The sequence below is a fragment of the Patiria miniata genome, unplaced genomic scaffold (assembly GCF_015706575.1).
Source record: "Patiria miniata isolate m_02_andy unplaced genomic scaffold, ASM1570657v1 HiC_scaffold_7, whole genome shotgun sequence".
NCBI lineage: Eukaryota > Metazoa > Echinodermata > Asteroidea > Valvatida > Asterinidae > Patiria > Patiria miniata.
In genome coordinates this window covers 29092825-29164913 of record NW_024037074.1, presented here as the reverse complement: position 1 = coordinate 29164913, position 72089 = coordinate 29092825, and the positions used below count along the sequence as shown (strand labels likewise).

Genomic DNA, 72089 nt, shown 5'->3' with positions numbered 1-72089 from the left:
AACTGTCGAATCTGAATGACAATAAAAACTTTAAAACTTCCATGAATTTATAGTGTTGTTTGTCACTATTCAGTATTTGGGTAACTAGTGTGCGTCGAGAGTGCACCATGTAAGAAGTAGTAGAAATATTGTTAAACAGGAATTCCTTTTCCGAACAAATATAAAAAAAAGAAAACAGTTTTTTGTTCTTTAATAGCTTTTATTGCCTGAAAATTTGGCATCACAAAATGTTGATCTGAATCCGCATCAACTGTTCAGACTAAGAGCTAATTCAGCTATAGTCTATACAACATAATACCTGGTTATGATTCAAGCCCAATATCGATATGCTATCGAGTAACCGTATGGAAACAGGATCAACATGGTCGGAAATATTTATATCTCGCCGTTTTGGCTATAAGCAAATTCGTGTCAATGTCATATATCACAAAAGATCAATCCCAAAGTTGCAGAATTATCGTAAAAGACTGTTTCAAACACTCACCGTGCAATTCTTGTTCGATCTTGCAAACAGTTCTCTCGGGTTGTCGTCTAAACGTGGACATGAGCTTCGGTCGTTGTGAGGAGTGAGCCGGCAGCTTGTGACTTAAATATTGACGTCGATTTCCCGAGCAGAGACTGAGGAACAGACTTGCAAGCCCGGTTTGTGATTAGCCCCTGCGCGCTGTCAATCACACATCACTGACTCGCTTCATATCGTCGCATATCTGACGAAATGACGAATCGGTCATTTTGGAGTTTTTTTTATTAATTGAGTTTTATGGTTAAAAATATTCGAATTTTCAGATTTTTAGGTTTTTAATTCATGAAAACACTTCATTTTTGTTGTTCCGAAACCCACTAAGTGACGAATCGGCACATATCGGAAAAACTTTGTCTTGCGAACTGACGAATAAATTATTCGACGCTTGGTCATATCAGAACAGCGCGCATCCAGTATCTGACGAAGTGACGAATAACCCGTTATTCATTGGTTACGCACACACCCGTCTTAATAATTGAATGGCGTATGAGGGAACCAGGGATCTTCTGTTTCGCGCGCTTTCCGTCAGCTTTCAAAACAAACTAACGGCGCTGCAACATTATAATGATGACTAAAAAGAGATAACCGTTACTACTTCACCTTTATGTAATTTTGTGTATGTAGAGTTGTAATCCTAAAATGAACGGAGTACAAAAGTACCAGGCTAGGACTGCGCGACGGACAGGCTTATACAGACTGGGATTCATTTAAAACGTGCGATATACTTTCCTTCAAAACCGGCGTTTTATAGGAATTCCACAAAAGGTCTACCGCATTTCAAGAAAATCTCGAAAACGGTCCCCTTTAAGTGGCCAATATGAGCTGAAAACCTCATTTTAATCAGCCCATACTGAAATGAAGTGCCTCCTAGGGGATGAAAATTAGGATATTTTTTTTTTAAACTTGCGGTCCACTTTCTTTCATAAACGGCGTTTCATAGGAAAGCATTATTACTGCATTTCGACGGAGTCCATTTAAGCGGCTACTTAAAGCAAAATACATTATTGGAATAAACCAATACTGAAATGAAGTGCACCCTAGAAGGTGAAAATAGGATTATTAAATAAAAATATTATTTATTCAAAACATATGCGGTACACTTTCTTTAAAAACTGCGTTCAATGGGAGACCCGAAATACTGCATTTCGAGATATTCTCGAAAATGGAACCCCTTAAGTGGCTAATTTGAGCATAAGACCTCATGGGAAAAAGCCCACAATGAAAATAAAGAGTGCCCAGGAAGGTGATACTTAGGATGATGACATAAAAATATGTTTTATTTGTAGATTTTCTTTCAAAGACGGCATTTTTAAGGAAACCCGAAACACTGCATTTCGAGATATTCTCGAAAACGGAGCCTCTTTAAGTGGCTAATTAGAGCAGAAAAACCTCATTGGAATGGGCCTATACTGAAATAACGTGTGCCCTAGCTGTTGAGTGATGTTTAGGATAATGAAATAAAAATATAAATTATTTCAACGTGTGCGGTACACTTTCTTTCAAAGACGACGTTTTATAGGATACCCAAAATTCATTTCGAGATACAGGTTTTGTATTCTCGAAAACGGAGCCCTTTAAGCGGCTAATGAAAGCAGAATGCCTAAGGATAACAAGCCGTTACTGAGATTATTGTACCCTAGAAGACAATAATTATGGGATTTTGAGACAAAACTGATTGTTTTTAAAACAATTGCTGTCTTACATGAATGAATGAATGAATGAATGAATAAATAGTGTTGTTCGTTGTTAGTTCGCATTCACAGTTTTGTGTTCCTACTATTTTGTTGCGTCCATTCGAGATATTTTCCTTTTTTAATAACTTTTTTATTAGGCTACTGTATATTATTAAAACATTATAGCAAGTACTTGGATTTGAACGTGGGGTTTAAGTGTTACCATATTTTTTCCTTAAAAGAAAATAGAAAATGTTTGTAAAACAAACACATTTCTTTGAAAATGCGCGTAGTGTTGTAAAGAAGTGACGAATATGCAATGGATTTGTGAAGCAAACACGCGCGCACAGTCAAAATGTTATCTTACAAAGTGACGAATAAGATATTTTTACGTGGCGAATAAGCACAATGACGTTGAAATTTATCTCGCGAAGTGACGAATAAGTTTCACAGCAAAAATTAGACAAACCTTTAGTCTTACGAGTAAAAAACAAATGAATAGATATATTTTAACAATCAAATAACTACCTTGAATAAATTAAGAATGTACAAAAGGGGAAAGTAGCATCGAAAAGGGACACGTAAAATGTGTTCAACTTTAAACGCGTTTTTCTCAGAATTGCGTTTACGCGTAATCGCGCGTATTCGTCGGTTCGTCAGATATGCGACGATATTGTTTTGGTGGAATGATCGTATGGATGTCGGTGACACAATCAAACACGTGGATTGTGATTGGCACCTGTCAATCACAGACCACTCACTTGTCGTTACCGACTTGTAGGGTGACTAACTATGATTGGTGGATAGAATAATGACGTACACCGGCCATACGTGATTCAATCAGTGTTTGTTTTGCGCTTCGTGTTATTTAATGGAGCCACGCATTTGGTGGCTAGTATTTTGTAGTCAGGTTATGCAGTCTACTTTTTTGATGGAAAAACGAAACCGTAGTTATTTATCAAGTGCATGTACAGTTGCCGCCCTCTTACGATGAAGAATACTTATTTTGCAGATTGCAGCCGTTCCCAAAGGCAACTTTATTATAACCATTCATCTATCCACATCCACTAGTCAAACGTGCGCTCGGCGCGGCCAACTTCTCGGAATGCAATCGACCTTGCACCTGCAGAACCCCCTCCTCGCTAATTGAGGCCCTCCCACCTCCGCTTATTGAGCCCAACCTATACCTAAAACCAAACACATAATTATGCCAACTCCGATCTTGACCCTCGCCTATATAATCAAACCCAATCCCGAACTTACCCAACTGCTTTGATCCAATTATGTGCAACAAACTTCTTTCCTTAGGAAACACTAGCCTTCAATAGCCTGATCTCCAAGCCAAGCACGAATCCCCATATTGAACCCCTGCCCTCACTATCCCTTCCCCCTCCTAACCAACCTGGGCAGCCAATGGCAGATCCCGAACCAATTTGCTGAGGCCGAGAAGGGGGTGATTATTTAATGTTTGAGTGTTTTTGTTCCAATTTCTTTTAATAGTTTCGTCGACAGGAAGAGTAACAGTAAATATATTTTTACAACATGATACAGTCGTGTCGTGACATTTGTTCTTCGTTGGGTAACCTATCGAGAGCCACTGTTTTTAGTTATTCACTCATCAATTTTCTGCTAATGACAAGTAACAGTTTTCCCCGCTAAAATAGACCGGCCTATAAGAAAAGACGGTGGCCCATATTCTACCGAAAGTCCAAAATAACACTTCCCACAATTCCTGACAGTACCTGTTATTTTACCTATCTAGGGTGTGTCGTTTTCAAACCTAGTATTTTCGAGAGATATTACGCTGCGAAGTATTACTCATTGGCGTGGTTCATTAAAGGAACTTAATTAAGACTCCTCATTTTCTGGAGGAAGCATTCATAAAAGTTAAGCGCCTCCCCCAAATCCCAGGCAGGCTGAGTGGTGAGGCACGCCCTCCCTAGCTTTCCGGGTTACGCCACTGAGTTTGAAGTGACGTATCGTTTCTCATCATCCGGCCGGGACCATGAGTTTGACCACGATGGGAACGTACAGCAATAATATTTGAACTGAAATAAATCTGCCATCAGATGTTTGCCGTCTGGCATGAGGAGCTGGCCGCCTGTTTAATGCGCAGACTATTTTGTTTTTTTACTAAATCGGGTACTCAGACCTCACCGTTACACTTGGCAACGACCCTGCCCCTAACATACCTGCCCGTATGCTGACGTGGGTTCAACTTTCACCCTATCCAGTCTCTCTCACCAAGGCTTTGCCACCCCCCCCCCCAATCTCACCCATCTACCATCAATCTGCGGGCGCAACCACCTATTTAATGTTTTACAACCTTCAGACCAAAACGGCCTGAACACCCTGCCCCTCAACGGCGGATACAGAGCCAAATTGTTGATGTGCTTCCAGTTATGTTAGGCGGTGAGTGGAGGGGAAGGGGACAGGTAAAAGGGCCTGATACCCGGCAAGCCGGCCGTTACAGAATCGAAAAGCGTGGGGATGCGTTTATACTTTATACTAGCATTTTGGGTATCGTGGTGGCTTGTGCGTAAAGCGCTCGCCTCTAACCAAAGTGACCACGGTTCGATTCCTGGCCGCGGATCACATGTGAGTAGAGTTGTGCGTTGGTTCTCTCCTGTGCAATGGGGGTTTTCTTCTGTGCCCTCCAGTTTTCCTCCCTCTTTCGATCTCAGGCTGTGCTCTGTGGTCATATATGGGTCGTTGTGGCCGGCAGCCATAGGCACCTTTACGTGCCAGCGGCCCGACCACGTTGTAGCCGCGTTCTTCGCAATTCAGCATTCCAGCTTAGCATTATTACTGCACTTTAACTATGTTCTGACAGTGTCACATTAACAATTACAATTTCATTATATCGGAAACAATCATTTCATCAGAAATAAAACTCTAAGACCAAACTTTTAACACGTTAAAATCCAAAAGAAATATTTTGGCACACAAGAACAAAACAAAAACAATAATGACATTTAAGAGTCATTGGTCCACTATGGTGCAATTCAAACTCTTTTTTTTTCTAGAAAGAAAACAAATCCTTCCGAGGATTAATAAATGATACTGCCACTTTTTATGAGGCGCCCCCTCTATTGATCTAAACTTAACACTAGTTTTATTTAGCGCGCCCTTTCTCGAAATAAAGTTGCATTAGTTGTTTGACGGTTTCTCGCGAAATAGAATCTCCTTATGAGTAATACTTCAAGCCCAATTACTGGCCGAACTTACAACTTAAAACGTCTGGGCCTCGTAGGCTCGGGTTATTGCGTGTGTCATATTTCTTGGACGTTGACTTTCTGATTTCATTCGGTTTGTATTTTTTTTGCGTTTAAGATACTATATTTGTATCGGTCAAACATGTATTATTATTTCATTGTTTGACAGTTTCCCCATAATATTAAATCTCATAATGATACGCAGTCATCATGACAATCTCTGGACGAAATTCTAATTTTGAAATACAGTATTAATTCGTTTTGGGGGCAACAACTCAAGAAATACTACATGTATTCAATTAAAATTTCAAACACCATGCGTTGGGGATCTACAGTCATGAGTATTAGTAAAACAAAATCTGGAAGTACGTGTAGTTATCACTTATGTCTTTGGGAGTCGATTTACAGGTCTTGGGGTGCAGCCCTGTATTAAAATCCCCATAGACACCAGTGCTAAATGCCCACACTTCAACATTCTTGAAAAAATACTCAGAACTCTCACAGGTATAGTTGCACAGAAAAAAAGGTAATCAACATGTCATCTGTTAATTTATTTTCATTTTTTTGTGGGTTGACCATTGACTTTTCTAGATATTCTCACCCAAAGAAGGCGACCCCTATTTTTTTCCCAAAGTGGAACAGTAGCCATCTTTGAAAAACGATCCCTCCACAACATGACACAATAGCGCCACTTTCGAGCCCAATTGCATCCAAAATGCTCAGAATTGGAAGCCCCAAGTCCAGGCCAGAGGGTTCATTACCTTATCTCTTCAAATCCCCAATTTTATGGCTCTCAGAACTCTCTAATAAAGAAAATTTTGAGGGTATAACTTTCTTTCATGTACTTGGCGGATGGGTTTATGCCTATTTACCGGTGTGCACCCTTTACCATCCTGCATGGGCGCGATTTTTTTTTCCCAAACGTCATCCGCATAATTGGTGTACGGTGGGCGTTTTGGAATTTACTTTTCTAAAAACGTGAGAAAAAAAATATAGATTAGACAAAAAAATGAATTCGAACGTAATGAAATTCAGCTTTGTTTTGACGATGAACCCCCCCCCCACCGTTGAAAAAAAAGGGCATTTGAATGGAAAAGGGCAGTCTTTACAAAATACTGGGGGGGGGGTTAAATACCCCCTCCCCCCCCCACACACACACACATTAATCTGCGAAACGCAAGCCAACCTGAACACCCTGCCCTTCACAGGCGGATGCAGAACAACACTGTCGGTGGGCTTCCGGTTGTGTTGGGGGAGGGGGGGGGGAGGGGGCAGAAATGGGCCTGACATCCAGCATTTTTCATTTCTCATTTTGTTGTCTACATGTTTTAGCTTTTTAAAGAATCCGTGAGGTAAATGGGATAAGTAGACTACACCATTGTCTTAGCGCCATTCATTGTTCTTGATGAATTATTGAAAGATAAGTAACAATCGGCATCATATTTTGCTCCCCGCCCCTCATCTTCAATCCCTAACCCCCTCGACACCACTAATCGTTCATCCTCCACCCCATCCATCCTCAACCAATGTTAACCCGGCCTTTCATTAACACGATCCCCAAATCTAGAAGTCAAAACAAACAAAAATGGACACAAATACAGGTAATTAACTGACTTTGTTTGCAATAATTTGTAATATCAAAGGGATTAGAAATGTTATCTATAATCACAGATTTAGGTACTTAATAAGAAACTATTTTGTTCGCAAGTTTCAGATTGGGATTTGCTCGTTCATTTCAACGACAAACGATTGTATTGACTGTCTTCAGTAAACGGTCAAAATTAAATTTATCTGTAATTTTACTTTCCTTAGAGGAATTTGATGGAATGTATTACGAGTGGGACAAGGTTTTCCACATTGTTAAAAGCTAAATGTTCAATTAAAGTAATGTTCAAAATACAGTTTTCGAGTATTTATATTCGATACTGATTACATGTTATATGATTCATTTCTGTGCTTAAATTAGTTAAGCTGTTAAACAGAGCACATCCTCAAATGTATACTTGGAACAAATGTTTCTTAGAATCAAATATATACTATAGAATCATAATTGCGTAGTCTGCTGATATATTGTCACATTATCAACTCAAATTACATTAAATCGTAAACAATTTCATCATAGTGAAAGCTCTAAAACTCAACTTTTAACATGAAACAAAAACTCAATTATACACGTATAACATGGGATACAAAATAAAGTGTTTGACAAAAGTTGAGAGTTCTTGGTTCACTGTGGCGCAATTTGAATTTCTTGTTTTTTCAAGAACAAAAGTTTCCAAGGATAAATAAATGACATCACCAGACTTCATTTAATCTCTGGCTGTATACGGCATGCGAAATGTAAATGAAAAAAAAAAAACAAACAATATTTTTTTAATACATCCATGTGTTACTTCCCAGACAGACTATTGTAACCGGTTATGTTTTTTTTTCATACGATTACCAGTTTAAGAAATAACAACATATATGCAGAAGGAAGGGTCGTACGCCCATACAAGTTGGCTCTTGCTTACGGTGCGGAATGAATTCAAGATTCTTCGGCACTATTCAAACTTATCCGCCATTATGAGGCAGCGCTACGGTACTTCACAGAGTAAATATCAGTTCGTGCGTTTAACATTCCCCTAAAAGCTGTAATAGGGTTCAGTTCAACCTTCCTAAAGTTTGTCCAAAGCCTGGCACGGCACACAGTGACCGTGCAGACTTTCACGTTATTTGAGAAAAAAATAATGAATTCGGAGTTTTTTTTTTTAATCGCAGCTTAAACCTTCTTTTTAAAAAGTCATCAATTTAACTTCTTTTTAATTTTTTTATGCAGTTTTGATGTCTTGTAAAGCGTTTTGATACTTTAATGAAAAATGCTTTGCATTTAGATTAAATTATCTTTCTTATTATCATAATACATTGCCATTTTTTTCTTTTAATTCATTGGTTACTGTTTTGGCAAAATGGAAAGCGAAACAAAACAAGAGCAGCACTGCTCCTGCATATTTATGCATTGTGATTTAATTTTATTAAGTTAATTATTTATTTATTCGGAAAAAAGGAGGAAGCCACTGAATGAGGTCCAGTGATAGGTGGAACCACCTTGCGCCCTACCGTACATGGTAAGATACACCGTGTCTCCTCGCTGCAGAACCAGCACCGCGCTACCAGACAACTGACCAAGTTGATTTGATGTACCATGGGTAGAGATCACACTGTAGTCGTTTTTAACAAGATGGATGTAAAGGTAACCGCTGTTGCTATACTTAAGAACAGAGAACGCAAATACGTAGGCGCCCGGCACCCTACATGTGAACGTGCCGGTCTCGAGATCGAAGCTGGTACCCGGCAGAAGGGTCTCGGCCTGCTGGAATGGCAAACGGGTGTCGTGACTCGTAGAGGTATCCGAACCGCTCGTCCTGACCACGGTGAATGCCACTCGCTGGTTGGCGTCTGGTGTCTCCCCTGGCTCACCCTTCTGACCTTTGACACCAGTTTCCCCAGTTCCTCCAACAAAACCAGGTAGCCCTCTCGGACCTATCTTGCCGGGCAGACCAATCCCGTCATCACCTTTAGACCCAGTGTTCCCAGGTACTCCCCGCTCACCCATTGGTCCAATAGGGCCAATTTCACCTTGCTGACCTGCATCGCCCTTTGACCCCGGCTGACCGTACGGCCCCATCGGTCCTACTGGCCCAGGCAGACCTGGTATGCCGGGTATTGCAGCAGGGCCTTGGCAGCACTGCTGACACACCTGAGACGCAGGACCATCGCCATCCGAGGGAACCGGCCCAGTAACGGAAGCTCGGAGCTTGACAGAGTTACCCAGAAGGAGGGCGATTGACAGAATGGTGGCCACGCAGATCTTCATCTGAAAGGAAAACAATACAGGGCCTAAAATTACAAACAAAATCGCTACATAAAATGAAGAATTTGTATACGAGACATAATTTGGAGGAATCATTATTCAGAGAATGTGTCGGCAGTGGCCTATCCGAGAGCAAGGGGATAACATGTAAATAAAAAGATGGGTTCTTTTTAAATCTGTTGCCATGGCAACTACGGGCAATCCACACTTGTTAGTATTATTGTTTTCCCGCCGAATTATTATTGTTTTGCTCTTGAAGACTTAAAGATCAGGTCCAAGAAGAGATCACAAGGAGTTCAGTGTAGGCTGAAAAAAATGAACAAAGAAAACCGGTAACGTTTATACTTGAGTAAGGAATGAAATAATGTTATTATTGGTTTGAATTATACTGTGAGTTTTTTTTTTTCTTTTTTTATAAATCATCATTCGAAAACGGGAACAATTACACACTTGTAAATAATGGACAAATTATTATTTGACCAGATTTTCCTGGCCGAACACCTCCAGAAAAACAACATGTTTTAATGTGGCTATGTGAAATTTCTCGGGAAACTAAATTCTGCCTGAAATCACCGTTCAATTTATTCACACACATTCATTAAAATAATTAAAATTCCTTCCTCCCCCAAATGCATTTTTAGTCACTATCAAGCCATTGAAGAGTTTTTGAAAGCATAATGTGAGTTTTTAAAACAGCAAATTCTTCATTCCAATAGCTTTTTTTTCCGTCCAATTTCACAACTTGCCCGTTCTTTCAAATTCGAATATAAACACGCAAGCATTTTCAAACCCAGTTGAATTTAGCAAACGATCAAAATATGTAAGGGTATCTTCACTTCACGCGTAAAAAAAGTAGGCAATTTAGGTATTTGCATTGGATTTATTGTGCTTTTGATTTCAGTCCTGCCCGGGAATTCACATTCATGCATACGTTTACCAAAGTAAAACATGTTTAAGAAAATCCGGCAGTTTAGCAAGATCAGTGGCAAATCCAGGGGTGCGGAGGGGGCGCCCCCCCCCCGGCAGTGACCAAAAATGTATCTTAAAAGCTAAATTTCAATTGAGGGAGCCCTTCCACACCCATTCTCCCAGCACAAACTTCGCCCGGCAACTAACTCTCTGGATCCGCCCTTGAAGAAATTATGTGGCAGTGTTAAAACAAGTTATAAAATGACCTGCTGTTTTAAAACTTTTTTTTTTTTAAATGTCAGGGAAGGAATCATGAAACGTGCATATCAGTAACAATGTATTGTTGTGTATGTAGTGTGTATTAAGTGACAGAAAGAATGAACTTTTTAGCGGTCGCCCAAAAATCGGCCTCTCACGAAAAAAAAATGTTTCTATATTGACCAGTTAATTTTTGCAATCACCATGTGGAAATAAAAAGATAATGAAAAAAAATACTGAAAGTCAATCCAATTTCTTTTTGCCAATACGATTGACGGTTAACGCAGTCTTCAATCTTTGGTATCTGTATCTTTCTTGTATTTCTTTTAGTTCTCTGATTTTTGTATTTTTTTTTTTTAGTTTGAAAATTGTATGTAGGCTTACACAAAAATGAAACAATTTTTTTTTTCGAAGAACATGGTGACGATATGACGAGTAATCTGCCTTTCTAGAAAGAAAAATGCAAAATCTAAATTGACAGGCTCCATATACAAAATTGCATGTCTGAGAACGACATTGAGTGATTTAGGAATTAGCAAACTGTTTTTATGCACACAATTGAATTTGAATTGAACGAATTCAGCCGGGAATCCTACATGATGGTCTTTTAATAATATTGATGCTTCAAACAGGATTTCTAAGCAACAATTGGCCATTTATCACGGTTTGACGGTGGTTGTAGGGGAAGGGAATCCCTCATTTCTTTAAATATCACTGTCGCACCTTTGTTTTGAATCGAATGACGTTTTCTGTTTATAATGGTGACCAAAACGTTATCGGTGCATACACCAACACAGTCTTCCACCAAAATACTATGCTATTACGCTAAATTGAGAGAAAATGTACAACTAGAACTAATCACTTGATGTAATGTTCTTGAATTTTATCACGAAAGATTTCATCAACCCGTGAGCAGATTGCTGGCTTTTAAAAATTAGTTATTGAGTTATTTTCTGCATTGATATGGGAAACCGATCTCATACCAGTGAAGTATAGTGGCGGAAATATTACAGGTGGACCACCGCAGTTAAGTTACAGTCGTTACAAAAAGAATTGTTTCCCCGGTGGTGGGAAATCAGCGCACCTGTTTGGCTATTAGCATCAGCCACCATTTGTTTGTTTGTCAACCATGACTGTGTCTTGGAAAATCTTTAGGTTTTAAGAAAATCTGTACTATTATTGCAAACCTTAAACACTGAAAATGTTGCTTTTTCAAAAAGATATGTAACAGAATCTACGTGACATTCTCAGTGGAACCCTGCATGTAAACATGGCTGGATTCATCTGAAAGCTGGTGCTTCAAACGTTGAAGTCGGACAGCAGAACAGACGTCCCAAATAATTTGTACAAACATCAACGCTTTACATGATTCATAGAAATGAATCCAGCTAGATAAAGCAATTAGAACTTACATAAAGTGTGTGATCATGATCCGGTCTGTTCGTATGTGCGCCCTCTAGTCTATTCTGACCAGTGACACTTTTATCACGCAATGCTGAAAAGTAACGCTCAGGCCTATACGTGTATAGTGATCAAACCGGAATGGCGCACTGTAAACTAGTGAAATGACACAGTTTGAAAACAAAGTCCAAAAGGTATTGAGATTATCCCAATTTTCAATAACACAACATAGGACAGGATATTTGAGATGTCACGATTTCCTGTATTCGTTCTTCCGTGGCCAACTTCCGCATAACCTTTTATCCTGAATCAGTCAGATTGATTGCCGGAAAAAAAGGTGAGCGCATCGCATCGGGATTATATGCTTGATACAATAAACAGGGAAAACTAGCAAGATAATAAAGGGACTGAATGGTCATACTAATATTATGTGTCAAGAGTCGAACTTTTGCAAGATTTCTTTCTTTTAACAAAAAAAAAGGTTTTAATTTATCATCTGAAATATTGTGCAAGTTCGTGAACCTCAATAACAATATATATGGAACGTCATGCAAGACGCTCTTGAAAACCTTCAGCCAGGTATGACTGGAAAACTGGAGAAACTAAATGGCAATAAAAACTATAAAACTTCCATGAATTTATAGTGTGCTATCGGTAGCGACAAGAATTCAAGTAAGTTTCTAAGCGCTAGAGAAATTAGTCAGAATTTTGGACAATTATTTGTTGAGAGTGCACCATGGAAGTATCAACGATAGTATCGTCAGACAGGAATTCCTTATTCCGAACAAATATAAATAACAACCCTGATTAGTTTGCTCTTAGCTTTTATTGCATGATTTTTGCCTCACAAAATGTTGGTAATAATCCGCATCAACTGTTCAGACTAAGAGCTAATTCAGCTATAGTCTACACAACATAATACCTGGTTATGATTCAATCACCAATATCGATAAGTTATCGAGTTACCGTATGGAAACGGGATCATCATGGTCGGAAATATTTATATCTCGCCGTTTTGGCTATAACCAAATGTGTGTCTATCACAAGAGATCAATCCAAAAGTTAGCAGAATTATCGTAAAAGATTGTTTTAAACACTCACCGTGCAATTCTTGTTCGATCTTGCAAACAGTTCTCTTGGCTTGTAGTCTGAACGTGGACATGAGCTGCCGTCGTTGTGAGGAGTGAGCCAGCAGCTTGTGACTTAAATATTGACGTCGATTTCCCGACCAGTGACTGAGGAACTTGCATGCCCGGTTTGTGATTGGCCCCCTGCGCGCTGTCAATCACACATCACTGACTCGCTCCATATTGATGAGAGGGAAATGATGTTAATGTTACATTGCCACACGTTAAACCCGAAGCTTGTATCGCCGACACTCAAATAGACGCACCTAGTTGTTGGAATGATTGTATGGATGTCGGTGACACAGTCAAACACGTGGAATGTGATTGGCACCTGTCAATCACAGACCATTCACTTGTGGTCACCGACTTGTTGGCTGACTGACTCCGATTGGTGGATAGAATAATGACGTTCATCGGCCATACGTGATTCAATCAGTGTTTGTTTTGCGCTTCGTGTTATTTAATGGAGCCACGCATTTGGTGGCTAGTATTTTGTAGTCAGGTTATGCAGTCTACATTTTAGATTGAAAAACGAAGGCGTAATAATCTAGCTTGAAAAGAAAAGGTAATAAGAACTTTAATTTATTGTGCGCATAATATCAGGTCCATGTACAGTTGCCGCCCTCTTAAGGTGAAGTATACTTATTTTGCAGAACCCAGCCGTTCCCAAAGGCAACTTAATTACAACCATTCATCTATCCCCATCCACTAGTCAAACGTGCGCTCGGCTCGGCAACTTCTTGGCATGCAATCGATCTTGCACCTGAAGAGCCCCTCACCCCCCCCCCCCTAATTGAGGACCTCCCACCTCCGCTTATTTTGCCCAACCTATACCTAAAACCAAACACATAATTATGCCAACTCCGATCTTGACCCTCGCCTAATCAAACCTAATCCCAAACTTACCCAACTGCTTTGTTCCAACCATGTGCAACAAACTTCTTTCCTTAGGACACACCAGCCTTCAATAGCCTGATCTCCAAGCCAAGCACGAATACCCAAATTGAACCCCTGCCCCAACCATCCCTTCCCCCTCCTAACCAACCTGGGAAGCCAACGACGGATCCCGAACCAATATGCTGAGGCGGAGTAGGGGGTGCTTATTTAATGCTAGAGTGCTGTTGTTCCCCTTACTATTAATAGTTTCGTCGACAGGAAGAGGAAGAGTAAATCTATTTTTACAACATTAATAGTCGTGTCGTGACATTTGTTTTTCGTTGGGTAACCTATCGGGTGCCACTGTTTTTAGTAATTCACTCATCAATTTTCTGCTTATGAAAACCAACAGTTTTTCCCGCTAATATAGGCCGGCCTATAAGAATACCTACTGAGAGAATTTGAAAAGACGGTGGCCCATATTCTACCGAAAGTCCAAAATAATCACTAAGTGTGCACCTGAGTGTGCCTGATTTCCAGCGGAACAATACTGCCCACAATTCCAGACAGTACCTATTCTTTTACCTATCTAGGGTGTGTCGTTTTTAAACCTAGTATTTTCGAGAGATATTACGCTGCAAAGTATTACACATTGGCGTGGTTCATTAAAGGGACCTTAATTTAGACTCCTCATTTTCTGGAGAAAGCATTTAAAGAGTTTAGCGCCTCCCCGAATCACAGGCAGGCTGAGTGGTGAGGCACGCCCGTCCTAGCTTTCCTGGTTACGCCACTGAGTTTGAAGTGACGTATCGTATCTATCTCAACACCCGGCCGGGACCATGATTTTGAATACGATGGGGACGTACAGCAATAACATTTTAACTGAAATAAATCTGCAATCGGATATTTAAAAATTACGTGGGGGGTGTTTGGACAGCTACAACCAGTGGCAAAGAGGACTGGACGTCCGTACTACGCCGTCTGGCATGAGGAGCTGGCCGCCTGTTTAATGCCCAGACCATTTTTACTAAATCGGGTACTCAGACCTCACCGCTACACTTGGCAACGACCCTGCCCCTGACATACCTGCCCGTAAGCTGACGTGGGTTCAACTTTCACCCTATCCAGCCTCTCTCACTAAGGCTTTGCCACCCCAGCCCCACCCCATCACACCCATTTCCCATCAATCTGCGAGACGCAACCACCTTATTAATGACTTACAACCTTCAGACCCAACCCAACCTTAACACCCTGCCCTTCAACGGCGGATACAGAACCAAATTGTCGATGTGCTTCCGTTATGTTAGGCTAAGAGTGGTGAGGGGAGAGGCAGGTGAAAGTGCCTGATACCCAGCAAGCTAGCCGTTACAGAATCGAAAGGCGTGGGGGATGCGTTTCAGTTTTCCTTCATTATTTTTCCTGACTACATTATCCTAGCATTTTGGGCGGCGTGGGTGGTTTGTGAGTAAAGCGCTCGCCTCTCACCAAGGGGACCACAAATGACGGTTCGAATCCTGGCCGCGGATCACATGTGACTAAAGAGTTGTGCGTTGGTTCTCTCCTGTGCCACGGGGTTTTTTCTCCCTGCCCTCCGGTTTTCTTCCCTCCGGCAAAATCAAACTCTTTCGATTTCAGGCTGTGCTCCGTGGTCATAATAGGCGCCTTTAGAATAGAAAGTTGAGTGGGTGCATTTCTAATGTAAAGTCTATAATTTGTAACCTACCAACTGTACAAAAATAGTCATAAAGTTGTAAATTTCGAAGACCCCAATTGACTTTTAGTGGATTCTGATAGAAGAAGACATGCTCTATCAAGTCATTTTAATTTCTTTGATTTTCGGAATGGTACATTAGTGCATAAATTGGGTCAAAGGTCACAATAACATGTTAAAGGTCACGTGACCTACTTTCACAAAATTTAATGTTGACAAAGGAGTTCATTTGAGCATGCAATTCTTATTATTTTGATTCCAAATTCGCATATATTCGATGGAAATTGACATGGTTTTGACATATTTCTACCAAAAGGGTGGTATTTTACTCTAAAAATGTCCGTTTTTATTGTTTCTGTCCTGACCTCATAATTATTAGGTCGGATCGGGCTAAAAATTGGTGTGCATTCATTGCTCATCAGGACATACAAGCACAGCAATTGTTATCAAAATCGGAGGACATGAGGTATAAAAAGTGCGTCGGTGACATGGAATGACCCATATAGAATATTTTGAGGGTGTAACTTTCTTCCATGCACTTGGTGGATGAGTTTAGGCCTATTTACCGGTGTGCACCCTTTATCATCCTGCATGGGCTCGATTTTTTTTTCTCCCAAACGTCATTCGCATAATGGGTGTACGCTATGGCGTTTGGAATTTACTTTTCTAAAAACGTGAGAATAAAATATAAATTAGAAAAAAAGAAATGAATTCGAACGTAATGAAATTCGGACTTTATTTCCCTTTCACAAAATACCCTCTGAAGCCTAAGGTTAGAAAAGAAAAAAAAAATCGGGGACAAATCAACGGTGAATCGAACCTGCAACCTCGCAATTCAAAATCACAACCCTATCGACTGAGCTATCGCACTGCTCGCCAAAATGTTGGGGGAAATATAATTATATACCTGCGTACGTATATCATAAAAGTATCGTAGAGGGCGCTAAACAACCATGCATGTGGGTGTAGTTTAGGAAAAGAAAATTCGCATCCGGGGACATGGTTTACCACGATGGGAACGTACAGCAAAACTATTTTTACTGAAATAAATCTGCCAACGAATATTCAAAAATTGCGGAAGAACATGTTGTACTGGTAATAATAATAATGTCCGCCTTTTGGCGGCCAAGTGTCCGGAGAAAAAAACCTGTCTGCATGTCAGATTTGTTTTGCCGATGAACCCCTCCCTCCTGCGAAAATTCCTGGATCCGCCCTTGCACACACCCACCTCCCCCATGCACGTGGCGATGACCCACGCCCTAACATACCCGGCGTTTGTAAGATGAGCGTATGAGGAAATCGTACAGCTTTCACCCTATTCAGCCTCTCTCACCAATGCTCTCCCTCTCATTCTCACCAATCTCCCATTAATCTGCGAAACGCAACCACCTTATCTCTATCACCCTTCAAAACCAAGCCAACCTGAACACCCTGCACTTCACAGGCGGATGCAGAACAACACTGTCGGTGGGCTTCTGGTTGTGTTGGGGAAGGGAGTGGGGGGCAAAGATACATGGGCCTGACATCCAGCATTTTTCATTTCTCATTTTGTTCTGTCTACATGTTTTAGGATTTTAAGAATCCGTGGGGTAAATGGGATAAGTAGACTACACCATCGTCTAAGTGCCATTCATTGTTTTGATGAAGTAACAATCGGCATTATGTTTTGCTCCCCCGCCCCTCATCTTCAATCCCTAACCCCCTCGACACCACTAATCATTAATCCTCCACCCCATCCATCCTCAACCAATGTTAACCCGGCCTTTCATTAACACGATCCCCAAATCTACAACTCAAAACAAACAAAATGGACAAAAATACAGGTAATTAACTGACTTTGTTTGCAATAATTTGTGATATCAAAGGGATTATAATTCTTAACTATAATCACAGATTTAAGTACTTAATAAGAAATTATTTTGTTCGTAAGAGTCAGACTGGGATTTGCTCGTTATTTCAACGACAAACGATTTTATTGACTGTCTTCAGTAATCGGTCAAAATTTCTCTGTAATTTTACATTCCTGAGAGGAATTCGATGGAATGTATTACGAGTGGGACAAGGTTTTCCACATTGTTAAAAGCTAAATGTTCAATTAAAGTAATGTTCAAAATACAGTTTTCGAGTATTTATATTCGATACTGATTACATGTTATATAATTAACTTCTGTGCTTAAATTAGTTAAGCTTTTAAACAGAAATGTATACTTGGAAAAAAAGATGTCTTACAATCAAATATATACTAGAATCATAATTGCGTAATCTACTGATATAGTGTCACATTATCAACTCAAATTACATTAAATCGTAAACAATTTCATCAAAGTGAAAGCTCTAAAACTCAACTTTGAACATGAAACTCAGCTGAAAGCTCTAAAACTCAACTTTGAACATGAAACAAAAACTCAATTACACATGTATAACATGGGATACAAAATAAAGTGTTTAACAAAAGTTGAGAGTTCTTGGTTTACTGTGGCGCAATTTGAAACTCTTGTTGTTTTTTTAAGAAAAGAAGTTTCCGAGGATAAATAAATGATATCACCAGACTTCATTTAATCTCTGGCTGTATACGGTATGCGAAAGGCAAATGAAAAAAAAATATATTTTTTTTTTAATACATGCATTTGTTACTTCCCAGACAGACTATTGTAACGGTTTATGTTTTTTCATACTATTACCAGTTTAAGAAATAACAACATATATGCAGAAGGAAGGGTCGTACGCCCATACTTCAGGAACTACGTTGGCTTCACAGGAAAAATATCAGTTCATGCGTGTAACATTCGTACTAAAAGCTGTGATGGGATTCAGTTCAACCTTTCTAAAGTTCGTCCATAGCCTGGCAAGGCATACGGTGACCGTGCAGAATTCCACGTTATTTGAGCCATTCCATTGTTATTTGAAGGGTTTTTCAATCGCACCTAAAACCTTCTTTTTCAAAAGTTTTATATTTTTTTTTTTCATTAACTGTTTGTATGCAGTTTTGATGACTTGTAAAGCGTTTTGATACTTCAATGTAAAATGCTTTCTATTAAGAATCAATTATCTTTCTTATTATCATGACATTTTTCTTTTAATTCATTGGTTACTGTTTTGGTAAAATGGAAAGCGAAACAAAAAAATATGCAGCACTGCTCCTGTATATTTATGCGTTGTGATTCAATTTTATTTATTATTTATTTATTCATTCGGAGAAAAGGAGGAAGCCACTGAATGAGGTCCAGTGATAGGTGGGATGACTATGCGCCCTACCGTACATGGTAAGATACAACGTGTCTGCTCGTTGCAGAATCAGCACCGCGCTACCAGACAATTGACCACGTTGACTTGTTTCACCATAGGTACTGATCACCTTGTAGTTGTTTTTAACAAGATTGACGTGAAGGTTACCGCTGTTGCTATTCTTAAGAACAGAAAACGTAAATACGTAGGTGCCCGGCACTCTACAGGTGAACGTACCGGTCTCGAGATCGAAGCTGGTACCCGGCAGAAGGGTCTCAGTCTGATGGAAGGGCAAACGGGAGTCCTGGCTTGTAGATTCATCAGAGCTGCTCGTCCTCACCACGGTGAACGCTACCCGCTGATTGGAGTCGTCTGGTGTCTCCCCTGGCTCACCCTTCTGACCTTTGACACCAGTTTCTCCGATTCTTCCAACAATACCTGGCATACCTCTCGGACCTATCTTGCCAGGCAGGCCAATCCCATCATCACCTTTAGACCCAGTGTTCCCAGGAGCTCCCCGCTCACCAATAGGTCCAATATGGCCAATCTCACCTTGCTGACCTGCATCGCCCTTTGACCCCGGCTGACCGTACGGCCCAATCGGTCCTACTGGCCCAGGCAGACCTGGTATGCCGGGTATTGCAGCAGGTCCCTGGCAGCACTGCTGACACACCTGAGACGCAGGACCATCGCCATCCGAGGGAACCGGCCGAGTAACGGAAGCTCGGAGCTTGACAGAGTTACCCAGAAGGAGGGCGATTGACAAAATGGTGGCCAAGCAGATCTTCATATGTGAAGAAAACAACTGAGGGCCTATAAAACTAGAACAAAAATCAATAAGAAACAAGTAGATTGAAGAAATAATGATGTTACATAAACTGAAGAATTTATCTAAAAGACATGTATGACAGCATAATATTGTTGAGGATTCATTATTCAGACAATGTGTTCAGCGTGATATCGCAGTGGCCAATCAAGGGGGCAATGGGCTAACAATTTATGAAAAGGTGGGTCTTAAATCGGTTGCCATGGCAACTACGGGCAATTCAGATAATTGGGCTTGTTATTATCGGTCACGATAGAATCAATTAAACATCACCACACCGACCTCGGTAGTTCGTTCTTCAAGACTTGAAGATCAGCTCCAAGAAGAGACCACAAGGAGTTCAGTGTGGACTGAAAAAAAACCGAAAACCGGTAACGTTATACTTGAGTAAGGAATGAAATAAATTTATCATCGATTTGATAAAATTGTGAGTTTCTTTTTCATTTTGATAAATCCTCATTCGAAAATAGGACAAATTATACACTAATAAATAACGGACAAATTATTATTTGACCGGTATTTTCCTGGCCGAATACGTCCAGAAAACGCAACATGCTTTAAAGGGAATATACAACATTTGCAAACATCGAAAAGTAAAACTGCCAAGTTTTAAGAAGTACTTTACTAGGATGTTGGTAAATGACAGTATAAAGCATCCTGTAAAATTATGGCACTTGGTGTGAAGTCATTTTCAAGTAAATAGTATTTTTGCATACATTTCAAACGGTGGTCGACCACTGTTTGAAAAAGCCTAACTATTTTTCAACTACTGATCCAAATTTACCATTTTTTTGGTCCAAATTTTGTTTGCTATTGGTTACATGTTCATGTCTAGGCAGGCTAGACTGGTGCCCTTACCTTACAATTTTCCAACATCTATAAATATTGATCTATTTCATCTTTAGTGGAGTCGGGGAACCAGACTGCTTGAATATTTTTGTTTTTCTTGGTTTTTCCAGCATTTTCAAACACAAAACTTCAAACATGTTAGTGTAACAATATTTGATATATTATACTAACCCCTCAAATAGTTCATTTTTTGAAAATTACAGCAAAAGCCAAATCCCTTTATTTTGTAACATGTTTTCCGACTGATCATTTTTTTGTCCCCGCTCCCATTAAATTAACAACAGTATGATTTCACGCACCTTTTTATTTCCCCCTTTTTTGTTTGTTCGTTTTTTTGTTTGATTGTCCGGGGGCAGCAAGCGCCCCTTTGCCCCCCCCCCCCCCCCCTCGCGACGCCCATGGAAGCTGGTGCTTCAAACTTGGTAGTCGGACAGCTCAGCAGACGGCCCGAATAGTTTGTACAAACATCAACTGTTTACATGATTTGGATCCAGCCAGATAGAGCAATTTGAATTTGAATAAAACTGTGTGTGTAATAATGATCCAGTCTGTTTGTTTTTGCGCCCTCTAGTCTATTCTAGCCAGTGACACTTTTATCGTGCAATGCTTGAAAGTGTAAGCGTTCAGGCTTATATAGTGATCAAACCGGAATGGAGCACTGTGAACTAGTGAAATGACACAGTTTAAAAACAAAGCACAACAGTTATTGAGATTATCCCAATTTTCAATAACACAACATAGGACAGAATGTTTGAGATGTCCCGATTTCCTTTATACGTTCTTCCGTGGCCAACTTCCGCATAACCTTTTATCCTGAATTGGTTAGAGTGATTGCCGGAAACTGTGATCGCATCGCATCGGGATTTTATGTCTGATACAATAAACAGGGAAAACTAGCAAGAAAACAACGCGGGTGATTGATCATACTGATATTGTGGGTCAAGTGTCGAGCTTTCGCCAGATTTCTTTCTTTTAACAAAAAAGGTTTAAATTTATCTTCTGAAATATTGTGTAAGAGCGTGAACTTCAATAACAATAAGGAACTTGATGTAATACACTCTTGAAAAACCTACAGCCAGGTTTGACTGGAAAACTGGCGAACCTGAATGGCAATAAAAACTATAAAACTTCCATGAATTTATAGTTTGTTTTTTTCAAGAACTAGATAAGCCAGTCAGTATTTGGGCAATTACTGTGCGCCGAGAGTGCACTATGATTGCAATAGCGGAAATTTTGTCAGACAGGAATTCCTTATTCCGAAAAAATATAAAACCGAGATTATTTCCCATGAGCTATTATTGCCTGATTTTGGCCTCAGAAAATGGTGGTCTGAATCCGCATCAACTGTTCAGACTAGAGCTAATTCAGTGCTATTCTATACAACATTATACCTTGTTACGATTCAAGCACCAATATTGCATGATAAGTTATCGAATTACCGTATGGGAATGGGATCTTCATGGTCGGAAATATGTTAAGCACGCTGTTTAGGCAATAAGCACATTTGTGTCAATATCATATATAAAAAAAAATCAATCCAAAAGATAGCAGAATTATCGTTAAGATTGTTTCAAACACTCACCATGCAATTCTTGATCGATCTTTCAAACAGTTCTCTCGGGTTGTCGTCTGAACGTGAACGTGAGCTGCGGTCGTTGTGAGGAGTGAGCCGGCAGCTTGTGACTTAAATATTGACGTCGATTTCCCGAGCAGTGACTGAGGAACTGGCATGCCCGGTTTGTGATTGGCCCCTGCGCGCTGTCAATCACACATCACTGACCCGCTTCATATTGATGAGAGGGAAATGATGTTAATGTTACATTGCCACACGTTAAACCCGAAGCTTGTATCACCGACACTCAAATAGACGCATCTAATTGGTGGAATGATTGTATGGATGTCGGTGACACATTCAAACACGTGGATTGTGATTGGCACCTGTCAATCACCGACCACTCACTTTTGGTCACCCACTTGTTGGGTGACTAACTATGATTGGTGAATAGAATAATGACGTACACCGGCCATACGTGATTCACTCAGTGTTTGTTTTGCGCTTCGTGTTATTTAATGGAGCCACGCATTTGGTGGGTAGTATTTTGTAGTCAGGTTATGCAGTCTACTGTTTTGATGGAAAAACCAAAGCGTGGTAATTTATCATGTGCATGTACAGTTGCCGCCCTCTTACGATGAATTATACCTATTTTGTAGATTGCAGCCGTTCCCAAAGGCAACTTAACTATAACCATTCATCTATCCTTATCCACCAGTCAAGCGTACGTGCGCCCAGCTCGGCATTTTCGCGGCATACAATCGACCTTGCACCTGCAGAATCCCCTCCTCACTAATTGAGGCCCTCCCACCTCCGCTTATTGAGCCCAACCTATACCTAAAACCAAAAACATAATTACGTCAACTCCTATCTTGACCCTCGCCTAATCAAACCTAATCCCAAACTTACCCAACTGCTTTGATCCAACCATGTGCAACAAACTTCTTTCCTTAGGAAACACCAGCCTTCAATAGCCTGATCTCCAAGCCAAGCACGAATCCCCATATTGAACCCCTGCCCCACCATCCCTTCCCCCTCCTAACCACCCTGGGCAGCCAACGGCGGATCCCGAACTAATATGCTGAAGTGGAGAAAGGGGTGTTTATTTAATGCTATAGTGCTGTTGTTCCCCTTTCTATTAATAGTTTCGTCGAAAGGAAGAGGAAGAGTAAATCTATTTTTTACACCATTAACAGTCGTGTCGTGACATTTGTTTTTCGTTGGGTAACCTATCGAGTGCCACTGTTTTTAGTTATTCACTCATCAATTGTCTACTGATGACAACTAACAGTTTTCCCTGCTAAAATAGACCGGCCTATAAGAATACCTACTAAGAAAATTGGAAAAGACGGCGGCCCATATTCTACCGAAAGTCCAAAATAATCACTAAGTGTGCCCCTGATTTCTAGCGGAACAATACTTCCCACAATTCCAGACAGTACCTGTTCTTTTACCTATCTAGGGTGGGTCGGTTTCAAACCTAGTATTTTCGAGAGATATTACGCTGCGAAGTATTACTCATTGGCGTTGTTCTTAAAGGAACCTTAATTTTCTGGAGGAATCATTCAAAAGAGTAAAGCGCCTCCCCCGAATCCCAGGCAGGCCGAGTGGTGAGGCACGCCCTCCCTAGCTTTCCGGGTTACGCCACTGAGTTTGAAGTGACGAGTGGGATGGGAATGTACAGCAATAATATTTTAACAAAAATAAATCTGCCATCGGATATTTGAAACTCACGGGGAGAGGGGGGGGGATTGTTGGGACAGCTATAAATAGGGGTAAAGAGGACAGGACGTCCGTACTACGCCGTCTGGCATGAGGAGCTGGCCGCCTGTTTAATGTGCAGACCATTTTTTTTAAAACTAAATCGGGTACTCAGACCTCACCGCTACACTTGGCAACGACCCTGCCCCTAAGGCCAAAAGAAAAATGCTCGCGTCACCGCATCATTTCCGGAACTTCGATCTGACCAGAGACCGACTATTTTTTTGGGGGGCCTAACATTCCTGCCCGTAAGCTGACGTGGGCTCAACTTTCACCCTATCCAGCCTCTCTCACCAAGGCTTTGCCACCCCCCCCCCCATCTCACCAATATACCATCAATCTGCGGGCGCAACCACCTAATTAATGTTTTACAACCTTCAGATCCAAACGGCCTAAACACCCTGCCCCTCAACGGCGGATACAGAACCAAATTGTACATGTGCTTCCAGTTATGTTAGGCGGTAGGTGGAGGGGAAGGGGGCAGGTAAAAGGGCCTGATACCCGGCAAGCTGGCCGTTACAGAATCGAAAGGCGTTGGGGATGCGTTTCAGTTTTCCTTCATTATTTGTCCTGACTACATTATACTAATATTTTGGGCGGCGTGGGTGGTTTGTGGGTGGTTTTCGCCTCTAATCAAGGTGACCACAAATGACGGTTCGAATCCTGGCCGCGGATCAGATGTGAGTATAGAGTTGGGCGTTGTTTTCTTTTCTGTGCCACGAGGTTTTTCTCCGTGCCCTCCAGTTTTCCTCCCTCCGGCAAAATCAAACTCTTTCGATTTCAGGATGTGCTCCGTGGTCATAATAGGCGCCTTTAGAATAGTAAGTTGTGTGGGTGGATTTCTAATGTAAAGTCTTTAATTTGTATCCTACCAACTGTAAAAAAATAGTAATAAAGTTGTAAATTTTGAAGACCCCAATTGATTTTTAGTAGTTTTTGATAGAGGAAGACATGCTCTATCTATCAAGTCATTTTAATTTCATTGATTTTCGGAATGATACATAAGTGCATAAATTGGGTCAAAGGTCACCATAACATATTAAAGGTCACGTGACCTACTTTTCTTAAAATTTAATTTTGACAAAAGAGTTGATTTGAGCATGCAATTCTTATTATTTTGATACCAAATTCGCATATATTCGATGAAAATTGACATGGTATTGACATATTTCTTCCGAAAGGGTGGTATTTTACCATAAAAATGTCCGTTTTTTATGGTTTCTGCCCTGACCTCATAGTAGGTCGGATCAGGCTAAAAATTGGTGTGCATTCATTGCTCATCAGGCCCTACAAGCACAGTAATTGTTATCAAAATCGGAAGACATGAGGTAAAAAAGTGCGTCGGTCTGACATGGAATGACCCATATAGAATATTTTGAGGGTTTAAGTTTCTTCCATGCACTTGGTGGATGGGTTTAGGCCTATTCACCGGTGTGCACCCTTTACCATCCTGCATGGGCGCGATTTTTTTCTCTCCCAGACATCATCCGCATAATGGGTGTACGCTGTGGCGTTTTGGAATTTACTTTTCTAAAACGTGAGAAGAAAATATAAATTAGAAAAAAAGAAATGATTTCGAACGTAATGAAATTCGGACTGAATTTCCCTTTAACAAAATATCTTCTGAAGCCTAAGGTTAGAAAAGAAAAAAATCGGGGACAAAACAACGGTGAATCGAACCTGCAACCTCGCAATGCAAAATCACAACCCTATCGAATGAGCTATCGCACTGCTCGCCAAAATGTGGGGGAAAATATAATTATATACCTGCGTACGTATCGTAAAAGTATCGTGGAGGGCGCTAAACAACCACGTATGTGGGTGTAGTTTAGGAAAAGAAAATTCGCATCCGAGGCCATGGTTTAGCACGATGGGAACGTACAGCAAAGCTATTTTTACTGAAATAAATCTGCCAACGTATATTCAAAAATTGCAGAAGATCATGTTTTACTGGTAATAATAATAATGTCCGCCTTTTGGCGGCCAAGTGTCCGGAGAAAAAAAACCTGTCTGCATGTCAGATTTGTTTTGCCGATGAACCCCTCCCTCCTGCGAAAATTCCTGGATCCGCCACTGCACACACCCACCTCCCCCATGCACGTGGCGATGACCCTGGCCCTAACATACCCGGCGTTTGTAAGATGAGCGTATGAGGAAATCGTACAGCTTTCACCCTATTCAGCCTCTCTCACCAATGCTCTCCCTCTCATTCTCACCCATCTCCCATTAATCTGCGAAACGCAACCACCTTATCTCTATCACCCTTCAAACCCAAGCCAACCTGAACACCCTGCACTTCACAGGCGGATGCAGAACAACACTGTCGGTGGGCTTCTGGTTGTGTTGGGATGGGGGGCAAAGATACATGGGCCTGACATCCAGCATTGTTCATTTCTCATTTTGTTCTGTCTACATGTTTTAGCATTTTAAGAATCCGTGGGGTAAATGGGATAAGTAGACCACACCATCGTCTTAGTGCCATTCATTGTTCTTGATGAATTATTGAAAGATAAGTAGCAATCAGCATCATATTTTGCTCCCCGCCCCTCATCTTCAATCCCTCAACCAATGTTAACCCGGCCTTTCATTAACACCGATCCCCAAATTTAGAAGTCAAAACAAACAAAAATGGACAAAAATACAGGTAATGAACTGACTCTGTTTGCAATAATTTGTAATATCAAAGGGATTAAAATTGTTATCTATAATCACAGATTTAAGTCCTTAATAAGAAATTGTTTTGTTCGTAAAAGTCAGACTGGGATTTGCTCGTTCATTTTAACGACAATATTTCTCTGTAATTTTACTTTCTTGAGAGGAATTGGATGGAATGTATTACGATTGGGACAAGGTTTCCCACATTGTTAAAAGCTAAATGTTCAATTAAAGTAATGTTCAAAATACAGTTTTTGAGTATTTATATTCGATACTGATTACATGTTATATGATTAATTTCTGTGGTTAAATTAGTTAAGCTGTTAAACAGAGCACATCCTCAAATGTATACTTGGAAAAAAAAATGTTTCTTAGAATCAAATAATTATATACTATAGAATCATAATTGCGTAATCTGCTGATATAGTGTCACATTATCAACTCAAATTATATTAAATCGTAAACAATTTCATCATAGTGAAAGCTCTAAAACTCAACTTTTAACATGAACAAAAACTCAATTACACATGTATAACATGATATACAATAAAGTGTTTCACAAAAGTTGAGAGTTCTTGGTTCACTGTGGCGCAAATTGAAACTCTTGTTTTTTCTAGAAAAAAAGTTTCCGAGGATAAATAAATGATATCACCAGGCTTCATTTAATCTCTGGCTGTATACGGTATGCGAAATGCAAATGAAAACAAAACAACAACAATATTTTTTTAAAACATGCATTTGTTACTTGCCAGACAGACTATTGTAACGGTTTATGTGTTGTTTTTTCATACGGTTACCAGTTTAAGAAATAACAACATATATGCAGAAGGAAGGGTCGTACTTCAGGAACTACGTTGGCTCTTGGTTACGGTGCGGAATGAATTCAAGATTCTTCGGTACTTTTCAAACGTATCCGCCATGGTGAGGCAGCGCTACGGTACTTCACAGAGTAAATATCAGTTCATGCGTTTAACATTCGTACTAAAAGCTGTGATGGTGTTCAGTTTAATCTTCCTAAAGTTTGTCCAAAGCCTGGCAAGGCATACGGTGACCGTGCAGACTTCCACGTTATTTGAGCAAAAAATAATGAATTTGAAGTGTTTTTCAATCGCAGCTAAAACCTTCTTTTTCAAAAGTCATATATTTAACTTCTTTTTAATTAACTGTTTTTACGCAGTTTTAATACTTGAATATAAAATGCTTTGTATTAAGAATCAATTATCTTTCTTATTATCATGAAATTGAACATGTTTCTTTTAATTCATCGGTTACTGTTTTGGCAAAATGGAAAGCGAAACCAAAAAAGTGCAGCACTACCCCTGTATATTTATGCGTTGTGATTTAATTTTATTTATATAATTATTTATTTATTCGGAGAAAAGGAGGAAGCCACTGAATGAGGTGTAGTGATAGGTGGAAGTACCTTGCGCCCTACCGTACATGCTAAGATACACCGAGTCTCCTCGCTGCAGGACCATTACCGCGCTACCAGACAACTGACCAACTTGATTTGAGTTACCAAAGGTAGTGATCACCTTGTAGTCGTTTTTAACAAGATGGATGTAAAGGAGACCGGTGCTGCCATATTTAAGAACAGAAAACGTAAATAAGTAGGTGCCCGGCACACTACAGGTGAACGTGCCGGTCTCGAGATCGAAGCTGGTACCCGGCAGAAGGGTCTCGGCCTGCTGAAATGGTAAACGGGTGTCGTGACTCGTAGAGATATCCGAGTGGCTCGTCTTCACCACAGTGAATGCCACCCGCTGGTTGGAGTCGTCTGGTGTCTCCCCTGGCTCACCCTTCTGACCTTTGACACCAGTTTCCCCAGTTCCTCCAACAAAACCAGGTAGCCCTCTTGGACCTATCTTGCCGGGCAGACCAATCCCATCATTACCTTTAGACCCAGTGTTCCCAGGTGCTCCCCGCTTACCCATAGGGCCAATAGGGCCAATCTCACCTTGCTGACCTGCATCGCCCTTTGACCCCAACTGACCGTACGGCCCCATCGGTCCTACTGGCCCAGGCAGACCTGATATGCCGTGTATTGCAGCAGGTCCCTGGCAGCACTGCTGACACACCTGAGACGCAGGACCATCACCGTCCGAGGGAACCGGCCCAGTAACGGAAGCTCGGAGCTTGACAGAGTTACCCAGAAGGAGGGCGATTGACAAAATGGTGACGACGCAGATCTTCATCTATAAAGGAAACAATACAGGACATAAAATTACAAACAAAATCACTACATAAACTGAAGAATGTGTATACGAGACATAATTTGGAGGAATCATTATTCAGAGAATGTGTCGGCGTGATATGGCAGTGGCCTGTTCGTGGGCAAGGGGATAACATGTAAATGAAAAGGTGGGTTCTTTTTAAATCTGTTGCCATGGCAACTACGGGCAATCCACACTTTTAGTATTATTGTTTTGCGCGCCGATAAAAGTTTGGAAAGGAGACCGAATTACATTATCTTTTCATGGGGACGGCACGCCCCCTCCATGGTCATGATAGAATCAATTAAACATCACCACACTGACCTCGATGGTTCGCTCTTGAAGACTTAAAGATCAGGTCCAAGAAGAGATCACAAGGAGCTCAGTGTAGGCTGAAAAAATTTAACAACGAAAACTGGTAACGTTTATTCTGGAGTATAAAGGAATGAAATAATGTTATCATTGATTTGAATGAAATTGCGAGTTTTTTTGTTTCATACTGATAACTCATCATTCGAAAACAGGAACAATTACACACTTATAAATAAAGAACAAAATATCATTTGAACGGTATTTTCCTGGCCGAATACCTCCAGCAAAACAGCATGTTTTAATGTGACTATGCGAAAAAGGCAGATTTGTTATATTTATATTGACAAGTTAATTTTTGTAATCACTATGTGGAAATAAAACAAAATGTCATCGAAAAATACTGAAAATCAATCAAATCTCTTTTCGCCAATACGTTTGACTGTTAATGCAGTCTTCAATCTTTGGTATCTGTATCTCTCTTTTATTTCTTTCAGTTCTCTGATTTTTGTTTATTTAGTTTGTAAATTGAATGTAGGCATACACGAAAAAAAAAAAAAAAATTCCGGTGAACCCGGTGACGATATGACGAGTAATCTGCCTTTCTAAAAAGAAAGATGAAAAATCTAAATTGACAGGCTTCATATACATAATTGCATGTTTGAGAACGACTTTGAATGATTTAGGAATTAACAAACTGTTTTTATCTCAAAGCACACCATTAAATTTGAATTGAACGAATTCAGCCGGAAATCCCACATTAATGATGGTCTATAAATAATCTTTATGCAACCTCGTGCCCCGTGGGTACGATCTTGCAGCGCCATGTTGTTTACCATCATGCCTTGCGCGATCGTAACCCCTGGAATTGTGTAATTTAAATATACCAAAATACGGTACATTTTATCCGTTTTACGTGCCGACGCCATCTTTAAAATGTTAAAAATTGTGATTTTGAAGAATCAATCCTTTCAAACACAACGTTTGGACGTTGTGTTAATTAGCAAAGATTTGTATTAAATGTACGTACCCCTTTCGTGCCTTTACAACCACAGATACAGCTTTTTTTAAGCGAAAAACGCGGCTGACATAATCCATAGCATACAGGCTTCGCGACTTTTGAATCATTATGGGCGCGCCCGGCGTGCAATCTTCAAAATGCCCGCGCAGTGCGCTGTGAATAGCCATTCAGTGTCATTTACGTCATCATCACAGCCAGGGGTTAGTGAAGGAACGAGCACGCGCCCCTGGAGTCGAGGCTGGTTGAGGTGCACCGTCCCTTGTGTGTGACGCACGTACACCAGGGGATTTGTACTGTGTACACGCAGTGGTACGGCAGCGCGTCGTGGCAAAATTGCAGTCAGGCAAGATGGCGTCGGCCGGTCACCCCCAACTGTTCCTTCTTTGCCAGTGAGGGGGTACTTGTGAACGGAGCGGATATATAATGATCAAACAGGAATGGCGCACTGTCAACTAGCGAAATGACACATTTTCAAAACAAAGTGCAAAAGGTATTGAGATTATCCCAATTTTCAATAACACAGCATAGGACAGGATGTTTGAGATGTCCCGATTTTCTTTATACGTTCTTCCGTGGCCAACTTCCGCATAACCTTTTATCATGAATTAGTTAGAGTGATTGCCGGGAAAAAAAGGTGAGCGCATCGCATCGAGATTGTATGTTTGATACATTAAACAGGGAAATCTAGCAAGAAAATAAAGGGGGCGAATGGTCGTACTGATATTATGGATCAAGTGTTGAGCTCTCGCAGTATTCCTTTCTTTTCACCAAAATTTTTTTAATTTATCATCTGAAATATTGTGTAAGTGCGTGAACCTCAATAACAATATGCAACTTGATGTAATGCGCTCTTTAGAACCTTTAGCCAGGTATGACTGGAAAACTGGCGATCCTAAATGGCAACAAAAACTATAAAACATCCATAGATTTATAGTGTGCTATCGGTAGCGACAATAATTCAAGTGAATTTGCAAGAGCTAGAGAAATCAGTCAGAATTTTGGACAATTGTTTGTTGAGAGTGCACCATTGAAGTAGCAGCGATAATATCGTCATACAGGAATTCCTTATTCAGAACAAATAAAATAAAAACCCTGATTATTTGCTCTTAGCTTTTGTTGCCTGAAACTTTGGCCTCACAAAATGTTGGTATGAATCTGCAGCAACTGTTCACAATAAGAGCTAATTCAGCTACATTATATGCATTATAATATCTGCACCTATCGATAAGTTATCGAGTAACCGTATGGAAACGGGATCATCATGGTCGGAAATATTTATAGCGCACTGTTTTGGCTATAAGCACATTTTTCTGTCAATATCATATATCAAAAAGATCAATCCCAAAGTTGGAAGAATTATCGCAAAAGCTTGTTTCACACACTCACCCTGCAATTCTTGATCTTGCAAACAGTTCTCTCGGGTTGTCGCCTGAACGTGAAGGTGATCTGCGGTCGTTGTTAGGAGTGAGCCGGTAAGTTGTGCCTTAAATATTGACGTCGATTTTCCGAGCAGTGACTGAGGAACTTGCATGCCCGGTTTGTGATTGGCCCCTGCGCGCTGTCAATCACACATCACTGACTCGCTTCATATTGATGAGAGGGAAATGATGTTAATGTTACATTGCCAGGCGTTAAACCCGAAGCTTGTATCACCGACACTCAAATAGACGCATCTAATTGGTGGAATGATTGTATGGATGTCGGTGACACAATCAAACACGTGGATTGTGACTGGCACCTGTCAATCACAGACCACTCACTTGTGGTCACCGACTTGTTGGGTGACTAACTATGATTGGTGGATAGAATAATGACGTACACCGGCAATACGTGATTCAATCAGTGTTTGTTGTGCGCTTCGTGTTATTTAATGGAGCCACGCATTTGGTGGCTAGTATTTTGTAGTCAGGTTATGCAGTCTACATTTTTGATAGAAAAACGAAGGCGCAATAATCTAGCTTGAAAAGAAAAAAAGTAATTAAGAACTTCAATATATTGTGTGCATAATATCAGGTCCATGTACAGTTGCCGCCCTGTTACGATGAAGTATACTTATTTTGCAGAATTCAGCCGTTCCCAAAGGCAATTTAATTATAACCATGTCTATCCCCATCCACTAGTCAAACGTGCGCTCGGCCCGGCCAATTTCTCGGCATGCAATCGACCTTGCACCTGCACAACCCCCTCCCCGCTTATTGAGGCCCTCCCACCGTCCCTTGTGTGTGACGCACGTACACCAGGGGATTTGTACTGTGTACACGCAGTGATACGGCAGCGCGTCGTGGCAAACTTGCAGTCAGGCAAGATGGCGTCAGCCGGTCACCCCCAACTGTTCCTTCTTTGCCAGTGAGGGGGTACTTGTGAACGGAGCGGATATATAATGATCAAACAGGAATGGCGCACTGTCAACTAGCGAAATGACACATTTTCAAAACAAAGTGCAAAAGGTATTGAGATTATCCCAATTTTCAATAACACAACATAGGACAGGATGTTTGAGATGTCCCGATTTCCTTTATACGTTCTTCCGTGGTCAACTTCCGCATCACCTTTTATCCTGAATTGGTTAGAGTGATTGCCGGGAAATGTGAGCGCATCGCATCGGGATTTTATGTCTGATACAGTAAACAGGGAAAACTAGCAGGAAAATAAAGGGGGTGAATGGTCAAACTGATAATATGGGTTAAGTGTCGAGCTTTCGCAAGATTTTTTTCTCAACAAGAAAGAGTTTAATTTATCATCGGAAATAGTGTGTAAGTGCGTGATTTTCCATAACATTAGGGAACTTGATGTAATACACTTTCGACAAACCTGCAGCCCGATTTGACTAGAAAACTAGTGCAGCTAAACGGCTATAAAACTATAAAACTTCCATGAATTTATTCAAGTAAGTTTTCAAAAACGAGAGAAATCAGTCAGTATATTGGACAATTATTATTGTGCGTCGAGAGTGGACATGGAAGTAGTAGCGGAAATATTGTCAGACATGAATTCCTTATTCCAACAACTAAAAACTCATGATTAGGCCAAAAGTGTCTCCGGCTTCTGGTATGGAGCTTTCCCAAAAGTGGTACGGAGACGCGGATTCGTTGTTTTTGACCCAACTGTTTTAATTGTCAAAATGTCGGCTGATGTTGCGCATGATTCTTCGATCCCCTTGAAACTCTCTTAAAAATATATCCTTTAGAGTTGAGCTTAAGGTGGCCTCAATAAGGCCACATGGCTTGAGATTTCTGCACACATTTACTATCTCGACCGACACGAACATATTTTTGGGGGAATTTGGATAATCAAGGCAAAAATCAGAGAAAACGGTAAGGTCACACCATACAGCGACATCGACATCAGCCTCGACTCCAGGGGCGCGTGCTCGTTCCTTACACTAACCCCTGGCTGTGATGATGACGTAAATGACGCTGAATGGCTATTCACAGCGTACTGCGCGGGCATTTCGAAGATTGCACGCCGGGCGCGCCCATAATGCGCTCGCGCTCGCGTGCCTAGCTTTGCACGTAACGTCTAAATTATGATTCAAAAGTCGCAATGCCTGTACGATATGGATTATGTCAGCCGCGTTTTTCGCTAAAAAAACCCTGTATCTGTGGTTGTAAAGGCACGAAAGGGGTACGTACATTTAATACAAATCTTTGCTAATTAACACAACGTCCAAACGTTGTGTTTGAAAGGATTGATTCTTCAAAATCACAACTTTAACATTTTAAAGATGGCGTCGGCACGTAAAACAGATAAACTGCAGCCCTAATTATAATATACCGTATTTCGGTATATTTAAATTACACAATTCCAGGGGTTATGATCGCGCAAGGCATGATGGGAAACAACATGGCGCTGCAAGATCGTACCCACGGGGCATGCGGTTGCATCGACATCGTGCTGGTCATTAGTCTGCTCCGTTACATATTGCGGTTCTAAACATTTCACAGGTTATAGATACACGACCATCGCTCCCTCAGTCTGGCTTCCAGACGCACAATTACACAATTGCAAAATCTGCAAATGGAGCCGCTCCCCGACTAAAATCAGTGCAAAATATATGGGAGCACAGAGAGGCCACATAAAGCTCACACTCGATCGTTACCCCATCTAAAAACACGTTTAAATTGTGCAGCAGCAGGATTACAATCCAATCTTGCATTAGAAAAAATAAATTGTTGCCGACGCGCATGCCTATGCGTGCGGTGACGCGCGCGCAGACCAGAAACCGGAGACATTTTTTTGGGCCTTATTTGCTTTGAGCTTTTATTGCCTGAAAATTTGGCCTCACAAAATGTTGGTCTAACTCCGCATCAGCTGTTCAGACTAAGAGTTAATTCAGCTATATTTCATACAACATACTTACCTGGTTATTGTTCAAACACTAAGTTATCGAGTTACTGTATGGGAATGGAATCATCATTGTCTAAAATATTGTTAGCACGCTGTTTTGGCTATAAGCAAAATATTGTTTCAAACACTCACCGTGCAATTCTTGTTCGATCTTGCAAGCAGTTCTCTCGGGTTGTCGTCTGGACGTGGACATGAGCTTCGGTCGTTGTGTGTGAGGAGTGAGCCGGCAGCTTGTGACTTAAATATTGACGTCGATTTCCCGAGCAGTGACTGAGGAACTTGCAAGCCAGGTTTGTGATTGGCCCCCTGCGCGCTGTCAATCACACATCACTGACTCGCTCCATATTAATGAAACGGAAACTGTGTTAATGTTACATTGCCACACGTTAAATCCAGAAACTTGTATCACCGACACTGAAATAGCCGCATCTAATTGGTGGAATGATCGTATGGATGTCGGTGACACATTCAAACACGTGGCTTGTGATTGGCACCTGTCAATCACAGACCACTCATTTGTGGTCACCGACTTGTTGGGTGACTAACTCTGATTGGTGGATAGAATAATGACGTACATCGGCCATACGTGATTCAATCAGTGTTTGTTTTGAGCTTCGTGCTGTTTAATGGAGCCATACATTAATGTGGCTAGTATTTCGTAGTCAGGCTATGCAGTCTACAGTGGTGATAGAAAACGAAGGCGAAATTAGCTTGAAAAAAGTACTAAGAACTTGAATTTACTGTGTGCATAATATCCGGTCCATGTACAGTTGCAGCCCTCTAACGGTGAAAGTCTACTTATTTTGCGCATCCCAGCCTTTCCCAAAAGGCAACTTAATCAGGCTGGTACCATCTGTCGATGGGGGTGTTTTTTTTACAACCGACACTTATGAACACTATAACCGACAATAAAATGGTGCTTTTCAGTGCGATACAGGCGTGCTATTAAAAAAAAGAGGCATCCGAAACGGTATATCACACAAAAAAAGGGCGCCACTTAAAAAAAAAAGGGCACTTAACAAAGAGGGCACTCTTTACAAATTATTGGGTGGTAAGCGGTGGTGAAATAAGGGCATTTGTATGGAAAAAGGGCACTCTTTACAAAATATTTGGGGCGGGAGTAAATCACCCCCCCCCCACCGCTGCCTACGCCTATGCATCCCTTTACCTCCTGACCACCCCGGTTGGCCTACGGTGGATCCCCTATACCCCACATTTACGGTAAGGCAGCTTCGAGATCGGGGGGGGGGGGGCGTTTATTTAATGCCAGGGTTCTGTTGTTCTCCTTTCCATTAACATTTCCATCAAGAGGAAGAGGATGAGTACATCGATTTTACAACAGTTGTGTCGTCTATTGTATTCCTGTAAAATAATATTTTTTTTTCCCAATTGAGGTGGCCGCTTTAATTTGCTTAAAAGATGTATCAAATCCGTCCTGCTGGTAGACAGCGGCGTAGCCACTGGGGTGGAGTGGGGGAGGGATGGGGTGTAGGGGGCTTGGGCTAAACGCACCAGTAGAAAATAATGTCCCGCAGTCGCCCCCCAGAAATAATTAATTCCCATAACTGACCATGCGGTTATCAGTTATAACAGAATTTGCCCCCCTCCCCTTCCCTCCCATTGGAATAACATCTTGCACCTCCACCAGTCCCCCATGGTGGGAAGTCTGGCTACACTGCTGCTGGTAGACCGGTTCCGGTTTTCTGTATTATCGACTCTAAAACCGGAGGTGAGGACCCATGCATTGTACACCACAAGAAACGAATAAATGTCAGGCCACACAATAAATAAATATAAACTAAAAATGTCTGCAGTACCGGGTTATGAAGCCTATTTCACCAACAAAAGACTAAACGTTGTCCGATTGTTGTGGTCGGCGTCTCATTCAAACGTGAATAACCTTTGTAGCCCTAAAACAATCTATTCCTCGGGGCAAAACTCCAGGGAAAAAAAGATAGGCTGTAATAAACTAAATATTCACTACGTTTACGTGTTTTAGGTTGATTTCCTAGGTCGATTTCATTGAAGTTTCTTTACTTCTTGTTCTCTAAAGTCAGGAGGGGCCGTTTTGTTGTCTAAAATCATGACAACAAACCCCGCTTATTTTTCTCCTTTATGGTGGACTTTTCATTTGATGACAGGACACGTCTCAACAAAATAACCTGTTTATCAATATAAATCTTGAGCTTCTAATTTGCACTTAATAAAGCAAAAAAAGACATGGTTTATTTATTTTTGTATAAGCTTTCAAAGACGATGGGGTGGATTTGACAATCCATCACGATATTTTTTTTTTTGCACGTTGCCGTCCTTAATTTAGTTATCAGCTAAGTTGACAATTAATATCAAAAATCGCTTATATATGTGTGTGATGTATTCCTATCGATCGATGGACCAAAGCTACAGTGCTTTAAAAACAAACCATTCAATGCACACTATTCTACATTTTTGACTATTTTAGCAGCATCGTTCATCTAAATATTTATGCTACTTTCAGAAGGCACATGTTGACTTTGCTATATTTTTTTAAATACTGCTAAGATCAAATTATCAAAGAGGTCTTTAAAAAATATACAACGAAAATGCTTCAATGCATTGCAAATTTGAGCTATTTATAAAACTGTTATTTTGTGCCATGCAAACATTTAAAACTAAAGGAATTTTTGTCACGTACTTGTCGTATGTCCATGCATTTATGATACGTTCTGTGAGAGACACCAACTCCACGTTCCATGAGTTACAGTGTGTATTAAAATGGCGGCGCCCATGCCACAATTTCGTGTGAAGACTCGGTGAGTTCGTTCCATTATTTACTGGTTTGAAAGGACCCATAAACACAACAGTACTCTTTTTAAACTTTCCAAACATCTGTAAAACCTTTAAAAAAAAATACAATACATTCATAACTTTACTTTATTGTGTATTCTGATTGTGAAAATTGGGTGCCCTAAAAACAGAGACGGAAACAGCCAAATATTTCTACAAAGTGACATCAAATCATGAACCACTCCAAACACATTGATATAGCAACAATGCAGTTCGCTTGTTCGAGCTTGAACGAAACTCTAATTTCAAAAAAAAAGTGTATGCATACAGTTTTTCAGAAACAAAGCATTTTATATTACAAAGGGATACACTTCGATACAGGCCGTGGTTGGTAATATGAAAACGGTACGTAGCGTCACCCATTTATATATAATACACTCGCTTCTGCGATGCAATTCAATTTAATAAAAAAAATTTCAGCACTAAACAAAATCTTTCCGAGGATTAAATAATGACTCGGGGCGAGTCTCTACCCACCTAACAATAACTCAAACGATGCAGAAACTATGTACGTTTCACAATCGTCATTACTTATTATACATCTTCACATAACAAAGTGAACAACTTTCTGAAATATTTTATTTTTTCACATTGTTATTAAAACTCTATTCATAAATACCTCAGACAGTTTAGCTATTCCTATTGGTCGAGAGCCCGTCACTCGGCCGGTCTTAAACGGATGATAAAGACATGGCTAGCTGGTCTTAAACACTTTTCCAGTGTCACAATAAAATGTGGACTCCTAAAAATCCAGTGCCTCGTACCGTTTCATTGGTTGAACATTCACAATCCTCACGTAAGCATGCGCAACACTACCAGCGAGTCACAATTTTATAGTTCTAAATTCAAAACGCAACGCCCCAGGTGCGTTCTGCGCGACATCGCGCAGAACATGCTACGCGCGCGTCAATCTCATTAAAAGGGTTGTTTCATTGATCTCCATATACACAGACTGTGTATATGGAGATCAATGGGTTGTTTCAAGCTCGTGCCCCGTGGGTACGATCTTGCAGCGCCATGTTGTTTCCCATCATGCCTTGCGCGATCGTAACCCCTGGAATTGTGTAATTTAAATGTGCCAAAATACGGTACATTATAATTAGGGCTGCAGATTATCCGTTTTACGTGCCGACGCCATCTTTAAAATGTTAAAAGTTGTGATTTTGAAGAATCAATCCTTTCAAACACAACGTTTGGACGTTGTGTTAATTAGCAAAGATTTGTATTAAATGTACGTACCCCTTTCGTGCCTTTACAACCACAGATACAGGTTTTTTTTAGCGAAAAATGCGGCTGACATAATCCATATCGTACAGGCTTCGCGACTTTTGAATCATATTATTTTTTTTTCGTACGTGACGTTACGTGCAAAGCTAAGCACGCGAGCGCGAGCGCATTATGGGCGCGCCCGGCATGCAATCTTCGAAATTGCCGCGCAGTACGCCGTGAATAGCCATTCAGCGTCATTTACGTCATCATCACAGCCAAGGGTTAGTGTAAGGAACGAGCACGTGCCCCTGGAGTCGGGGCTGGGGTTGTTTACATCTTACTCGCCAGCTGAACACTCCATTATTTTGCTAGAGGGATGTTTCAAAAAGCATGAAGTGAACTTGTTGAACAAAATCGGGATTTTTTGAACGAATTATTTGATATTTTTTTTTTACCGAAAAGGTATTGATGAATGGGAATAAATATGTGCTCGGTCGGTATTTATCACTCTGTTTAAGACCACTTAAAGTCCGGGTGCTGATAATTACCCTCGCCTCCGGCTCGGGTAATTATCAGCACCCAGACTCTAAGCGGTCTTAAACAGAGTGATAAAAACCTCTCGAGCACACATTTATTCCCTTATTAACAATAGTTCATGCCACAGTGGATAGAAATATAATTGTTGTCAACAATTTTAAAGCAAACTTGTTCAATGATTCTTAATGCTCTTGCAATCTTTTGCCTATACGGAACTGTGCGGTGCAAATGTAAACAAATACATATATATTCACAAATGCATCTGTTAGTTCCCGACTAGATTATTGGAACAGTTTATTTCTTATTTATTGGTTCATAAGATTACCACCTTAAGAAACGACAACATATTTAGAATGCTGCTGTCCGACTGGTTATCCCAAGAAGGATAGATCGTTAAGCGGACATGCATCCATACTTCAGGAACTGCATTGGCTCCCGGTTATAATACGGTAAGGGTTGAACTCAAGATCCTTTGTTAGTTTTCGGACTTATCTGTCAAGTTGAGATCAGTTCAAAGTTTGTGAAAAGCCTACCAAGGCATAAAGGGATTGTGTTTTTACCACGTATACATCTGTGGAACAGACTTTCAGCTTTATTGAGAAATATTTATGAATTTGGAATTTTTCAATCACGGCTTAAAATATTTCCTTCTAAAAATGAGAGTTTTATTTTTATCTTATTTTTAATGATTTTTAAAAAAGTAGTGTAAACTGTTTTTGATATATCAATGCTAAACGTGTACTTTAAAATTAATAATTTTTATCATACCCGTTAATGGTACCCATAGAAGACATGTTGTTTATTATTATTACATTGAACATTATTTTTGTTAAATCATTGGTTAATATTTCGGCAAAATAAAAAAACGAACATTTTGTTGGAGGGGGGGCAGCACTGCTCCTATATTTACGCGAGGTGATTATTTCTAATTAATTAATTGACTCCGGGTAAAGGAGGAAGCCACTGAATGAGGTGTAGTGATAGGTGGGATTGCTAAACGCCCTACCGTACATGGTAACATACACCGTATCTCCACGCTGCAGAACCAGCACTGCGCTTCCAGACAACTGACCTCGTTGATTTGCTTGACCATAAGTGGTAATCACCTTGTGGTTGTTTTTAACAAGATGGATGACAAGGGAACCGCCGTTGCTATGCTTAAGAACAGAAAATGTAAATACGTAGGTGCCCGACACACTACAGGTGAACGTACCGGTCTCGAGATCGAAACTGGTACCTGGCAGAAGCGTCTCGGTCTCCTGGAAGGGCAAATGGGTGTCGTGACTCGTAGATTCATCCGAGTCGCTCGTCCTCACCACGGTGAATGCTACCCGCTGGTTTGAATCGTCTGGTGTCTCCCCTGGCTCACCCTTCTGACCTTTGACACCAGCCTGACCGGCTGCTCCAACAAGACCCGATGGGCCTCTCGGACCTATCTTGCCGGGCAGACCAATGCCGTCATCACTTTTAGACCCAGTGTTCCCAGGTGCTCCCCGATCACCCATAGGTCCAACCCGTCCAATCTCACCTTTTTGACCTAGCTGACCTTTGTCGCCCTTTGACCCCGGCTGACCGTACGGCCCCATCTGTCCCACCGGTCCAGGCAGACCTGGTATGCCGGGTATTGCGGCAGGTCCCTGGCAGCACTGCTGACACACCTGAGACGCAGGCCCATCCCCGTCCGAGGGAACTGGCCCAGTAACGGAAGCTCGGAGCTTGACAGAATTACCCAGAAGGAGGGCGATTGACAGAATGGTGGCCACACAGATCTTCATCTGTAAAGAAAGCAAAAAAGGACCTATATATGAAACTGAAAACAAGATCGATAATAACTAAATAAATAATGATGTGACATAAACTGAAGAATTTGTCTTAGAGACATGTATGTCTTCATAATATTTCTGAGGAATCGTTATTCAGAGAATGTGTTCGGAGTGATATGGCAGTTTCATTTTCATAAAATATAAGGACAAGGTGGGTTCTTTTTAAATCGGTTGCCATGGTAACGATGGACAATCCACATAATTGGGCTGGTTATTACTTTTGCTCGCCGATATAAGTCAGGAAAAGAGACCGAATTACATCAGGTTTTTTTGTGGGGACGGCCCGCCCTTTTCACGGTCATGATAGAATCAATTAGACATCACCTCACCGACCTCGATGGTTCGCTCTTGAAAACTTGAAGATCAGGTCCAAAAAGAGATCACAAGGAATTCGGTGTAGGCTGAAAAAAAAAAAAAAAACCTGTAACATTTATACTTGATTAAGGAATTAAATAATTTTATCATCGATTTAATGCAATTGTGAGGATTTATTTTCATTTTGATAAATCATCATTCGAAAACGGGAACAATTATTCACTAAGTAATAACGGTCAAAATGATTGTTTGACCGGTATTTTTCTGGCCGAATACATCCAGAAAAAAAAAAAACCTGTTTTAATGTCGCTTTGTAAAGTTTCTTGGGAAACTGAATGCTCCATGAAATCAGCATTCAATTTATTGAAACGCATTCAGTAAAACCTTTATTCAAATTCATTTTACCAAAAATGGTGTGTATTTTTTAGGCACTAGTAAGTCAGTAAAATGATTTTGAAAGCACAATTATGTGAGTTTTTAAAACAGCAAATAATTCATTAAAATAGCTTTTCCTCCCGTCCAATTTCACACCCTGCTTATTCAATATTTGAACACTTTCTTTCAAATTAGCAACTTTTTCAAATCCAGTTGAATTTAGCGAATGATCAAAATATTTAATGGTATCTTCGCTATACGCGTAAAAAGTAAGCAATTGATGTATTTTTTGCATTGAATTTATTGTGCTTTTGATTTCAGTCCTGCTCGGGAATTCACATTCATGCATACGTTTACAAAAGTAACACATGTTCAATAAAATTCGGCAGTGTAGCAAGATCAGTGGCGGATCCAGGGGTGTGGAGGCAGTGACCTAAATGTTATGAAATAAGGCCAAATTTTACTTGAGAGAACCCTTACACCCACACCCTTTCCCCGGCACAACCTGCACCCCCTGCAGTTACTCTCTGGATCCGCCCTTGAAGGTACTGTCTGATAATTATAAAGTATAAAATGATTTGATTTTTTTATTTTGTATAAAGGAATGAACACATATTTCAAGGAAGAAATCTTCAACATATAAACAGAATGCTGGCGGAAAATAATACCAATTGATAAAAATGACTTATTGAGTTATTTTCTGCATAATTAGGGGAAACGACCTCATACCAGTATAGTGGCGGAAATATTACAGGTGGACCACCGCAGTTAAGTTACAGTCGTTACAAAAAGAATTGTTTTCCCGGTGGCGGGAAATCAGCGCACCTGTTTGGCTATTAGCATCAGCCACCATTTTGTTTGTCAACCATGAATGTGTCTGGGAAAATCTTTAGTATTCAAGAAAATAAAAATGTGTACCAATTGCACAACCTAAAACACTGAAAATATTGCTTTTTGAAAAAGATATTTAACAGAATGCTGAGTGGAATCCTACATGCAAACATGGCTGAATTCATCAGAAAGTTGGTGCTTCAAACGTTGAAGTAATAATAATAATCGGCATTTAAGAACCCCCTTTTTAGTAAACTAAATCATGGCGCTAACAGTATTATTATTACCCCTATCATTGAGCCAATTAAACATTCCAAATACCATCTCAGCTCCCTTGGGAGTATACAGCTCGATGCTGCCTGTTGGGCGCAAGCAAGCTAAATCAATCACATAACCATCTCTGCCCTCACAGGTACCCATTTATCCCTGGGTGGAGAGAAGCAATGAGTGACAAAGTGCCTTGCCAAAGGGCACACGCACCATAACCCCTGGCTGGACTCGAACCCCCAACCCGCAGAATTACCCACAGACCATGAATTCTATGCCCTTAACCACGAGGCCACGGCACTCCTCAAGAAGTCGGACAGCAGAGCAGACGGCACGATTAATTTGTACAAACATCAATTGCAATGGGCTTTTGTTAATTGATAAAGCAATTTGAACTTGAATAAAACTGTGTGTGTAATAATGATCCAGTCCGTTTGTATTTGCGCCCTCTAGTCTATTCTAGCCAGTGACACTTTTATCGTGCAGTGCTTGAAATTATGAACGTTCAGGCCTATAGTGATCAGACCGGAATGACGCACTGTGAACTATTGAAATGACACAGTTTAAAAACAAAGCGCAAAAAGGTATTGAAACTATCCCAATTTTAAATAACACAACATAGGACAGGATGTTTGAGTTGTCCCGATTTCCTGTACACGTTCTTCCGTTGCCAACTTCCGCATAACCTTTTATCCTGAATCAGTCAGAGTGATTGCCGGAAAAAAGGTGAGCGCATCGCATTGGGATTATATTATTTTATACAATAAACAGGGAGTACTAGCAAGATAATAAAGGGGCTGAATGGTCATACTGATATTAGGTGTCAAGTGTCGAACTTTTGCAAGATTTCTTTCTTTTAACCCCCCAAAAAAGGTTTTAATTAATCATCTGAAATATTGTGCAAGTGCGTGAACCTCAATAACAATATATTTGGAACGTCATGTAAACGCTCTTGAAAACCTTCAGCCAGGTATGACTGGAAATCTGGCGAACCTGAATGGCAATAAAAACTATAAAACTTGCATAGATTTATAGTGTGCTATCGGTAGTGACAACAATTCAAGTGAATTTTCAAGAGCTAGAGAAATCAGTCAGAATTTTGAGAATTTTGAGAGTGCACCATGGAAGTAGCAGCGATAACATCGTCAGACCGAAATTCCTTATTCCGAACAAATAAAATAAAAACCCTGATTAGTTTGCTCTTAGCTTTTATTGCCTGAAACGTTAGCCTCACAAAATGTTGGTATGAATCTGCAGCAACTGATCAGACTAAGAGCTAATTCAGCTGTATTAGGCCAAAAAAAAAGTCTCCGATTTCTGGTATGCGCTCGCGTTGCCGTAACCATGCACGTCGGCAAAATGAAAACGTGTTTTATTCAATGAAAGATGATGTCTCAAAACCGCCAAACTCACTAGTTCGACTGGAATCCTGCTGCTGCACAATTTTAACGTGTTTTTAGATGGGGTTATGATCGAGAATAAGCTTTATGCGGCCTCTCTAGTCCCCCATAATATTTTTGCACTAAGTTTAGTCGGACACCAATTGCAGTCATCAGCCGACATTTGAAGCCAAAAAAACACAGGTAAAAAAAAAAAAAAAAAAAACGCGTCCCCGCACCACTTTTTGGGCAAGCTCAATACCAGAAACCGGAGACTTTTTTTTTTGTGGCCTTATATACATTATAATATCTCGTGATTATTCAAGCACCTATCGATAAGTTATCGAGTGAACGTATGGAAACAGGATCATCATGGTAGGAAATATTTAAAGCGCACTGTTTTGGCTATAAGCACATTTTTGTCAATATCATAAATCAAAAAGATCAAACCCAAAGTTGGAAGAATTATCTTAAAATATTGTTTCAAACACTCACCGTGCAACTCTTGTTCTATCTTGCAAGCAGTTCTCTCGGGTTGTCGTCTGAACGTGGACATGAGCTGCGGTCGTTGTGAGGTTTGAGCCGGCAGCTTGTGTCTTAAATATTGACGTCGATTTCCCGAGCAGTGACTGAGGAACTTGCAAGCCCGGTTTGTGATTGGCCCCTGCGCGCTGTCAATCACTCATCACTGACTCGCTTCATATTAATGAGACGGAAATGATGTTTATATTGCATTGTCACATTTTAAGCCTGAAGCTTGTATCACCTACACTGATATAGCCGCACCTGATTGGTGGAATGAGCGTAGGGATGTCAGTGACACATTCAAACGCGTGGATTGTGATTGGCACCTGTCAATCACAGACCACTCACTTGTGGTCACCGACTTGTTGGGTGACTAACTCTGATTGGTGGATAGAATAATGACGTACACCGGCAATACGTGATTCAATCAGTGTTGATTTTGCGCTTCGTGTTATTTAATGGAGCCACGCATTTGGTGGCTAGTATTTTGTAGTCAGGTTATGCAGTCGTCATTTTTAATAGAAAACGAAGGCGTAATAATTTAGCTTGAAAAGAAAACGTAATAAGAACTTCAATATATTGTGTGCATAATATCAGGTCCATGTACAGGTGCCGTTTTCTTACGATGAAGTACACTTATTTTGCAGAACCCAGCCGTTCTCAAAGGCAACTTAATTATAACCATTCAACGTGCGCTAGGCCCGGCCAACTTCTCGGCATGCAAACGACCTTGCACCTGCAGAACCCCCTCCCCGCTAATTGAGGTCCTCCCACCTCCGCTTATTGAGCCCAACCTATACCAAATAACACATAACTAGGCCAACCCCGATCTTGACCCTCGCCTAATCAAACGTTATCCCAAACTTACCCCAACTGTTTGGATCTTACCATGTGCAACAAACTTCTTTCCTTAAGAACAAACTAGCCGTTAATAGCCTGATCTCCGAGCAAAGCACGAATCCCCATATTGAACCCCTGCCCCACCATCCCTTCCCCCTCCTAACCACCCTGGGCAGCCAACAGCGGAACCCGAACCAATATGCTGAGGCGGAGAAGGGAAAAAGCTGTACGATTTCCTCATACGCTCATATTTAATGCTAGAGTGCTGTTGTTCCCCTTTCTATTAATAGTTTCTTCGACAGGAAGAGGAAGAGTAAATCTATTTTTACAGCATTAACAGTCGTGTAGTGACATTTGTTTTTCGTTGGGTGTTACCTATCGAGTGCCACTGTTTTTAGTAATTCACTCATCAATTTTCTGCTTATGAAAACCAACTGTTTCCCCGCTAAAATAGGCCGGCCTATAAGAATACCTACTGAGAGAATTTGAAAAGACGGTGGCCCATATTCTACCGAAACTCAAAAATAATCACTAAGTGTACCCCTGAGTGTGCCTGATTTCTAGCGGAACAATACTGCCCACAATTCCAAACAGTACCTATTCTTATACCTATCTAGGGTGTGTCGTTTTCAAACCTAGTATTTTCAAGAGATATTACGCCGTGAAGTATTACTCATTGGCGTGGTTCATTAAAGGGACCATAGTTTAGACTCCTCATTTTCTGGAGGAAGCATTCAAAGAGTTAAGCGTCTTCCCGAATCCCAGGAAGGCCTGAGTGGTCGAGGCACGCCCTCCCTAGCTTTCCGGGTTACGCCACTGAGTTTGAAGTGACGTATCGTATCTCAACATCCGGCTTGGACCGTGACTTTGACCACGATGGGAACGAACAGCACTAATATTTTAACTGAAATAAATCTGCCATCGGATATTTGAAAATCACGGGGGGGGTATGGGGGGGTATTGTTGAGACAGCTATAACCAGTGGCAAAGAGGACAGGACGTCCGTACTACGCCGTCTGGCCTTAGGAGCTGGCCGCGTGTTTAATGCGCAGACCATGTTTACTAAATCGGGTACTCAGACCTCACCGCTGCACTTGGCAACGACCCTGCCCCTAACATACCTGCCAGTAAGCTGACGTGGGTTCAACTTTCACTCTATCCAGCCTCTCTCACCAAGGCTTTGCCCCCTCCCCCACCCATCTCACCCATCTGCCATCAATCTGCAGAACGCAACCACCTAATTAATGTTTTACAACCTTCAGACCCAAACGGCCTAAACACCCTGTCCCTTCACGGCGGATACAGAACCAAATTGTCCATCTGTTTCCGGTTATGTTAGGCTATGAGTGGGGGAGGGGGCAGGTAAAAGGGCCTGATACCCGGTAAGCTGGCCGTTACATAATCGAAAAGCGTGGGGATGCGTTTATATTTCCCTTCATTATTTTTCCTGATTACATTACACTACCATTTTGGGTGGCGTGGGTGGCTTGTGCGTAAAGCGCTCGCCTCTCACCAAGGTGACCATGGTTCAAATCCTGGCCACGGATCACATGTGAGTAGAGTTGTGCGTTGGTTCTCTCCTGTACAATGGGGGTTTTCTCTGTGCCCTCCGGTTTTCCTCCCTCCGGCAAAATCAAACACTTTCGACCTCAGGCTGTGCTCTGTGGTAATAATATGGGTCGATGTGGCCGGCAGCCATAGGCACCTTTACGTGCCAGCGGCCCGACCACGTTGTAGCCGAGTCCTTCGCAATTCAGCATTCCAGCTGCAAGTAAATTATTAATCATTATATTTCAAGAATCCGTAGGGGAAATGAAACGAGTGGACTACGCCATCGTCTTAGTAATATTTACTGCTCTTCAGTGTTGAAGGCGAGTACTTTTTTCCCGAGTACCGAGTACTGCCGAGTACCTAGGTTGCCGAGTACGAGTACGAGTACTTGTGCTTCCGAGTACAAGAACAGGTCTCCGAGTACGAGTACTTGAACGTCTGAGTACGAGTACGAGTACTTGTACTTCCGAGTACGAGTACGAGTACGAGTACTTGTATTCCGAGTACGAGTACGAGTACTTGTATTTCTGGATACGACACTGGGTATATTGTGCTTGAAGCCTAAAATGATGTGTACTGTGAATCACTTGTGATAGAGTTCGTCTTTGTAAGCTTTTTCAATTTTTAAAGTTAATTTGTTTTTTTTAAATCGGCAACAGCAGTCTCAAATCAATGTAAATGTATTTTCCAAGGAAATGCTGCACAGATGAGATACAGACATGAACGTTTAGGTCAACTGTCATTTAATAGAATAATCTATACCGTGTTTTGCATTTAATTTTCATTATTATTATTCATGTATTTTCGGGTCCTTAGATTCCTCAGACTAAAAAAAACCCGCAAGATATGCAAGCAGCACAAAACATGCACGCTGCACTGTGGCGTTTCACACCATTTTTGACAAACTCCCTGTGATCTTTTTACCAAAACTTCACAACAGAGGACACAGACGACATGACACATGTATTTTGGGGTTCTTTGCACGAACAACGTATACAATTTGAGTACAAAAAAGTGACTGAAAGTGCCAAACAGGCAAGCGTAAGCGTACACGTGCAAAAGTACATGCAACGTGCATGCAAAACCCCCGGCAGATTCGCGTGGTTTTTTTTTTGCAGGTGTCTCAGTACGCATTTAGTCTGCTTCCCATTCATGAACCTCTGTTTAAGGCTAGGCCGGTTTGGACCTGCTGCCGTAACCAGACTAGGGGCAGTTTTTCAAACCTCGGCTTCGACTGTGTCTCTTTTTCCATTCATGCACATTGGCAATGGGGCTTGATTCGTATTAAAGGACCGAAACCGGGGTTCAGAAAACGGCTTTGCTCCAATCACCCAAGTTAATCGTACGCCCATAATGAGGAACACCTCGGCGTTCAGTGTGTACGGCAAATGGGTCATTGTGGGTAATTGGCCCAGGCGCAGTCAGACCTATATACAGACCCAGTCACGGCTAGCTGTTAATTGTGTTTATACGGATTGACGTGCGTAGAGTAGAGAACATTTCAATTTCTCCGCAATCGATCATTTTGAAACTCAAAGTATCGATACAATCAGGCTGTGGTAACGTATGTGCTTTGCCATTTTTTTTTATCGAGTACCGCTATTCGAGTACGAGTACTTTATTGTATCGAGTGCTGTTATTCAAGTACGAGTACTTTGAAGATCGAGTACAATTTCGACATGTGCGAGTACGAGTACTTTGTTGCTCGAGTACAAGTACCGTTGTATCGAGTGTGAGTACTCTGACATTCGAGTACGAGAACTCAAAAAATGTACTCGAGTGGTACTTGAGTACGAGTACCGAGTACGAGTACTACAACACTGCTGCTCTTGTTCAATTATTGAAAGATAAATAACTATTGGTATCAGTTTTGTTGCCCCCTCCAATTGTCAGCCCCTAACCCCCTCGACACACATTTGTATCTGGCCTTGAACACGAACCCCACATTTAAGACGACAAAACAGCAAAATAACAGTTTACAGAAATACAAAGTAATTCACTGAATTGGTGCAATTTTTTTAAATATCAAATTGACTACAATTGTTAATAATAATCACTGATTTAAGTACTTAATAATACATTTGTTCACAAGAGCCAGATTGGTATTTGCTCGCTCATTTCGACGACAAACGATTTCTTTATTTTTTTTGGGTAAATATCCAAAATGTCTTTGCAATTCTACTTTCCGTAGAATTCGATTTCACTCTTCCTTTTCATTTTCTTTTCATCAAAAACTAGTGTTTTCAAGACCTTGTTTTTTTAGAATTTGTATTCTATATCTTATCATTTCTTTGTTTGTTTTGGATTTTTTTTTTTTAAGAAAACAAATCTTTCCCAGGATTAATAAATGATACTGCATTGGGCGTGTCTCCGCCGGAGTGTCTCTTTTCAGGGGTAGTGTGAATTTAGGACCCTATGAAATACAGACTCATTGATATAGTACTGTCCGTTTCTAGGTGGTGATAATTAGTAGAGTGACCACTCACGCGAGAGAGTTTAACCAATAATAGGGTGCTAGTAAGTCAATCACATTAATGTTTGTAGAAGACATAATTATGTGAGTTTTAAAGCAGCAAAGTCTTCATTCAAATTTTAGTCCAATTTCTCACCCTCGCTCATTCAAAATTGCAACAATTTCTTTCAAATGCACTTAAACACGGGCAAGCATTTTCGCACCCGGTTGAGTTTAGCGAAAATATAAAAATGTTTCAGGGTATCTTCATTACCCGCATAACAAGTGTGCAATCTAGGTAGGCCTAACTTGTACATGGAATTCAATTTGGTAAATACGTTTACCAAAGTAAGACATTTCAACTAATACTAGGGTAAAGGTTTTACAAGATTTCAAAGGAGTCTGATTTTCATATGACAGCGGAAACAAGCCTTTTTTCTTAAATGAAGTTTGGATGAGAGAAATGTATCGTAAATCAGTATTAACCTGAGTGTCTGAGGAGCAGCAACATGGCCTGCTCAGGACATGTGGGAGGGGAGGGGGAGGGGCCACATTACCAGCTGGGGGGGACACCACAAGAAAACACAGAAGTGTAGATAATGTTTTTACGCTTCTGGTTTTTGCCAATGGGGGCTTAGCATTTGCTCGCTTTGCGGAGACCACTATTTATGAGGCGCCCCCTCTATTGATGGAATCTTAACACTTGTTTTATTTAGCGCGTCCTTTCTGGAAATAAACTTCCATTAGTTGTTTGACGGTTTCTCGCGAAATAGAATCTCCTCATGAGTAATACATCAAGACCGATTACTGGCTGAACTTACAACTTAAAACATCTGGGCCTGGTAGGCTCGGGTTATTGCGTGTGTCATATTTCTTGGACGTTAACTTTTTGTTTTCATTCGGTTTGTATTTTTCGCGTTTAAGATACTATATTTGTTTCGGTCAAACATGTATGATTATTTCATTGTTTGACAGTTTCCCCATAATATTAAATATCATAATGGTACGCAGTCATCATGACAAATCACAAGACGAAATTCTAATTTTGAAATACAGAATTAACTCGTTTCGGGGGCAATAACTTAAGAAATACTACATGTATTCAATTAAAATTTCAAACACCGTGCGTTGGAGATCTACAGTCATAAGTATTACTAAAAAAAAAAAATCGGGAAGTACGTGTAATTATCACTTGTCTTTAGGAGTCGATTTACAGGTCTTGGGGTGCAGCCCTGTATTAAAATTCCTATAGACACCAATGCTAAATGCCCATATTTCAAAATTCTTGTAAAAAACACTCAGAACTCTTACAGGTATAAGTGCACAGAAAAAAAGGTAATCAACATGTCATCTTTTATTTTATTTTCATTTTTTTTGTGGGTTGACCATTGACTTTTCGAGATATTCTCACCCAAAGAAGGTGACCCCTATATTTTTCCCAAAGTGGAATAGTAGTCATCTTCAAAAACGATCCCTCCACAACATGACACAATAGGTAAAAAGGGTAGTCTTTACAAAATATGGGGGGGGTAAATACCTCCCTTACCCCCCCCCCCCTCCGCTGGCTTCGCCTGTTATCTCCCATTAATCTGCGAAACGCAACCATGCACCTTATCTATCCCCTTCAAACCCAAGCCAATCTGAACACCCTGCCCTTCACAGGCGGATGCAGAACAACACTGTCGGTGGGCTTCCGGTTGTGTTGAGAGGGGAGGGGGGGGGGGGAAGATGGGCCTGACATCCATTTTTCATTTCTCATGTTGTTCTGTCTACATGTTTTAGCATTATAAGAATCCGTGGGGTATATGGGAACTACACCATCGTCTGAGTGCCATTCATTGTTCTTGATGAATTATTATCTCAACATCCAACTTGGAAATGATTATTCCTTTTCTTCCTACATTGTCTTCTGTTACAGATAATCCATCTGGTCTTCCTTGTTTGTGTTTACCCATCTTTCATCCCCTTCCACCTCAATACTGTCCCCCCCCCACATCATCCCTTCACTCTCACACTCTTTTGTCCGTTCCCACTCCCTGTGACCTTTGATCCTTCCCCTTTCTGGTCCCTCCCATGTTTACACAAGACCCCTTGGGGTTTGCCATCTCCCTTTGTTTCTTTGTTCTCTCATCCACCCTCCCCCCGCATCTTTCCACACCTTTCACACCTAATCCTCCTTTTGTGTTTCTTCTTTCAGCCCTGCATGTTTGTGTGCACCCCCATGTTAATGTATGTACCTCTGTCATTTCTGTTTTAGCCTCTGAAGAAGAACTTGCTAAGTTCGCAACGTCAGGCCACATTAATTTGAAGATTTAAATATTTCAGGTCCATCCAGTCAGTAAGCAGTTTGCAGCAGTTTTACTTTTTTTCATGAATTATTGAAAGATAAGTAACAATCGGCATCATATTGTGCTCCCCGCCCCTCATCTTCAATCCCTAACCCCCTCGAGATTACTTTGTTCGTAAGAGTTAGACCGTGATTTGCTCGTTCATTTCAACGACAATTTTTTTCTGTAATTTTAATTTCTTGAGAGGAATTCGATGGAATGTATTACGATTGGGACAAGGTTTTCCACATTGTTAAAGGCTAAATGTTCAATTAAAGTAATGTTCAAAATACAGTTTTCGAGTATTTATATGCGTTACTGATTACATTTATATATGTTTAATTTCTGTGCTTAAATTAGTTAAGCTGTTAAATAGAGCACATCCTCAAATGTATACTTGGAAAAAAATGTTTCTTAGAATCAAATATATACTATAGAATCATAATTGCATAATCTGCTGATATAGTGTCACATTATCAACTTAAATTACATTAAATCGTAAACAATTTCATCATAGTGAAAGCTCTAGAACTCAACTGTTAACATGAAACAAAAACTCAATTATACATGTATAACATGGGATACAAAATAAAGTGTTTAACAAAAGTTGAAAGGTCTTGGTTCACTGTGGCGCAATTTGAAACTCTTGTTTTTTTCAAGAAAAAAAGTTTCCGAGGATAAATAAATGATATCACCAGACTTCATTGAGTGTCTGGCTGTATACGGTATGCGAAATGTAAATGAAAAAAATAAAAAAAAAATATTTTTAATACATGCATTTGTTACTTACCAGACAGACTATTGCAACAGTTTATGTTGTTGTTGTTTTCATACGATTACCAGTTTAAGAAATAACAACATGTATGCAGAAGGAAGGGTCGTACGCCCATACTTTAGGAACTACGTTGGCTCTCGGTTACGGTGCGGAATGAATTCAAAATTCTTTGGTACTTTTCAAACTTATCCGCCATGATGAGGCAGCGCTACTGTACTGTAAACACAGTTCCTTCATTTAACATTCGCACTAAAAGCTGTGATGGGGTTCAGTTCAACCTTCCTTAAGTTCGTCCAAAGCCTGGCGAGGCATACGGTGACCGTGCAGACGTCCACGTTATTTAAGCAAAAAATATTGAGGCCTCCCACCTCCGCTTATTAAACCCAGCCTATACCAAAACCAAACACAGAAATATGCAAACCCAAATCTTGACCCTCGCCCAACCAAACCCAATCCCAAACTCACCCAACTGTTTCGATCCATCCGTGTACAACATACTTCTTTCCTTAGCAATTACAACCTTAGGAGGGCGTCACTTTCTTGTTGCCCATGATAGTGTACTTACAACAGAATTGTCATTTTTTTCCGACACTTGATCTCGAATTATTGTTCTCCTAAATGTAATATGGGATGTTTGTTTCTTGGTGGGCCGCTAGCATTTGTTCTAGCTCCTGGGAAAAATTTGGATCCCGGACTACCTGTTTATTGTGAACGAATTAATTATGTATCATACAATACCACTGTGTGAAGCTGTGAGTCACCCTGATTTCCCATTTGAAGGCATCTGTATGGCCAAGTTCTTAGCAAGCTCACTATTGACCTAAACTTGTTTTTCTTTATATTTTTTAAATTACTACTTTGCCAGTGAAGATAAGGCTGGATATTACTTTATGGTATTAAAACGATTTTATCTTTTTTTCACAAAATATTAATTTCGTAAATAATTGTTAACTCGCATTCACGTCAGTCTGCCAAGCCAGAATTGGCAAGGGCTACACTGTGCTTCAGGTTAAGATATACTAACTCAGAAAATATTGGACATGTGTGTCATTGACACAAACATTTCCTTGGCTTATGCTATTGTTTTTAAATTATGATAGTTTTCAACTGGCAATTTGCCAAATAGACAAGGAACTGTTAGGAACGATGAAAAATTCACTAATGACGCACGACAATTCCTATTTGATTCAACGTTAAATTTCTTGAACTACACCAAACAGTTTTCTCGACATGCTCAACGCATCATTCGTGTGTTTAGTTAAAGAGTGTTAATTGCTGTTCTTTTTCACACAAACACTGGTTCTATCTGTCTAGTACCGCAATTATCTCAGCTTATTCCTCAAAATGTCATATGATTCTACCAAACAGTTTTATATTGTGTTCTGAATGGTTAACAAGGTTATGTTTAAATATGTAATATTAATATTGTAGTTTTTTCTGATACTTGAAAGGACGTTTTTTTAATTGTTGGTAAATTATAAGGAAATTATATGTATGTATCTACTTACATCCCAAACGTCTTGAATCTGAGTGGGAAGTAGTATTACTGGTTAATGTTTTATGGCAACTATACTTTACTTTGAAAAATGTAAAATTGCCATGGAAACAATTTAAATAATTCAATGAACATTTTGTTGCAATGTATTTATTAATATACATTGAACTGCAAATAATAAATTAAATATAAAATACATGTATAAATAATATACAATGTACTCAATTTTAAATAAAATATCAAGGACTCCTGAACCCAAAGGGAGATTGGTTGCTTCAGTTAGATTAGTATTCATTTTGAGTTCGCGTTACGCAAGTCCATATATACATTATTTTATAATACGTGCATTTGTTAATTCTCGATTAGCTTATTAAACAGTTTGTTTCTTATTTTTGGTTCATCCGAGAAATATTTCTGAATTTGGAATTTTTCAATCACGGCTTAAAATATTTCCATCTAAAACTGAAACTATTAATTTTACCCTTTTCTAATGATTTTTTTTAAAGTAGTTTTGATTTTTGTAAACCATTTTCATATATCAATGCTAAACATGTAGCTAAAATTATTCATTTTTATCATACCTGTTAATGGTGCCCATAGAAGACATTTTGTCGTCATCAAGTATTACTATTATTGCATTGAACATTATTTCTGTTAATTCATTGGTTATTGTTTCGGCAAAATGGAATGCGATTTTTTTTCGGGGGGAGGGGGGCAACACTGCTCCTGCATATTTATGCGAGGTGATTATTTATCAATTAATTAATTGACTCCGGGAAAAGGAGGAAGCCGCTGAATGAGGTGTAGTTACCACCATTCGCCCTACCGTGCATGGTAACATACACCGTGTCTCCACGCTGGAGACTCAGCACCGCGCTTCCAGACAACTGACCTCGTTGATTTACTTCGCCATGGGTGGAAATCACCTTGTCATTGTTTTTAACAAGATAAATGCTAAGGGAACCGCTGTTGCCATACTTAAGAACAGAAAACGTAAATACGTAAGTGCCCGGCACACTACAGGTGAACGTACCGGTCTCGAGATCGAAATTGGTACCCGGCAGAAGCGTCTCGGTCTGCTCGAAGGGCAAACGGGTTTCGTGACTCTTGGATTCATCTGGGTCGGTCGTCCTCACCACGGTGAATGCCACCCGCTGGTTGGAGTCGTCTGGAGTCTCCCCTGACTCACCCTTCTGACCTTTGACACCAGTTTCTCCGATTCTTCCACCAACACCAGGTAGCCCTCTCGGACCTATCTTGCCAGGCAGGCCAATCCCATCGTCACCTCTAGACTCAGTGTTCCCAGGTGCTCCCCGATCACCCATAGGTCCAATCTGTCCAATCTCACCTTTGTGACCTGGCTCACCCTTGTCGCCCTTTGACCCCGGCTGACCGTACGGCCCCATCGGTCCTATTTGTCCAGGCAGACCTGGTATGCCGGGTATTGCAGCAGGTCCCTGGCAGCACTGCTGACACACCTGAGACGCAGGACCATCGCCATCCGAGGGAACCGGCCCAGTAACGAAAGCTCGGAGCTTGACAGAGTTACCCAGAAGGAGGGCGATTGACAGAATGGTGGCCACGCAGATCTTCATCTGTAAAGAAACCAATACATCAAACTAAAAACAAATCAATCGAGAATGGCCAAAACAAAAATAAATCAATAGGAAGAAGAGTAGAGAAAAATATTGAGGTAAGATAAACTGAATAATTTGTCTAAAAGACATTTCTGACTTTGAGAAACAATAAATAAGAGAATGGGTTCGGCTTTATTATGACAGCGGCCTTTCTGGGGCCAAGGGGATCAAATGTATGAAAAGCGTAGTTTTGGGGCTCAACCCTTAGAATAGAACCTGGAAGCTGACACCTGGTGGCGCGCTTCCGGACCCCTCAAAATACGAAAAATATAGCGTGTAAAAGTCGGAGTTTTAAAATTTTGATCATTGGGACATTGATTCTTCAGATAATCACCCTCCGTAAAATTGTTACTAGCATCTCAAATAGAAACTGAAAATCCGCATGACGTGAAAGAGAAAAATCGTTCCAAAAAATGACATCTAACTTCCAAAAAGAGAAAGGGCAACCCAATGTAAAATGCCCATATAAATGTCGTGTGTAGGGGGGGGGGTCCAGGCGCTCAAAGACCAATGGCGCGCGTACTTTAAGGTTCTATGGGTGCAACTCTGCATTAAAATTCCCCAACACTATATTGCTAAATGCCCAGATCTCCGCGTTCACAGTGACCGCTATTTTGTGTAGCGCGCCCTCTTTTGAACGAAAATGCTTTTGACAAAATTTACGGGTGTGCCCAAGGCCTTACGGGTGCAACCATGCATTCAAATACCCATAGACATAAGTGCTAAATGTCCATGCTTCAAAATTCCAAAGAAGACAGCCCCTATTTTCCCCCAAACTGGAAAGGTAGCCATCTTGAAAAACGTTCCCACCACAACATGGCAAAATAGCGCCAGAGGTTATTGCTTATATCTCTTCAATTCCCAAATTGTATGGCTCTCAGAACTCTCTCACATAAAACATTTTGACGGTATAACTTTTATTTATGAGCTCGGCGGATGGATTGAGGCCTATATACCGGTGTGCACCTTTACACACTGCATCATTTGTTTTCGATGCAGTGTTTTCGTCAACGGTTCCCATCGATTTCAATTTTGTGAGTGCTACATATTACGACCAATTACCGAACGAAATTTCAATTCAATGCAATGTTTTTGGTCTTGACTTATCTTCTCTACAATGAATGTTTTTTTTTTTGTGCATTTAAAATTGACTCGAGTTTGGATTTTTTTGGGCATATAATACACTGTATATTTGTGATCATACTTCATTTTTCTTCAACGCTTCCAGTCCATTTTCACTTTTGTTGTTTCATATATCACGACCAATCATCAGACGACACTTCAATTCAATGCAATGTGTTTTTCTGTAGTTATTCTTCTCCACAAAGAGTGTATATTTTCGTTCAATTAAAGCCGACTTCAGTTGGACAGATCTCCGCGTTCACTGTGACCTCTATTTGAGTAGCGCGCCCTCTTTCGGAAGAAAATGCTGTTGGCAAAATGCGATTTGCCAAAAAGCCAAAAACCTTACTGTTGCAACCCTGCATTAAACGTCCCATAGACACTAGTGCTAAATGCCCATACTTCAAATTCTTTTAAAAATATAGGTTTTCCCAGCTATTTTAACACTTTTATCACGCGAATTCCCTATATCGATACTTTAATTTCGTCCCCGAACATCGCCAAGCTCAATTCTCAATTTGAATTTCAAAAAGCCACCACTAGATTTCATTTAAGGTTCAGTATAATTCAAATTGTTAGCATTCCGATTCGTCCAAATCTTTCAAATTCGTCTCGTGAAGCAATCGGCGTTGAATTGAAAAAGCAAATTTGTTTTTTTGTCATTCGTTTTAATGTTCTTGTCGTTACATTTCGTCTCTGGTGACTTAAAACGCTACGATTAAAAATGTGCCCAATCTTTGGACTTGTTTGTGCATTAATTAAATTTCAATTGTTAACAAATATTTCCTTATCAATGAAAGTATAGCTGTAAATTTTGAGTTTTCTTTGACAATAAACATTAAAATCAGAAATTGAACTTTCACAATATGCTCTTTGCTTAGCATATGGAAATTAAGCATTAAGATCAAACTCCTTCGTAATGTTGCTCTTTGATATATGTATATGAATAAAACAACAGAAATAAGGTTTGTCTATCAAAGAACAGCATTAAGAAGGTCTTTGAACTTAATGCTTAGTGCCCATGTCATTTCAGTGCAAATTGTGAAATGTCAATTTTTACTCGAATGTTAATTATGAAACACAGAAATAAAAATTCATGCCTTACAGCTAACTACTTTTATTTATACATATAAGGAAATATATGTTGACTTATCATTGTTTTAATTCGCATAATTCTTCAAATAAGTCTAAACATTGGGCGCATCGTATACGATTTAAGTCACCAGGGACGAAATGTAATGACAACAACATGAAAACGATTGACAAAAAACGAATTTGCTTTGTCAATTCAACGCCAATGGCTTCATGAGACGAACTTCAAAGATTTTGGACGAATCGGAATGCTAACAATTTGAATTATACTGAACCTTAAATGAAATGTAGTGGTGGCTTTCTGAAATTCAAATTGAGAAGTGAGCTTGGCGATGTTCGGGGACGAAATTAAAGTATCAATATAGGGAATTTGTGTGATAAAAGTGTTAAAATAGCTGGGGGACCGAATTTCAGAAGGTTTTTTATTTTAGGGGGTGCTGTGGGGTGGATGGATTGGTGCAGGGGAAAAGGGGGGACTATATATCTCGCCCCTTCCCTTGTCCCGATAGAGTCATCAAATAAACAGCAAAACACCCACCTCGATAGTTCGTTCTGCAGTTGAATATCAGGTCCAAGAAGAGATCACAAGGAGTTCAGTGTAGGCTTAAAAAACATACCAACGGAAACCTGCAAAGTTTATACTTGAGTAGAGAACAACATAATTTTATGATCGATTCTGAATTAATAGTATTTTTTTTTTCCTTTTCGATAAATCAATATTCGAAAACAGGAACATTTACTCACTAATAAATAACGCTATCATGATTAAAATAATGGACACTTTCCTGGCCAAAAACGTTCAGAGAAAGCAACCTGTGTTAATATTGCATTGTTAAAATTTTCGTTTATTCTCTGCCTCAGTGAATGAGCATTCGATGTAATCAAAGTAAAAGGCTTTCATTAAAAGTTTTATTGAAATTTATGTTTAAGAACAATGGGTACCGGTAGATCTATTTTTGGAGTACTAGTAAAACATTAAATACAGTTTTCTTTTAGAAAGCAAATTATGTGAGTTTTACAGCAGCATACGATTATTTCAAATAGCTTTTTTTTTTCTTTTCAACTTCACACCATGCTCATTCAACAATACAAAACTTTCTTTCAAATTCTTCGTACTTGCGTGAAAAGCATGAAAAGCACTTATAAATGCATTGAATTTTTGAACCTTCGATGTCACTCCAGCTTGGGCATTCAATTTGATCACAGGACTGTTCTAGATATATAAAAGCAGCATCATTAATGTTCAATGAAATTGGGTAGTTGCATTATAAACAAGATGTTGTGTTATAGTGTTAAAACAGGTGAAAATGGCAGGACTTTTGAGAAAGCCGTATAAAGGAATTTACAGCCATTTATAATGCCAGGGAAGGAAATGTACAAATGAACACTTGCAAAGTTTCAAACTGATAATAAATTTGGAACACTCACCCATTCAATACTTTGTACAAATTGAGTTTATTGTACTTTCGTTAAAAATGAAATCAAATTCGCCTATAGGCCTACTCGGTGTAAAATCGAAAGTAAACAAATGAAAATGTAGAAAACAGTTCGACCACAAGCTGTTGTAAAACATTTAAACGAAATCGTAAATGCTCTAACTGCGACCTAATGAAATGAACATGCTATCGCTTTAGCACTTTACAATTTTAAAAGTTCTGATATGCATATTTCCTTCCCTGACATTTTCCTAAGAAATATGCGGACAGCAGAGCCAAAGGGCCGAAAACTTTCTACAAACAACAACTGTATGTATCAGTTCTACAAATGAATCATGCTCGATAAAGCAATTTGAATTTGAAGACAATTATGTGCATCATCATGATCGGGTAAGTTTGTATTTGCGCCCTCTAGTCTATTCCAACCAGTGACACTTTTAACCTGCAACGCTTGCAGGTAACTGATCAAACCGGAATGGTGCACCTGTGAACTAGCAAATTGACACGGTTTAACCAGTTCAAAGGTACAAAGAATACACACAGTATTAATAACACAAATAAGACAGGCATGTTTTAGTTGTCCGGATTTCCTGTATACTTACGTTCTTCCGTGACCAATTTCCACAGCGTTAAATTAGTTTGAGTGATTGCCGGGAAAACATGTGAGTGCATCACACAGGGATTTTATGTTTGAACATTAAAGTGATACAATAAACAGGAGAAACCAGCAAGAAAATAAAGTGGGTTATTGATCATAATGATTTTATGGGTCAGGATATAAAGGGTCGAGCTTCCGCAAGATTTCTTTTCTTTTAACAAAAATGTAAACAAAAAGGGGAAATATTAATTCGTCTTGAATATTGAAAGCGCGTGAATTTCAATAACAGCATGGAACTTGATGTAGCCATATACATTCTTCAAACAAAAATACAGCCTGGTTTGCACAGAAAACAGTCGCACGTGAATAGCCATGTTTATTGACAATAAACACTTCCATGAATCTATGGTGTGCTATCTCTAGCGACAAAAATCAAAATTTGTTTTTCAGGAACTAAAGAAACCATCAGGCAGTTTGGACAATTTTGTTGTGAAAGTGCAGAATGAAAGCAGTGGCGTAAATATGGTCAGACAGGAATTCCGTTTTCCGAACAAAACATTAATGGCACTAAGTTAGACTGAACTGCCTCAAAACCTTCAGTAAGGAAAAAAGAAATTAATTCAATTATGAGTTTCTTTCGAAACCAGGAACAATTATTCACTAATAAAATCAACGGTCAAACGATTATTTGTAGTTTCCTGATCGGAATACGTCCAGAAAAAGCAACATGTTTTAATCTCGCTTTGTGAAATTTCTCGGGGAACTGAATGTTCCCTGAGATCAACATTAAACTTATTCAAACGCTTTCATTACACTTTTTTTCAAATTCATTATACCAAAAAAATCTTATGTATATTTAAGCCATTAGTAAGTTGTTGAAATGTTTTTGAAAGCATAATTGTGTGAATTTTAAAACAGCAAATTCTTCATTCAAATAGCTTTTTTGGGTCCAATTTTACACCTTGCTTATTCAGTGATGAACACTTTCTTTCAAATTCGCTTAAAAACGGGCAATCAGTTTCAAACCAAGTTGATTTTAGCGAACAATCAAAATATTTAAGGAAATATTCATTATACGCCTTAAAAAGTGGCAATTGAAATTGACGTTACTTTGCAGTGAATTATTGTGCTTTGGATTTCAGTCCCGCTCGGGAATTCAACTTCATGCATACGTTTGCCAAAGTAACACATGTTCAATGAAATTGGGAGGTTTAGCAAGATCAGTGGCGGATCCAAGGGTGCGGAGGGGGCGCCCTCCCCCAGCAGTGACCGAAGTTTATCAAATCAGGCCACATTTCACATGAAAGATCTCGTCCACCCCCTTTTCCCGGCACAACATCCACCCCAAGCAGGAAACTCTCTGGATTTGCCCTTGAAGATACTGTGTGAAAGTGTTGAAACAAAGTATAACATGACAGGCCTTTCGATGAAGGAATGTAAAAAAAACCCACATATGCATATCAGAACTTAACAATGTTAACCCTAAAAGGGCCGGGTTATTTTGACCATCTCTCAGCCGGGGGCAGGGGGGGGGGGCAAATTCCGCCCCTCCTAAGATATCGGCCATTGAGTGACAGTACATCTATAAAGCAACCTATCATGAACATACCCAAGACATTTCATGATTAAAGGTCAAAGGGCTTTGGAATTATGGCTAATTAATTATTCATATGTACGAATGGTTATTCTGCTCTGTGTACACTACGTATATGAGACAATTATTTTTTTCTCGGCGCGTATCAAAAGATGCGCAAGGCTCGTGGTTAAAAAGTAATAACAGCTTGGGTCGCGAAAATAAAAAAAAAATTTCAAGGCTATCGCTGTAAAAGTTGAGAGGAGGGAATTGCGGCCCCCGGCCCTTTTAGGGTTAAGTGGCTAGATGATAGAATGATTGAAGTTTTGAGCACTCACCCAAAATAAGGCCTACTGCGAAAAAAAGACTTGTTTCATATTGATAAATCATCTTACGAAAACGGGAAATATTATACTAATTATTAATGGACAAATTATAATTTGACGGGTATTTTCCTGGTCGAATACGTCCAGAAATAGCAACATGTTTTAATGTTGCTATATGATTTATTTTATATTGGCTGATCTAGGGTGCGGAGGGGCGCCCTCCCCTCCGGCAGTGATCGAAACACATTTCCCCCAAATCCATTTATTTTGCAGCATTTTCCCGATTAATCATGTTTTGCACCCACTCCCTTTATTTTAACAACAGTATGATTTCACACCTCTCTTTTATTTTCTTTTTTTTCTACTGTTTGTTTTGCTTGACCGGGGGGGGGGGGGGGCAGCCCCCCTCCCCCCCCCCCCCCCCATTGCCCCGGCCCTCGCGATGCAAAGGAAAGCTTGTGCTTCAAACTTGGAAGTCGGACAGCTCAGCAGGCGGCCTGAATAATTTGTACAAACATCAACTCTTAACAGGATTTCTAGAAATGAATCCAGCCAGATAAAGCAATTTGAACTTGAATAAAACTGTGTGTGTACTAAAGATCCGGTCTGTTTGTATTTGCGCCCTCTAGTCTATTCTAGCCAGAGACACTTTTATCGTGCAATGCTTGAAAGTATAACCGTTCAGGCCTATATAGCGATCAAACCGGAATGGCGCACTGTTATCTAGTGAAATGACACAGTTTAAACAAGTGCAAAAGGTATTGAGATTATCCCAATTTTCAATAACACAACATAGGACAGGATGTTTGAGATGTCCCGATTTCCTTTTTACGTTCTTCCGTGGCCAACTTCCGCATAATCTTTTATCCTGAATTGGTTAGAGTGATTGCCGGGAAAAAAATTGAGCGGATTGCATCGGGATTTTATGTCTGAAACTATAAAACAGGGAAAACTATAGAAAGAAAACAAAGCCGGTGATTTATTATATTGATATTATGGGTCAAGTGTCGAGCTTCCGCAAGATTTCTTTCTTTGAACACAAAAAGGTTAAAATTGTTCATGTGAATAATTATGTAAGTGCGTGAACTTCATTAACAATGAGGAACTAGATGTAATACACTCTTGAAAAACCTACAGCCAGGTTTGACTGGAAAACCGGCGAATCTGAATGGCAATGAAAAACTATGAAACTTCCTTTAATTTGTAGTGTTGTTTTTCACTATTCAGTATTTGGGTAATTATTGTGCGTCGAGAGTGCACTATGTAAGTAGTAGCAGAAATATTGTCAGACATGAATTCCTTATTCCGAACAAATAACACAATCTTGACTATTTGCTCTTAGCTATATCATTGCCTGATTTTGGCCTCACAAAATGTTGGTCTGAATCCGCATCAACTTTTCAGACTAGAGCTAATTCAGCTGTAGTCTAAGCAACATAATACCTGGTTATGATTCAAGCACCAATATCGCATGATAAGTTATCGAATAACCGTATGGGAATGGGATCATCACGGTCGGAAATATTTACAGCGCACTGTTTTTGCTATAAGAACATGTGTGCCAATATCATATATCAAAAAGATTAATCCCAAAGTTAGCAGAATTATCGTAAACGATTGTTTCAAACACTCACCGTGCAATTCTTGTTCGATCTTGCAAACAGTTCTCTCGGGATGTCGTCTGAACGTGAACATGAGCTGCGGTCGTTGTGAGGAATGAACCGGCAGCTTGTGACTTAAATATTGACGTCGATTTCCCGAGCAGTGACTGAGGAACTTGCAAGCTCGGTTTGAGATTGGCCCCTGCACGCTGTCAATCACACAACACTGACTCGCTTCATATTAATAAGACGGAAATGATGTAAATACTGCATTGTCACATGTTAAGCCTGAAGCTTGTATCACCGACACTGATATAGCCGCATCTGATTGGTGGAATGAGCGTAGGGATGTCAGTGACACATTCAAACGCGTCGATTGTGATTGGCACCTGTCAATCACAGACCACTCACTTGTGGTTACCGACTTGTTGGGTGACTAACTATGATTGGTGGATAGAATAATGACGAACACCGGCCATATGTGATTCAATCAGTGTTTGTTGTGCGCTTCGTGTTATTTAATGGAACCACGCATTTGGTGGCTAGTATTTTGTATTCATGTTATGCAGTCTACATTTTTGATAGAAAAACGAAGGCGTAATAATTTAGCTTGAAAAGAAAAAAGTAATAAGAACTTCAATATATTGTGTGCATAATATCAGGTTCATGTACAGTTCCCGCCCTCTTACGATGAAGTATACTTATTTTGCAGAACCCAGCCGTTCCAAAAGGCAATTTAATTATAACCATGTCTATCCCCATCCACTAGTCAAACGCGCGCTCGGTCCGGCCAACTTCTCGGCATGCAATCGACCTTGCACCTGAAGAACCCCCTCCCCGCTTATTGAGGCACTCCCATCTCCGCTTATTGAGCCCAACCTATACCTAAAACCAAACACATAATTATGCCAATTCTGATCTTGACCCTCGCCTTATCAAACCTAATCCCAAACTTACCCAACTGTTTGGATCCTACCATGTGCAACAAACTTCTTTTCTGAGGAAACGCCAGCCTTCAATAACCTGATCTCCAAGCCAAGCTCGAATCTCCATATTGATCCCCTGCCCCACCATCCCTTCTCCCTCCTTACCACCCTGGGCAGCCAACGGCGGATCCCGAACCAATATGCTGAGGCAGAGAAAGGGGTGCTTATTTAATGCAAGAGTGCTGTTGCTCCCCTTTCTATTAATAGTTTCGTCGACAGGAAGAGGAAGAGTAAATCTATTTTTACAGTATAAACAGTCGTGTAGTGACTTTTGTTTTTCGTTGGGTATTACCTATCGAGTGCCACTGTGTTTAGTAATTCACTCATCAATTTTCTGCTTATGACAACCAACAGTTTTCCCCGCTAAAATAGGCCGGCCTATAAGAATACCTACTGAGAGAATTTGAAAAGACGGTGGCCCATATTCTACCGAAAGTCAAAAATAATCATTAAGTGTGCCCCTGAGTGTGCCTGATTTCTAGCGGAACAATACTGCCAACGATTCCAAACAGTACCTATTCTTATACCTATCTAGGGTGTGTCGTTTTTAAACCTAGTATTTTCGAGAGATATTACGCCGCAAAGTATTACACATTGGCGTGGTCTATTAAAAGGACCTTAAGGACTCCTCATTTTCTGGAAGAAGCAGTCAAAAGAGTTAAGCGCCTCCCCCGAATCCAAGGCAGGCTGAGTGGTTAGGCACGCCCTCTCTAGCTCTCCGGGTTACGCCACTGAGTTTAAAGTGACGCAACGTATCTAAAAAAAAAATGACGCAACGTATCTATCTCAACATCCGGCCGGGACCATGAGTTTGAATACGATGGGAACGTGCAGCACTAACATTTTAACTGAAATAAATCTGCCATCGGATATTTGAAAATCACCGGGGGGGGGGGGGTTGTTGGGATAGCTACAACCAGTGGCAAAGAGGACATGACGTCCGTACTACGCCGTCTGGCCTGAGGAGCTGGCCGCGTGTTTAATGCGCAGACCATTTTTACTAAGTCGGGTACCCAGACCTCACCGCTGCACTTGGCAACGACCCTGCCCCTTGCATACCTGCCCGTAAGCTGACGTGGGTTCAACTTTCACCCTATCCAGCCTCTCTCACCAAGGCTTTGCCACCCCAGCCCCACCACATCACACCCATTCCCATCAATGCGGGACGCGACCACCTTATAAGCGCCTTACAATCTTCAGACCCAACCCGACCTGAACACCCTGCCCCTCAACGGCGGATACAGAACCAAATTGTCGATGTGCTTCCGTTATATTAGGCTGTGAGTGGGGAGGGGAGGGGCAGGTGAAAGTGCCTGATACCCGGCAAGATAGCCTTTACAGAATCGAAAGGCGTGGGGAATGCGTTTCAGTTTTCCTTCATTATTTGTCCTGACTACATTATACTAGCATTTTGGGCGGAGTGGGTGGTTTGTGGGTGGTCACCAAGGTGACCACAAATGACGGTTCGAATCCTGGCCGCGGATCACATGTGAGTATAGAGTTGTGCGTTGGTTCTCTCCTGTGCCACGAGGTTTTTCTCCGTGCCCTCCGGTTTTCCTCCCTCCGGCAAAATCAAACTCTTTCGATTTCAGGCAGTGCTCCGTGGTCATAATAGGCGCCTTAGAATAGAGAGTTGTGTGGGTGGATTTTTAATGTAAAGTCTTTATTTTGTATCCTACCAACTGTACAACAATAGTCATAAAGTTGTTAATTTTGAAGACCCCAATTGATTTTGAGTAGATTCTGATAGAAGAAGACATGTTCTATAGAGTCATTTTAATTTCTTTGATTTTCGGAATGATTAATTAGTACATAAATTGGGTCAAAGGTCACAAAAACATGTTAAAGGTCACGTGATCTACTTTTCACAAAATCTATTTTTGACAAAAGAACTGATTTGAGCATGCAATTCTTATTATTTTGATACCAAATTCGCATATATTCGATAAAAGTTGACATGATTTTGAAATATTTCTTCCAAAAGGGTGGTATTTTACTCTAAAAATGTCCGTTTTTTAATGATTTCAGCCCTGACCTCATAGTAGGTCGGATCGGGCTAAAAAAATGGTGTGCATTCATTGCTAATCAGGACTACAAGCACAGCATTTTTTTTATCAAAATCGGAAGACATGAGGTAACAAAGTGCGTTCGTCTGACAGGGAATGACCCATAGAGAATATTTTGAGGGTTTAACTTTCTTTCATGCACTTGGTGGATGGGTTTAGGCCTATTTACCGGTGTACACCCTTTACCATCCTGCATGGGCGCGATTTTTTTTTCTCTCCCAGACGTCATCCGCATAATGGATGTACGCTATGGCGTTTTGGAATTTAATTTTCTAAAACGTGAGCAGAAAATATAAATTAGAAAAAAAGAAATGAATTCGAACATAATACATTTCCCTTTAACAAAATATCCTCTGAAGCCTAAAGTTAGAAAAGAAAAACAAATCGGAGACAAACAACGGTGAATCGAACCTACAACCTCGCAATGCAAAATCACAACCCTATCGACTGAGGTATCGCACTGCTCGCCAAAATGTGGGGAAAAATATAATTATATACCTGCGTATGTATCATAAAAGTATCGTACGGGGCGCTAAGCAACCATGTATATGGATGTAGTTTAAGAAAAGAAAATTCGCACCCGGGGCCATGGTTTAACACGATGGGAACGTACAGCAAAGCTATTTTTACTGAAATAAATCTGCCAACAAATATTAAAAAAAAACTGTCTGCATGTCAGATTTGTTTTGCCGGTACACCCCTCCCTCCTGCGAAAATTCCTGAATCCGCCCCTGCACACACCCACCTCCCCCATGCACGTTGCGATGACCCTGGCCCTAACATACCCGGCGTTTGTAAGATGAGCGTATGAGGAAATCATACAGCTTTCACCCTATTCAGCCTCTCTTACCAATGCTCTCACTCTTATTCTCACCCATCTCCCATTAATCTGCTAAACGCAACCACCTTATCTCTATCACCCTTCAAACCCAAGCCAACCTGAACACCCTGCCCATCACAGGCGGATGCAGAACAACACTGTCGGTGGGCTTCCGGTTGTGTTGGGGAGGAGGGAGGAGGGCAAAGATTCATGGGCCTGACATCCAGCATTTTGCATTTCTCATTTTGTTCTGTCTAAATGTTTTAGCATTTTAAGAATCCGTGGGGTAAATGGCATAAGTAGACTACACCATCGTCTTAGTGACATTCGTTGAAAGATAAGTAACAATCGGCATCATATTTTGCTCCCCCGCCCCTCATCTTCAATCCCTAACCCCCTCGACACCACTAATCATTCATCCTCCACCCCATCCATCCTCAACCAATGTTAACCCGGCCTTTCATTAACACGATCCCCAAATCTAGAAGTCAAAACAAACAAAAATGGACAAAAATACAGGTAATTAACTGACTCTGTTTGCAATAATTTGTAATATTAGAGGGATTAAAATTGTTAACTATAATCACAGGTTTAAGTATTTAATAAGAAATTGTGTTCGTAAGATTCAGACTGGGATTTGCTCGTTCATTTCAACGACAAACGATTTTATTGACTGTCTTCAGTAAATGGTCCAAATTTCTCTGTAATTTTACTTTCCTGAGAGCAATTCGATGGAATGTATTACGAGTGGGACAAGGTTTTCCACATTGTTAAAAGCTAAATGTTCAATTACAGTAATGTTCAAAATACACTTTTTGAGTATTTATATTCGATACTGATTACATGTTATATGATTAATTTCTGTGCTTAAATTAGTTAAGCTGTTAAACAGAGCATATCCTCAAATGTATACTTGGAAAAAAGGTTTCTTAGAATCAAATAAATACTATAGAATCATAATTGCGTAATCTGCTGATATAGTGTCACAATATCAACTCAAACTACATTAAATCGTAAACAATTTCATCATAGTGAAAGCTCTAAAACTCAACTTTTAACATGAACAAAAACTCAATGATAAATGTATAACATGGGATACAAAATAAAGTGTTTAACAAAAGTTAAGAGATCTTGGTTCACTGTGGCGCAATTGAAACTCTTGTTTTGTTCAAGAAAAAAAGTTTTCGAGGTCAAATAAATATATCACCAGACTTCATTTAATCTCTGGCTGTATAAGGTATGATAAATGCAAATGAAAAAAAATTTTTTTTTTTTTAAATACATGCATTTGTTACTTGCCAGACAGACTATTGTAACGGTTTATGTTTTTTGTCATACGATTACCAGTTTAAGAAATAACAACGTATATGCAGAAGGAAGGGTCATACGCCCGTACTTCAGGAACTACGTTGGCTCTCGGTTACGGTGCGGGTTGAATTCAAGATTCTTCGGTACTTTTCAAACTTATCCGCCATGGTGAGGCAGCTCTACGGTACTTCACAGAGTAAATATCAGTTCTTGCGTTTAATATTCGCACTAAAAACTGTGATGGGGTTCAGTTTAACCTTCCTAAAGTTCGTCCAAAGCCTGGCAAGGCATATAGTGAACGTGCAGATTTCCACGTTATTTGAGCAAAGAAATAATGAATTTGAAGTGTTTTTCAAACGCAGCTAAAACCTTCTTTTTCAAAAGTCATATATTTAACTTCTTTTTAATTAACTGTTTTTAAGCAGTTTTGATACTAAACAATACTGTAAAATGCTTTGTATTAAGAATCAATTATCTTTCTTATCATTATGACATTGAACATTTTTCTTTTAATTCATTGGTTAATACTGTTTTGGCAATATGGAAAGCGAAACCAAAACAATGCAGCACTGCGCCTGTATATTTATGCGTTGTGATTTGATTTTATTGATTTAATTATACATTTATTCGGAGAAAAGGAGGAAGCCACTGAATGAGGTTAAGTGATAGGTGGAGTCACTATGCGCCCTACCGTACATGGTAAGATACACCGTTTCTCCTCGCTGCAGGACCATCACCGCGCTACCAGACAGCTGACCACGTTGATTTGATTCACCATAGGTAGTGATCACCTTGTAGTCGTTTTTAACAAGATGGATGTGAAGACCACCGCTGTTGCTATACTTAAGAACAGAAAACGCAAATACGTAGGTGCCCGGCACACCACATGTGAACGTGCCGGTCTCGAGATCGAAGCTGGTACCCGGCAGAAGCGTCTCGGTCTGCTGGAAGGGCAATGGGGTGTCGGAACTTGTAGATACATCCGAGTCGCTCGTCCTCACCACGGAGAATGCCACCCGCCTGTTGGAGTCGTCTGGTGTCTCCCCTGGCTCACCCTTCTGACCTTTGACACCAGTTTCCCCAGTTCCTCCAACAAAACCAGGTAGCCCTCTCGGACCTATCTTGCCAGGCAGACCAATCCCATCATCACCTTTAGACCCAGTGTTCCCAGGTGCTCCTCGCTCACCCATAGGTCCAATAGGGCCAATCTCACCTTGCTGACCTTCATCGCCCTTTGACCCCGGCTGACCGTACGGCCCAATCGGTCCTACTGGTCCAGGCAGACCTGGTATGCCGGGTATTGAAGCAGGTCCCTGGCAGCACTGCTGACACACCTGAGACGCAGGACCATCACCGTCCGAGGGAACCGGCCCAGTAACGGAAGCTCGGAGCTTGACAGAGTTACCCAGAAGGAGGGCGATTGACAGAATGGTGGCCACGCAGATCTTCATCTGAAAGGAAAACAATACAGGGCCTAAAATTAAAAACAAAATCGCTACAAAAAATGAAGAATTTGTATACGAGACATAATTTGGAGGAATCTTTATTCAGAGAATGTGTCGGCAGTGGCCTATCGGAGAGCAAGGGGATAACATGTAAATGAAAAGATGGGTTCTTTTTAAATCTGTTGCCATGGCAACTACGGGCAATCCACACTTGTTAGTATTATTGTTTTTCCAGCCGATTAAAGTTTGGAAAGGAATTACATTATTTTTTTTTTTTTTTTGGGGGGGACGGCACGCCCTTTCCACGGTCATGATAGAATCAATTAAACATCATCACACCGACCTCGATGGTTTTACTCTTGAAGACTTACAGATCAGATCCAAGAAGAGATCGCAAGGAGTTCAGTGTAGGCTGAAAAAAATGAACAAAGAAAACCGGTAACGTTCATACTTGAGTAAGGAATGAAATAATGTTATTATTGGTTTGATTATACTGTGAGTTTTTTTTTTCTTTTTTTATAAATCATCATTCGAAAACAGGAACAATTACACACTTGTAAATAATGGACAAATTATTATTTGACCAGATTTTCCTGGCCGAACACCTTTAGAAAAACAACGTTTTAATGTGGCAATGTGAAATTTCTCGGGACTTAAATGCTGCCTGAAATCACCGTTCAATTTATTAAAACACATTCATTAAAATTATTAAAATTCCTTCCTCCCCCAAATGCATTTTTAGGCACTATCAAGCCATTGAAGAGTTTTTGAAAGCATAATGTGAGTTTTTAAAACAGCAAATTCTTCATTCCAATAGTTTTTTTCCAGTCCAATTGCACAACTTGCCCGTTCAATATTCGAACACTTTCCTTCAAATTCGAATATAAACGCGCAAGCATTTTCAAACCCAGTTGAATTTAGCGAATGATCAAAATATTTAAGGACATCTTCACTTTACGCCTAAAAAAGTAGGCAATTTAGGTATTTAGGTAACTTCGCCCCCGGCAATAAACTCTCTGGATCTGCCCTTGAAGATAGTATGTGGCAGTGTTAAAACAAAGTATAAAATGACATAAGGTTTTGATACAATTGTATAAAGGAACGTACAAAGAAAATATATAATGTCAGGGAAGGAAACATGAAACGTGCATATCAGAAGTTAACAATTTATTGAGCAATTTAAATTAAGAGACACGGTTTGCTGACTGGGCTTCCCTTAAGGAGAAAAATTACACTTTGTTCTGACATGGCAAGAGCGCAGAAGAGACCCGAGAACACGGCGTTGGCTTTTCAGTGAAAAACACCCTGATCGCTACAACTGTACCACCGACAGGCAGGCGCGGTTCTAGAACCAATATTTTTTTTGGGGGGGGGGGGCTAGCACGGTGGATCCACATTTTTTTCAGGGAAGCGTGCTGAAATGTTGACCGGTTATTTCCTCCAGACACTTAGGCCTCCGAAAATCAATAGGTGGGGAGAGGGGGGGGGGGGGTTCATGCAAGGGCGGATCCAGAACACAATTTTGATGGGCCAAAAAAAATTGTTTGGTCCCCCAAAAAAGTGGGTCAAAAAAATACGGCGTGGGGTTCGGGGCCCGCTTAAGGGCCCCGAATTTTTTGGATTCTAGATGCTCTGTGGTGCGATCTGAGGCAATTTGTGACCACTTTAACCAATGTTTTTTGGAGGAAAAGACTGTGGTGTACTCATTGCCTGCCTTTATTGCGATGTCACATAAAAAAAAAAAAAATGGTTTCGTTTTTTTTTTTGGGGGGGGGGCATGGCCCCCTTTGCCCCCCCTCCCCTGGATCCGCCCTTGGGTTCATGCCATATTTTCAATGGGGAGCGCCAATAAAATCCAAAATTCATTCACACTACATTAACTAATGCACCCTTGTCACGGCTATTTCTTCTTAAGGGGGAGACCGTTCGCATGTACATCACAATCCTTCTTTATGCTAATGCAATTTTTTTTTTACGGATTTTATTTTGGGGGGGGGGGGGCTAGACAATTTTTTTTTTCGGGGGGGGGGCTACAGCCCCCCCCCCCCCAGCCCCCGTAGAACCGCGCCTGCCGACAGGAGGCTCCGAACGCATCTTTGCCATCTGTATATCCACCAGCAGTGGACCAGCCAATCTGCTGAGCATTTACGCCCAACTCTCTGCTCTCCCCCAGAGACAAAAGACAAGTTATACGAGCCAGTTATCTAGGCCAAGCGCACCGCATTCCTCAAGTACAAAGATAATCCAT

General features: G+C 40.4%; 6 protein-coding genes across 6 annotated transcripts; all 6 read right to left on the bottom strand.

The window, feature by feature from the left end:
- Positions 1-8442: 8442 nt before the first annotated feature.
- On the bottom strand, positions 8443-9267 carry LOC119744866 (collagen alpha-1(X) chain-like). Its single transcript, XM_038221046.1, has one exon. It carries the CDS (start codon positions 9265-9267, stop codon positions 8443-8445), a length of 825 nt encoding a protein of 274 aa, XP_038076974.1.
- A 9478-nt stretch (positions 9268-18745) lies between these two features.
- On the bottom strand, positions 18746-19561 carry LOC119746393 (complement C1q tumor necrosis factor-related protein 3-like; the record flags this gene model as incomplete). The annotated part of the gene is made up of 2 exons (XM_038223307.1): positions 19333-19561; positions 18746-19227 (listed from the first exon to the last, which is right to left on the bottom strand). Coding segments are annotated over exons 1-2 (711 nt in total), but the record flags the coding sequence as incomplete, so codon positions are not given.
- Positions 19562-27434: 7873 nt separating this feature from the next.
- Positions 27435-29006, bottom strand: LOC119744315 (complement C1q and tumor necrosis factor-related protein 9-like). The gene is made up of 2 exons (XM_038220184.1): positions 28952-29006; positions 27435-28609 (listed from the first exon to the last, which is right to left on the bottom strand). The coding sequence occupies exon 2, from the start codon at positions 28607-28609 to the stop codon at positions 27782-27784; it is 828 nt and encodes a 275-aa protein (XP_038076112.1). The 5' UTR covers positions 28952-29006; the 3' UTR covers positions 27435-27781.
- Positions 29007-39805: 10799 nt separating this feature from the next.
- LOC119745094 (collagen alpha-1(X) chain-like) lies at positions 39806-40651 on the bottom strand. The gene has a single exon (XM_038221316.1). The coding sequence runs from the start codon at positions 40649-40651 to the stop codon at positions 39806-39808; it is 846 nt and encodes a 281-aa protein (XP_038077244.1).
- Positions 40652-54589: 13938 nt separating this feature from the next.
- On the bottom strand, positions 54590-55156 carry LOC119745092 (complement C1q subcomponent subunit B-like). The gene is made up of 2 exons (XM_038221315.1): positions 54889-55156; positions 54590-54735 (listed from the first exon to the last, which is right to left on the bottom strand). The coding sequence occupies exons 1-2, from the start codon at positions 55154-55156 to the stop codon at positions 54590-54592; spliced, it is 414 nt and encodes a 137-aa protein (XP_038077243.1).
- Positions 55157-68991: 13835 nt separating this feature from the next.
- LOC119745564 (collagen alpha-1(X) chain-like) lies at positions 68992-69847 on the bottom strand. The gene has a single exon (XM_038222008.1). It carries the CDS (start codon positions 69845-69847, stop codon positions 69020-69022), a length of 828 nt encoding a protein of 275 aa, XP_038077936.1. The 3' UTR covers positions 68992-69019.
- Between the last annotated feature and the right edge of the window lie 2242 nt (positions 69848-72089).

What these genes read in the sequence shown, in the direction of transcription:
- LOC119745092 (XM_038221315.1), bottom strand. Translation starts at nt 55,156, where the DNA reads ATGGGTGATCGGGGAGCACCTGGGAACACTGAGTCTAGAGGTGACGAT. An exon ending in GACCGAGACGCTTCTGCCGG is followed by an intron (nt 54,736 to 54,888) that starts GTACCAATTTCG and finishes CCCATGGCGAAG; the next exon opens with TAAATCAACGAGGTCAGTTG.
- LOC119745564 (XM_038222008.1), bottom strand. Translation starts at nt 69,847, where the DNA reads ATGAAGATCTGCGTGGCCACCATTCTGTCAATCGCCCTCCTTCTGGGT.
- LOC119744866 (XM_038221046.1), bottom strand. Translation starts at nt 9,267, where the DNA reads ATGAAGATCTGCGTGGCCACCATTCTGTCAATCGCCCTCCTTCTGGGT.
- LOC119744315 (XM_038220184.1), bottom strand. Translation starts at nt 28,609, where the DNA reads ATGAAGATCTGCGTCGTCACCATTTTGTCAATCGCCCTCCTTCTGGGT.
- LOC119745094 (XM_038221316.1), bottom strand. Translation starts at nt 40,651, where the DNA reads ATGAAGATCTGTGTGGCCACCATTCTGTCAATCGCCCTCCTTCTGGGT.